At 37.0% G+C, this 71,174-nt stretch overlaps 5 protein-coding genes and 1 long non-coding RNA gene across 17 annotated transcripts in view; 5 read left to right on the top strand and 1 right to left on the bottom strand.

Moving 5' to 3' along the window:
* Window positions 1–4,069, top strand: part of LOC112292429 (putative sucrose-phosphate synthase 2) — a 7,028-nt gene extending 2,959 nt beyond the window's left edge. For 2 of the 4 annotated variants that reach the window (XM_073539260.2, XM_024540896.3), the window contains exons 6-13: window positions 1–236; window positions 435–566; window positions 695–871; window positions 1,068–1,184; window positions 1,325–2,314; window positions 2,541–2,668; window positions 2,809–3,102; window positions 3,561–4,069. The exon at window positions 1–236 is cut by the window's left edge and continues 401 nt beyond it. In XM_073539260.2, coding sequence (XP_073395361.1) covers window positions 1–236; window positions 435–566; window positions 695–871; window positions 1,068–1,184; window positions 1,325–2,314; window positions 2,541–2,668; window positions 2,809–3,070 — 2,042 coding nt within the window. In that variant the 3' untranslated portion in view covers window positions 3,071–3,102; window positions 3,561–4,069. Of the gene's footprint in view, window positions 237–434; window positions 567–694; window positions 872–1,067; window positions 1,185–1,324; window positions 2,315–2,540; window positions 2,669–2,808; window positions 3,103–3,429; window positions 3,507–3,560 lie in introns of all 4 variants that reach the window. The other 2 variants (XR_012219102.2, XM_073539261.2) reach the window with 2 other exon arrangements.
* A 1,549-nt stretch (window positions 4,070–5,618) lies between these two features.
* Window positions 5,619–12,914, bottom strand: LOC112292431 (uncharacterized). Its single transcript, XM_024540902.3, has 12 exons — window positions 12,773–12,914; window positions 9,791–11,390; window positions 9,419–9,458; window positions 9,043–9,095; window positions 8,719–8,764; window positions 8,338–8,469; window positions 8,016–8,141; window positions 7,587–7,641; window positions 7,074–7,339; window positions 6,841–6,891; window positions 6,561–6,653; window positions 5,619–6,291 (listed from the first exon to the last, which is right to left on the bottom strand). Exons 2-12 carry the CDS (start codon window positions 11,383–11,385, stop codon window positions 6,184–6,186), a joined length of 2,565 nt encoding a protein of 854 aa, XP_024396670.1. The 5' UTR covers window positions 11,386–11,390; window positions 12,773–12,914; the 3' UTR covers window positions 5,619–6,183.
* An 8,107-nt stretch (window positions 12,915–21,021) lies between these two features.
* On the top strand, window positions 21,022–26,446 carry LOC112292435 (uncharacterized). Of its 2 annotated transcripts, none has more exons than XM_024540921.3 (15): window positions 21,022–21,281; window positions 21,574–21,707; window positions 22,152–22,313; window positions 22,522–22,714; window positions 23,061–23,135; window positions 23,303–23,540; window positions 23,729–23,853; window positions 24,044–24,080; window positions 24,303–24,349; window positions 24,543–24,683; window positions 24,859–24,935; window positions 25,100–25,172; window positions 25,430–25,538; window positions 25,880–25,910; window positions 26,129–26,446. In XM_024540921.3, exons 2-15 carry the CDS (start codon window positions 21,602–21,604, stop codon window positions 26,152–26,154), a joined length of 1,440 nt encoding a protein of 479 aa, XP_024396689.1. In that variant the 5' UTR covers window positions 21,022–21,281; window positions 21,574–21,601; the 3' UTR covers window positions 26,155–26,446. The 2 variants fall into 2 exon arrangements, with proteins under 2 accessions (XP_024396689.1, XP_024396687.1); XM_024540919.3 differs by having other exon boundaries at window positions 21,023–21,281; window positions 22,519–22,714.
* Window positions 26,447–27,447: 1,001 nt separating this feature from the next.
* Window positions 27,448–31,684, top strand: LOC112292434 (uncharacterized). 6 transcript variants are annotated; one of them, XM_024540914.3, is made up of 8 exons: window positions 27,448–27,791; window positions 27,995–28,194; window positions 28,398–28,636; window positions 28,992–29,205; window positions 29,412–29,564; window positions 29,869–30,305; window positions 30,731–30,855; window positions 31,050–31,684. In XM_024540914.3, the coding sequence occupies exons 2-8, from the start codon at window positions 28,101–28,103 to the stop codon at window positions 31,354–31,356; spliced, it is 1,569 nt and encodes a 522-aa protein (XP_024396682.1). In that variant the 5' UTR covers window positions 27,448–27,791; window positions 27,995–28,100; the 3' UTR covers window positions 31,357–31,684. The 6 variants fall into 6 exon arrangements, with proteins under 6 accessions (XP_024396682.1, XP_024396681.1, XP_024396680.1 ...); XM_024540913.3 differs by having other exon boundaries at window positions 27,981–28,194; XM_024540912.3 differs by lacking the exon at window positions 27,995–28,194.
* Window positions 31,685–41,681: 9,997 nt separating this feature from the next.
* LOC112292346 (RAF-like serine/threonine-protein kinase PRAF) lies at window positions 41,682–50,478 on the top strand. Of its 3 annotated transcripts, none has more exons than XM_024540705.3 (11): window positions 41,682–42,135; window positions 43,091–43,513; window positions 43,994–47,532; window positions 47,650–47,760; window positions 47,874–48,026; window positions 48,188–48,351; window positions 48,492–48,639; window positions 49,077–49,199; window positions 49,423–49,510; window positions 49,724–49,894; window positions 50,069–50,478. In XM_024540705.3, exons 1-11 carry the CDS (start codon window positions 42,114–42,116, stop codon window positions 50,074–50,076), a joined length of 4,950 nt encoding a protein of 1,649 aa, XP_024396473.1. In that variant the 5' UTR covers window positions 41,682–42,113; the 3' UTR covers window positions 50,077–50,478. The 3 variants fall into 3 exon arrangements, with proteins under 3 accessions (XP_024396473.1, XP_024396475.1, XP_024396476.1); XM_024540707.3 differs by having other exon boundaries at window positions 41,872–42,148; XM_024540708.2 differs by lacking the exon at window positions 41,682–42,135 and adding an exon at window positions 42,491–42,542.
* Window positions 50,479–50,541: 63 nt separating this feature from the next.
* On the top strand, window positions 50,542–51,164 carry LOC149987779 (uncharacterized). Its single transcript, XR_016506809.1, has 2 exons — window positions 50,542–50,659; window positions 50,868–51,164. It is a non-coding gene; the product is annotated as an uncharacterized LOC149987779 (long non-coding RNA).
* The last annotated feature ends 20,010 nt before the right edge of the window (window positions 51,165–71,174 follow it).

Raw genomic sequence — 71,174 nt, 5'->3', positions numbered from 1 at the left:
GTTTTGACGTCAAGTTGGAGCGTGTTCTCCGCGCCAGGGCTCGTAGAGGCGTCAGTTGCCATGGCCGGTACATGCCCCGGATGGTGGTCATTCCACCCGGAATGGACTTCAGCAACGTAATTGTGCAAGATACAGGGGATGTCGTTGACGATGGTGAGGCTGTGCAGATCACTTCCAGCGATTCCTCCAGTGTAGTTCCCGTCTCTCCCCGGGCTAATCCTCCCATCTGGGATGAGGTGAGGCTTTAATTATTTTCCTGTATTTATGTTTTTGACCTTTTCGTTAAAGAGCGTGTCTTTAAATCAGACATCTGGGTTTTCTGTGATGAATTAGAATTTTTATTTTACCATTTTGAATTGAGGTTGAGATTTATCGAGTCTGAAGATTTTGGGAATTTACCACGATCGTCTAAATGTTAATATTGTGTGATCCAGATCATGCGTTTCTTAACAAACCCACACAAGCCGATGATTTTGGCACTAGCTCGTCCCGATCCGAAGAAGAATCTTACCACCTTGTTGAGGGCTTTTGGTGAACGACGGGCTTTGAGAGAGTTGGCCAATCTGGTGTGCTACTTTCTTTTTTTCCCCACCACGACTATCTTTGCGCTGCGAAGAGGACACCAGATAATTTATAAAGTTTTAATAAAGAATTCCTACTGATCTGTAATCTGATGGCTTAAAATTGTCTGCAGACGCTTATCATGGGGAATCGTGATGACATCGACGAAATGTCAAATGGCAATGCAGCAGTGATGACCACTGTGCTTAAGCTGATTGACAAGTACGACTTGTATGGTCAAATTGCCTACCCCAAGCACCATAAGCAATCGGATGTTCCTGAAATTTACCGCTTTGCTGCGAAGACCAAGGTATCTGGGAATTTCATCCATGTTATTGTTGGAATGCGCGCTCTTTTTGTGATAAAGATGCTCATAGTGCAGTTGAGGCCGCAAAACTTCACTATTAGCTTCATGACTCTATGTAGCGTACAGCTTCCTTGATTTATTTCTAGGCTGGCAGATGACTTATAATTTGATTCGCTAATCATGACTTCACTACTTGCAGGGTGTGTTCATCAATCCAGCACTTGTGGAGCCTTTTGGACTCACTTTGATTGAGGCGGCTGCCCACGGTTTGCCCATGGTTGCTACGAAGAACGGAGGACCTGTTGACATACACAAGGTCTGTAAACTGCGCAATGATATGATTTTCTAAAGTTAATTGCGTTCGCGGGAAAACATTAATGCCGTCATAGTAGCCATAACAGCCGATTCTTTTTCTGGACTTTGTAATGAGATGAGTAGCTTGGTTGTTTGAAATAGGCTCTTTCGAATGGTCTGCTGGTGGATCCCCACAATGAGAAGGAAATCGCAGATGCATTGCTGAGGCTGGTTGCGGATCGCTCCCTATGGAACGAGTGTCGCAAGAACGGATTGAAGAATATCCATTTGTTCTCGTGGCCAGAACATTGCCGAACCTATCTGTCTCGAATCGCCTTGAGTCGCATGCGACACCCGCAGTGGAAAACCGAGACTAGCACTGAGGACGAAGATCTTGAGTCGCAGAGTGACTCTCTGCGCGACGTCCAGGACTTTTCGCTGCGCCTCAGTGTCGATGGCAACATGTCCATATCAAATCCTGCCGATCTAGAGCGGATGCTCAAGAGTCAGAACAGTTTGGGGAAGAACAATGGAGCAGAGGACTTGAAGCCTCTGACAGGGAAGCAGCGCACTATGAGCGGCCGCATGGAATCGATGCAAGTGGAAGGACCGGAAACCAAGAGGTTTGGCTCTTTGACAGGCGCGCATAAGGCCCAACCCCTAAAGAAGCGGAGACGCTTGGTTGTTATTGCTGTGGATGGATACGATCCTGCAACCAACAACCCCAGCAGTAGATTTGTGAGCCTTCTCCAAGATCTGGTGAAGAATATCCGTTCAGACTCGAGTATTCGAGTGCAACCCGGGTTGATTATCTCCTCTGCTCTCACAAAATCAGAGATAGTTGCCATGCTGAACTCTGCGGGGCTGTCCCCTATTGAGTTTGACGCTCTAATTTGTAGCAGCGGAAGCGAGGTCTACTATCCAGCCTCACATCAAGACGATAATGGCGCTACAGACAATATTGATTTGCATGCAGACAAGGATTATAGCACTCACATTGACTACCGGTGGGGTTACGAGGGTCTCCGCAAGACCATGGCTCGGTTGAATAAGTCCGACGCTGAGAATGCCAACAATGACAAGATCTTGATAGAAGATACAAAAAACTGTAATTCTCACTGCCTCGCCTACAGTGTCACAAATTCGGATATTGTAAGTTCCAGCACCCCTTCTGCTTTAGTTTCTTTGCAATGTGTCATTATTTGAGGTTAAGTGTTTCTTTTTCTTATATTTGGGGCATTTCTCACAAAATAATCCAACTCTGCAATGGTTATGCTCTAATCATTCAGCAATGCTCAGTGTGCTTTTCTGTCTGCTAGTGATCGATGTACTTGGTGGTTTGCTTATTATAGTCTTGAGATGTGTTTCGTGATTGTAGGCCCCTACCGTCGATCAATTGCGACAGCGTCTGCGGATGCGGGGATTACGATGCCACGTGATGTTCTGCAGAAATTCTTCACGCTTGCATGTGTTGCCTCTTTTAGCATCTCGCTCGCAGTCTCTAAGGTTTTTTTCCTTACCTAAAGCATCTTCCTTGTAAGAAGTAACGGCCCTTAAGCAATTTCAGGTGCCGTGAGCGTTCACATTTCCCTCATGCAACTGAAGCTTTTCCGCAGGAGCCTGATGATCAAGTCCATCTTGTGCAGATACTTCTTTGCTCGGTGGAATGTGGATGTTGCCAACATGTTTGTGGTTTTGGGCGAAACCGGTGACACCGATTATGAAGAATTGTTGTCAGGAACGCACAAGACAATCATCGTGAAAGATATTGTGGAGGGAGGCTCTGAGAAGAAGCTCCGTGCTACTGGTAACTACGGCCGAGAGGATGTTGCTCCAGCAGAAAACTCCAACATGATTGTCGTCGAGGCTAACGCGACATGTGATTTGCTCTTGGACGCACTCAAATAATGACACACAGTCTTCAGGAACTTTATTTCTGGGTATCCCCATTGATCCCTTTCCTCCCTTTTCATGTCAAAAAATTCGTGCCTAGCCTCAAGTTGCGAGTGGCATGGCTTTCTTGCCTTGAGGGTGAACATGTCTCCGGTCACTTTTGAGGAATTTGTAGGTGACAGCGTAATGCGAAAAGTGTATTCAAATAAGAGCTTGTAGGGAGGTGTGGCATGTAACACCATCAGCACGGCACTGAGTAAATATATTTTATTTTTGAATAATTTAGTCACCACATGTGTGTTCCATCTTTACCGATTGTAAGGCTCATCTCCTTCCTAGCCCTTTTGCTGAAGGAATATTTTTGCCGATGTCAGATACATTATTGTATTTCAATACTCCCTGGAACCCAAGTTTGTTTCTGCTACGAGTATTCCAAATTCTGATATCATTAGTAAGTGCCTGAACACTTTGACTAAGTAACTCGATTTCTGTATCGTTTCTACAGTTGAGTTGAAACAAAACAGCACGTGCAAACTTGAGGAGTTGATCGATCATGGGATCAGAATGTGTTTTTCTAAGATCACGTTGCAGCTTCGATTGGATTTCGACGCTGAGTGCCACAAGGATTCAACAACACTGTGGCTGCATTACTTCAAGTGCTATACATCGAGAAGGGGTCCCAACACCATTCATTTTGTCTTTGGTTGGGTGTGGTGCAGATCTTTGGAGCAGTCACTCAGTCAATAGAAGATCAGCATTTGTAGAGTGACAAAATGTCCTCTAGCTCGCTTACCATCCGTTCCCGATAACATTATGCGGTCATTCTACTGGTTATCATCTCTATGGAAAGTTAAACGTAACTTGTGTGGCGCTTGCCCTGATCTAATTGGCTGCCATATATGCTCAGCATACTGTGTTACATACAAGTCTTAGTCAGTCAGTGTTGATGTCTTGAGTTTTATCTCAATTCATGAATCTCACATACACACGAACATGTGAGTGCGGATTTATATATATATATATATATATACTTTCAGATTTGCAAAACGAATATGTGTGTGGATATATATATATATATACATATACATATACATACTTTCAGACTTGCAAAACGAATATGTGTGTGTGGATTTATATATATATATATATATAGATATATATACACACATACTTTCAGACTTACTTGCAAAACATTTTCCTTAGGAAATCTGGGAAGCTCACTTGCCTTCATGGATGAATTGTTGTTTATTTTGCTTCTGAAAGTTCAACATTTGATGGTTGCAATACTAGCTTTATAATTATTTTGTAGAGAATGAAGACAATATATGTTCCGAATTTTCTTCAGTCTATAGATTGTATTGAAATAATTAGTTTTATGTACAAATAAATAAATATTAAAAAAAAAAACACACACACACACACAGACACACACTAGTCCATTATAATTTGCATAATGGTTTTTCCAAAAAGATAATACGATCAAATCAAAGGTTCATTTGTCCATTAAAAGCTAGAAAATTGATGATTGCATCAATGTTACAAAACAAACAAGATTTCAAAAATCACATCTTAGGGGCACTTTATACCCAGAAGTCCATTTTGAAGGACATGGTTTTAACTTCTTATTAAGGTCCCCTACTTGATGAAGAGAAACCCTCCTTTGAAAGTTTTGATATGTGGATATAGTATAAAATAAGAAGTTATGAAATAGCCAAATCATTTTTTTATTACAAGGTTGAATATTTCAATTTCTGTCTTAATTCAAACAATCATGAGAAGTAAAAAAATAAAAATAAAATAAAATAAAATAATGGTTATTTAAAGCATTTTTTGATTTGGCTTGACGATTATTTCTAAAATACACCTCTTTAAGGCGGGCCCAATAAAAATTTTAAGAGACAACACTATCCAGGCTATATAGAAAAGAAATGCATTCCACCTTATCTTTTTACCTTCAGACTTTTAGACTTATTTTTCTGAAGGTAAAAAGATAAGGAAAACTTCTTGGTTTTAACCAATCAAAACATTGAAAAAAAACCTTCTCACCTTATCTCTCATATAAAACTTGATCTAAAAAGCATGTTATATTTGAGTTAGGGATTAGAATGCCACCAAAACTTCAAGTGTTTACAAAAAAGTAATATAAAACCATGCATTGTCCACAAAGCTTGTTCTACTTCAAACTAAACCTGAACATTAAAGTAGGTTTTCTGGGACACTAGTTAGCATATATGACATTGTACATGCAAGTGTAATTTGAGAACTCTACATGGAGCAAGGCTAGCAAAGTGCCCCTTGGTGCACAACACTCAAACAGCCCGAGTTGTTCATCTTTGGAATTGAAGTGACCAAAACTTTCATTTTAAGAGCTTGTAAGAGGGGTTATGATGTTCAATGCTTGAGAGTATCATTGCAAGTTGATACTCCCAAACTATTAGCATTACTTGTGACCCACCGGTGTAGCATCATAGGATTCTTTTGATGTGACCATGCAGTAGTGCCTGTGTAACTTTGGGTATCATACATACAATACTTTGCAAATCTACGTGAGAAGATGCCGAAATCAGTAAGCGGACTTTGTAAGATTCCTCTTGGTTCTTATTACGCATAAAGCTTACAACGTGCGTGAATGCGCACTTGACCAGATACACTCCTCGGCTGAAAAACATTGCATGTTTCCAAGGGATCCACCACCAAGGCTAAGCACTGCAAAAATGACACCCAGATTATTCTAAACCAAACAAAAAGATTGGAGGCAAATGAAAGGACGGGTTGTTACCTCTGACAGATTTGAGTGCATATACCAGCAAGTGGCATTGCCTTTACAAGCTCCTACCCTGCTAAAAGCGTCTTTCTGTGCAAGATAATTGCCTTAGACCTAACTTGAGAAACATGTTCTACACAAGAAACCTGCTACATCGATTCTCACCCAAGTAAACATTCTCTATCCAGGGGTGGTACGCCCAAACCCAAGCAATAATAGATGAAATAATTAACAAGCATTCCTTCACTTGACAGGCAGAGAACGTGGAGCAATTGCCAAATGTCATCCTTAGGTTTCTTACTCTTGGCAGTATTCTGTTCTCAAGAGTGGGTGAGATGAAAGTTTGCCTGTGCATATCTTTGCACTAAGATGACTTGTCCTCAGCAATGGGAACTCGCACGTAGAGCTGGCCGTAGAGAGTGACCACCGCTGATGTTTGATGAGCGTCAATTCGAGAAGGCAAACTTATGACCTGAGAAAAGGAACACTTGTAAGAATCAGTGCTGCAGAACTAAAAAGGCTTGACGAGCCTAATCGGTCCATTGAACATACTTCCTACAATTATCACGAGTAAACGATGACTATTTCACTCCGTCCTTGAATGCTATTTAAGTAATCAATTTTTTCACAGCAAATGAATAGTGGTATCAACTGAAATAAGTAGACACCACCCAGGACTTGTAACTGGAGGACCTGCACAAACATCGTTGACATCAAAGACGCAGTGCCTTCGAAGCTTACTTTTCTGAAAGGAGTCACACCCCAGGGATTTTCTGGATCCTCGGGCATCCCAGCAATCACTAGCCTGCCTCCAGGCTCACATTGGATCCGAACCTGCTCAAATTAACTTAAGTCAATCAGCCTCCAACACTAACACAAATCATGACATATTTCTCCATATTATGTCATGCATGCATAAGGATATGTGAAAATAAGGACACTAAATTTTTTACACGAGGCGAAGAAGATATTGGAAACCCTTCAGTGCAGTTTGAGAGCTAAAAGCAGCTACTTGTCTCACCTCCTCACGTGCTAGCCCAGGAACCAGTGCATAAATTTCGAAGCAATCTAGCTGCAAAAGAGATGAGACGTATTTGAATCGCTTCAGTCGAATTTTAAAAGAGATGAGGAAGAAAGCACAAAGGCAAGGTCTGGGTTGATAAAGCATTTCTATAACATAGCATGGACATCAATCCAGAATGTCTGCAACAATGCATTTGTGGATTAAAGCAGCATATGCGATAGGAAGCTTACATGTTTATGTACATTGATTTTGACCCAATCAGCTTTAGGACCCTCGTCAACAATCGGAGGATCAAAACCACCTACTGGACCATCCAGCTTAGCAACCTTCACAGGACGTCTTCCAGAATCCTGTTGCTTCATACTTCTTTTACCGGTTACTGCAGAATTACTTGGAGGACTCTCTTCGAATAACCTAGGTCTTCCTCGAGCTTGAACAGCTTTCACAGCCCTTTCAAGAACCGTATTTGATCCTTTTCGCTTCAGCCCATTCCCTCCTGCATCACAATGTGAAACGCTTCTTTGACAAATTCAATACAACTGCTATCCGCAAGTTTCTTCTAACAAGCTTCTAACCATTGCTAGTATGGTTGTAAAATATTTTACAGAGCTCGAACAGAACGGACCAAGGCTGAAATTGACTACTACATCAAATGCGTGTCTATACGCTGATTTGTACTACTGTGACATCCAAGGTATGCAAAGCCACATGATGTAGAATGAAAAGTAGGGCGTTATCAAGACCTATGTTGGTTAACTTTCTTTCTTTCTTGACATGCTTCCCACCAGAACTTTTTTCCTGCAAAAATAATAATTCGTACCCAAATAAATTTACTTAGAGAAATGAATAACTTAGCAAGCAAACGAAAAATACAAATTACCACCACCACACCCAAACAATTACAGACGCGATCACCAACATATTCCTGAACCAATAACAACAAAGTATCCAAGAAATATGCTGCGACTCCTAAAATCCTCAGTGATAAAAGCTTCACAGGACAAGCATGTAGAATCGATAAAACAAATTAACACGAATTCACATAAGCTAACCATATATCCCACCGGATGTTGTGAAGATATAATTTTACAGAATACAATTGAAATTTGACCTAATTTTAGCTACCAAATCCCAACAAAGGGAAATCACGCCTGCAAAGACATAAAGCTTACTTTTGAGGTAGGCTCTTTCGAATCCCCATTGCCCATGCGCTGCGAATGCCACCCCTGCATTGCCCGTGCTGCCGCATCTCTACGTGCACGTCCAGATCCTGATCCTGGTGTTCCACCCGCATTGGGCTACAACAATACCAACACAAATGTGAAATTCTTGAGTAAGTCTGCCCAACACTCCCTCTCAATGCTTCGTGTGAAGCAACTTGGCTTTATCCTGAAATGGGAAATTCCATAGCTAAGCTACCTACAAGGAATGCTCATCCGCATTACACTCGATGTAAAAGAATCAACCATAAAAACAATATCAACAGTAGCATACGTCAGAAGACGGGGTAGCAGGAGATGCCGTTCGCTGATCATTTGTCAGGTAATAACCGGGTGTTTGAATTGCCCTTTGCCCATTGTCAGGGGCGGAAACGCCAGTCTTGAACCTCTCATAATCCAGGAGGGCCTGTATGATAAATTGCATGACCAGATTAGGCAACTTGAAATAGATAGTCACGAGTATTCACATAACAATAAGAGCTTAATTAGGAACACTAACTGAAACACATATTGGAGAACAGAAGCCATCAGCTGAAACTGGAGATACATGGGATAATCGAAGGAAACGTTCAAAGACATGTTTTCAAATAAGAAGATGCAAGTTTATAAATAGAAAAACACAAGATAAGCTTAACTCAGTCAACAAACAACATACCTTCTCATAAAAGCCTCGAAACGACCATGAAATTGTAGTACAGGTCCTGTGAAGAAATTCATCTTTCAATCAGCACAGCATCCTACGAACACAGAAGGTACTGCAGGAAAAGTGAACATGAACCGCCCTCATTGAAATGCAACAACCTAGGCAGGAAGTAAGAGAGTTAAAGTCGAGAAATTCACATACAATTCAAATCGCAATAAATCTGAGATTCACAACTAACAAGCTATATCTATTACAGTGATGCTCGACATTCACAGCAACTAAGCTTGTGGATCTAACATCTCAATTGCAAAAATCATGAAACCCAGAAAATCGTACTTGGGAGGTTTAAATTCTTCACCAACTGTCCTCCAAAGCTTGCTGACTGTAACCTACACAAGTAAATGAAGCCCATAGGCCCTATCAGCAAAACACAGACAGGGATGAACCGTTGAGTTAAAAAAAACAAAACAAACAAAACAAAGTTTACTGCCTACATTTCGGACGGATTCAGGCAGGAGATCTTAGACGCAAGATAGGCGACACTTCTTCTTTATGTTTGCCTCTAGTCCATAGCTGTAAGCTGTTCATAAAGCTTTGAATTAATGCAACTACGCTACACTAAATTCATGTCAGAATCCTGATGAATGTCCTAAAATAAAATCCCGAAGATGCAATCAGCATTGAGAGGAGTGGGCTTAATCATGATGAATACTTGGTCATAGCCACCATATCTGGATACTACCCTCCAAAGCCTGCAACCAATATCACAGCCAACAGTGAGTTCCTGTACTACACCCAATTAAAAAGACAGCACTGACTTTCTTTTACACAATGGTAGGTGTTTAATGGCTTCACATATCCACAGAATTATACACTAATGATCATTTCCACACATCATATGCACCAAGGTAACCAAAAGGGTTACAGCTATAGTCACAGTTGAAGACAAAAACTTAAAATACACGAAAGGGCGAATATGATCATATAGCAGTTTCTAACAACTTAAAAATAGAGTGTGATTCATAATTCAGAAAATTTAAATGGTTTTACCAAACAAAACATTAGATTGTAGTACACAACTTACTTCAAAACATTCAGCTCCAGTCCATAGAACTTAGGGGGCTTGTACTCCAAATTTCTTTGCTTAAAGAACCGCTCTAGCTCTTCTACGAACAACATTTGCTCATCTGGAGTCCCTTCATCGTCTTCATAATCAACATCGTCCATCTCCTTGTTTCCGTCATCGCCCATTTGTTCTTCTTCCATGTCACCAACTTCGTGAGTTTCTCCATCATCCATCCTCTCGTTTTCTTGGGCTCTTTCACCCCTACTATAAACTCCTTCAATTACTTCATCTGCCATTTCATCAGCCAACTCATCAGCCATTTCAGCTGCCATTTCATCTGCCATCCTATCGGCCATTTCGTCCGCCATCCTATCCGCCATTTCATCCGCCATTCTATCAGCCATCTCGTCTGCCAACCTATCGGCCATTTCGTCTGCCATCCTGTCCGCCATCTTATTCGCAATTTCATCTGCCATGCCATCAGCCATCTCGTCCGCCATCTTATTGGCAATTTCATCAGCCATTCTGTCAGCGATCTCATCAGCAATCTCGTCGGCAATGGCATCAGCCATTCTGTCCGCCACACCATCGGCCAACTGATTTACCATTCTGTTGGCCATTTTGTCTGCAAGCTTCTCGGCAGTCTCGTCCACAGTCTTCCCAGTAGTATCACCATTTTTACTGTTAACTTCGTTTTCCAATATGGTTGCAGCAATAGTGGATGAAGTGATGATATGGTTCGTAACAGACACTACTTCGTCCATCCTTGTCTCCCCATTTTGAAGACCCTCACTCCCATCGAGAGGTTGTGAACTGGTGAAATGGGTCCCGATCAATGGTGATTCTTTTACCAAGGTAGATGGTGATGCAACGTTCAGCCTTTCGTTCATCAATGAACTAGGTGATGACTCTTGTTCCCCTCCAACTTCATTTTTGGGCATATATTTCAGCATGGCACCCTCCGAATCTGTATCCATTTTGTTTGCATCAGGAATCGCACCCTGGACCACGTCTTGAGCAGGTATACTACCAAATAAGGGAGCCACCTCCTCTTTCGGATCCGTCTTCAGAGCTACTTCCTTAGCAGGCTGTTCTACTGTAGGTGTTTCACCGCCATGTGTTTCCAGGTTAGGAGTTTCCATTGAGTGTGTTTCCACGTTACATTTTTCTGCAGCATGAGACTCCACAGTAGACATATTTACAGCATGTGTTCCCGGAGTAATGCTGCTGGCCGCAGATGTTCCTATAGCAGATAATTCCTTGGTGACATTCTCTTTCGAAGAATCCAAAACTGATTTTTCGACAGAACTGTCCCTATTAACCTGCAAATCCTGATGCGCATCACCAAAAGATGCTCTCAAATCATCTGCTCCAACAGACATTTCTAGTTTCTCTGAAGAAAGAACTATCTCATCATGACCCGCTGCAGCTTTTCCAGTTGATTCCAAGTAGGCCTTTCCAGATAAAGCATCTTCACCCTGTATCTTTGCCTCTACTATTTCTACTGAAATCTTCGATATAACATCCACAGAAGTGTTTAGGGAAGAAGACTGTCCCGACGACACGAAGCCCTCCGGTCTATCTGATGATGGGATATCTTTCGTTGCTGTCATTGTTACTGGATTTCCATCAGTAACTTCTGTCATTCCTCTTCCAATCAATCTATCAAACGCAAAAATCGATGACGAATGATATCGAGTCCAGATTCACTCCTAGCCTTCTTCCTTAACCACATGGATAACGCAGATGCCAAAGAACGCACACATCCAATGTTTTATAAACGCGGTGTATTGACCGTACACTTGACCAAAACAAAAGTCTGGCAACGAGTAAGCTACTCAAAAACGTGATCAGAAATTTTGGAGAGACAAGTATCTGACAGTGATCCTCAGTGCATGCCAATGGATTAAACGATTCTCTTTAAATAGAAATCACTGCTAGTGATTACAAACTGCCACAAGGATGTCCGAGTTCACAACGATCTTGTCGATTTAGTAAGTAGGACAATGTACATAAAACAGATGTGCATGGTAATCCGAAGAAATGACACGCAGCTGGCTATTCATCCAAACCGTAATCTTCAATGAGCGGAAAAAGCTTCCTCAAGTACATAGAGAAAGATATCCATAAAATTTCTGGCAACTGCCGACGCTCGAATTCCATAGGATTTCCAAGCAGACAAATTAATACCAACGAACGACACGTCTTCGGTAAAAAAAGAGGCTGCGACGACATACGCTCCTTTCAGCGATATGATCAACAATCCGCACAAGGACATAATCTAAGTTGCAACCCTCCCATCATAGTCGTTACAGCCATTAACAATAGAATCATCCGGAAGTATACGACCAACTAGTCGGAAGTACGATCTGCCAAACCTCGGCCTAGGATTTGAAACGACGGAGCAAGTAAGTGTCACGCGGGAGACAAGCAAAGTTCATCACTGTAAGACTACGGTAATTACTCGTAGCGTTTAAATCGAGAGATTTGATCGAAAGACTAACGTGGTAAAGGCCGAGTGTTCATCTGGACTATGCGTAGATTGCAAGAGACAAGTACAATCGTCATGGTCAATCAACATCGACGAAATATAATGCAGAGCACCACCGGCATTGGACCACAAAATGCAAAACATTTTGCTGCTGATTTCTCTAAACGTTGTCCTAGCCACTTCTAGTTTCATTTCAAGGACGGGTATGTGTGCGGTAAAAGTCGGAATTGTATGGAGCTAAAATGAACCACCTCGTTCACTCCGTGCATTTTTTTTAATATTATTTTAAAATTTTTAAATAACGATTGAAAAGAACAAAGAAAAACAAAACTTTTTCCAGGAATATTAACAGGAGTACCAAAAAGAAGCTTTAAAGTTCGGAAGTGAAAAAGACTTTGAAAGGCTTTCATCGACAAAGAAGCTCTTCCATCCGAATAGAGAAAAGGAGACCACAACCCACGAGGCAGAGTCTGGCACCAGCGAGAAGAGTGAAAAGCCAGTGCACTAACCTATATTCCAACCACCGCTGGAACTTCCTCTTACTCCAAGTACGCTCCGCTCTCCGCTTCCACTCCACGAATCCCTCCAGACGACTTCTACAATAAAAACAACAAGGTGTGGGACCAAGCGCCTGTGCGCCTCCAGACGAAGTCAGTATGCAAATAGCACACAGTCCCGCTGCATGCTCTTCTTCCTTCGCGCGGCACTGCCTTGAAACCTCTGCATTGCCAAAAAAAAAACCTCCTGGCTGCTCTGCTCCCTGACAACAATACACTGGCTCTTCTTTAGTCTTGCAGAGCAGTCTCAGAGTAATCACTACTCTCGCAAATCCCTACAACCCTAATAACCTAAACTGCCAAGAACCTCATCTTCGAACCCAAAGCTATCAAAACCAACTACAAAGCCACCGCAGAAAATTACAGCACATCCATACAGCGAGCCACACCCCAACCCGGCCCGAATAATTAACAGACACAAATGCTGGGAGGGGAGAAAAAGTACAAGGAAACCACTAGAACGCCGCTCCTGTTCCAAACTCCTGTCCGACTTCCATAACCCCCTCAACCTAGCCCTTGGCTTCTCCTACGCGAACGCCACACTAAGAAACACAGGAGGGGTAAACGACGACAACGATACGCGGAACCCCTACCTGATCAAGACTCGGGTACGACGTGGTATAAAACTGCAGTAGTACGACGTAGGGTGCGACGCAAAAACAGACACAGGTACAGGAACAGGACCAAGCGGTGGTGGTGGTGGCTATGGCGGATGAGCAGGAGAAGAAGGCGAATGATAGGCCATAGCCAAGCAATGAGGAAGAGGCTGGCTTTCACTGCGAGAGAGAGACATACGGAGCCTTCCTTCCTTCCTTCCTTCCTGCTTCCTTCTCACCCCTCTCTATTATCACTACCTCCCCTTCCCTTTTGCTTATTTCCTTGGGGATATGGGACACCGTTGCTCCCCACCCTGTTATCAGGGTTACATGCCTTCAACCAGGCTTCTGCTGAGCCTCTGTTGAGTTTGGTTTTTACATCATTTATTTAGAATGGAATTGGATCACATAATGTCAATGTATATATATTTGTGTGTTAAATAGACCTAGCTTTTTAAAATAGAGGTCAAAATTAGTTAAATAATAATAAAATTATTTTAATAATAATATAATTATGTTTAAAATTATGTTAATTTTAATTTTTAGTTATGACTAAAATTTATTATTATATATTATTATATATAAATTTATTATTATGACTAAAATTTTATTATTTATATGTATAAATAATATATATAGTATAATATAAATAACTCCTTTAAATCAACCTAAATTTAAGCACAAATGTAATGCTACAATAAATTTTTAAATTAAATATCCTTGTTATTAAAAATAATAATACTAATTTTTACATATAACTAAAAACTAAAATTAGTTTATAAGACTGCCATGATAAAGTTTCTATGTATTTAAAGATATAAAAGTCAATTATTCATGTTACGAAATATATATATATATATATATATATATATATATGTACTAGCAAAAATTAAATTAGTTTATATTTTCCTAGTTTAAATTCAACTAGTAAAAATATTAACTAGTGAATATGGCTAGTTCTTACATTACTTATGTCTTTTAGGCAATAAGTTCAACAAGAAGCTATATCATCGCTTTATATCATTTGATGAAGTCCAAGATTTGTCAAATAGCATTAAAAACAAATTCTAATCTTTGTTGTGCACAAAGGTGATTGATATGTCTCTTAAATCATTAATAATGTCTCATATAAGAATGGAAAGATTATCAAATTACTTAATCATTATTAAGGCCTTTATAGCTACTCTTGAATAATACAATTTGTATTTTATAAAGTATAGTACTCACCTCCAACAATATCACTAAATATCAAGATTTTTTTTTTCAAGATTATAGTATCAAATACATTATACCTCTGCATCTAATTGTAGAAGAACATGTCTCTTTTAAGGATCTTTATTACAATTACAACATTGTTGAAGTTGAGACAATACAGGTATTTTATCAAGTAATTTTGCAAATGACAACTCTTGAAATGATTTTTTTACCTATTGATTCTCTATCTTTGCAAATGGTTTATAGAAGTTGATTCTTGAAATTATTTCTCTTTAATTGATATTATCTTGTTGTCAATGATTATTCCTTGGTTTAGATAAATGTTGTCAATAAAAAGCAGAGACAAGTTTTGACTCATTTATTAGATTCTAAAATGCATCATATGTGGATTCACTAATATCATATCTATGTCAACGTGTGAGATATTCTAATTTCTTTTGGTGCCATCTTAAATCAAAAACTTCTTCTATTTCAAACTTTAATATGAAGTGGTGGTAATTATTTTCTTTTTGATATGTTGATTTTTGTATAAGGCTTGATCAAAAAGACATGGAATTCATGACAAATCTTTATTGATAGTAGTAATTGTAATTAGTACATCATAAAATTAATTTATCTTTGATAATTAATAGATAAAATATTTTATAATCCAACTTATTATAATATTAATTAGTCTTAATATTATTGTAAAGCAACCATTTTTTATAATCAACTTCAAATAAAGGTTTTTTTTTAAATACTTTTTTTTTTTTTTTTTTATCGCTTTTGAGCTTTTTTAACTATATCTTTATTATTGTCTAAAGCTCTCTTATTCTACTTGCCAAATCTTCTATTGTTGGATTTTAAACTTTTGAAAAGTCAAAAATATCACATTGTAGATAATAACCATAATTGTCAAAAAAATGGGATTCTTTTAGTAGAAGAATGTATTATATTATTATACAAAAACTTTGCTAATATTAAGAGAGTTTTCCAATTGCCTTGATGGTAGTTAATAGTCCATTGCAAATATTATTACAACACTTGATTTACTTGTTTTATTTGTCTATCAATTTAAAAATAAAAAGTTGAAGATATTACAAAATATTTAATTTATTTTTTTAATAAATATATGTTAATAGTTTGTATATTGTAAAAATATTTGTCATTATGTATAATTCTTAGAATTTTATAATTTTTAGTAGTCTATAGCTTCTTAAAATCCATTTACAAACCGCCATTTAAAATACTATATTTCAAAAATTCTACTTAGATTGTATAAAAGACACATTTTTTTTTATTTTAGTATATAATCTTGCATTTATAAGTTTTTGTAGTAGAAATTAAATATGTTATTTATGTTCTTTTATATTCTTAAAATAGATAAGAATTTTGTCTAAATAACAGATAATAAAATTATTTAGATGTTTATAAAATATATTGTTTATTAAATATTAGAAAGAAACTAAAGCATTTATAAGTCCAAATGGCATGACATTGTATTTAAAATGGCTAAACCTAATCCAAATGTAGTCCTCTCTTTATTTCCTAGCTTATTGTAGATCTATTTTAATATAGATATTAACTTCACTTAATTGATTAAAGATTCTTAATATTAAAAAAAATTAAAAATTAATGGTTAATTTATTGAGTCTACAAAAATCTATATACATTTGTAAGGGTTCATATTTTTTCTTTACAAATAAAATTGGCTTATATTCAAGAAATTTTGAATGTTAAATAAAATTCTTTGCAAGATTTCTTTTAATGTATTCTTTCAAGGTAATAAGTGTATTTTACAATAAGTTGTAAATAGATCTAAATGGCTATTGCATTCGTTCTTGAAGATGTATTATATTATTATAAGATTAATATTTTAAGAATATATGAACAATCTCCTCTTTAAATACATCTTGATATTTTTTGTATTATTCTAAAACTATATTGTAATTCTCATTTACATACAAATTTTATGGTATAAAAATAATAAATGTATTTTTTCTGCTATAACTTGCATAAATGTTTAGGATCCCACAAATTAAGGTGTCATAGAAATATGTATATATTCCAATAATTATCTATATAATTAAGTATAAATAAGTAAAAATAGATTAATTTTATAATATCTTCTAGAAAAACTTCCTAAAAGCTTCATAGATAGAGTTTTGACTTTACATATATTAGTAGTTGATTAATAGGTTAGAAACTTGGTCAATAAGTTAACTACATGTTTATAGCTTGTAAAACAAGTTAACTATATAGTGCACATATAAAAAACTTACTTTGGAAGTTAGGATATGTGTCTTATAAAGTCAATATGTATTGAAGGTCCCATAAAACATTGCCACATAGCTTCTAGTTAGATAATATATATAGAAGCAAGAGTCAATCCTTTTTCACTTTTATCAATGCGTTTCTAATCCTTAGTCTTATTTGAAGGCTTTCTAATCTTTTTGTCTTCGGCAATAGCCATTCTAATTTAATACTATATCATCTTTGAGTGATTATTTAGCCTTTTTGAGTAATACAAGAGTATATTGACTTTTTAGCTTTTTAAGGTTCATGTCCTTGATATAAGGTTGAGATGATTTGCTTTTATTAAAACTAGATTTTAAAGAAACTTTTTATAATTTCACTAAAAATTGGTCTAATTTTCTAAAAGTATCAATTTTTATTGTAATATGAAGTCTTTATATATAAAACATATTAAGATTCTAATGTTTAAAAGAGCTTGAATTAAAATTTTATAATTTGAAGTTATAATATTTATAAAAAAAATAAAAACATGATGTATAGTTAAGTAGCAAAATCAGACCAATATTTAATGGTCTAGAGCTATTGAATTGTAAGATTCTTACTATAATTGGATATCTTTGTTTTTTAATTTTTTTTATGTTCAATTTTTTTTTTTTTTTGCTTTTAATCCTATTAATTTGATATAATAGTCTTATATCTTATGACATGTATTTATACAATACAAATATAAGTTTTTATAGTAACATTTATTTTGTTTTTTTTTTATGTTTTCTATACTATTAATAATAAAAAATTGACATTATTTTTTAAATTATGACAAAATTAATTGATAAGAGCTTTATCATTTCAATCCATATTGCATACTAGGTTTTGGAATTTGACCCATATAAGTGATAATTCATTGTGATTCTTATTGTAAAGATTAGAGTTTTTTTTTCAATATTTTATTGTTTTTTTTTTCAAATATTGTTATAAACAATTCTGAGAATGAATTTTAATTAGATAAGAATCATGAATATTTTTCCATTAAAGGTGCAAACTAAAAAAAATACTCCTAGATATTAGTGCACCTATAAATCCAACTTAAATAAATTTTTCAAGATATTGAAAAAGATATAACCTTAAATAAAACTTGACTTATTTTTGAAATCTTCAAAATTATCATCTATTTCTATCAAACTTCTATAACATATTAATTTTTTTATCCTCCATATGTATAGTAGGAAGATATTTTAGATTCACTTTTGAAGTTGATCTAATTGCTTTTCTCAAGTAAATAACTTTTTTACATAGATATTAGATCTCATTGTTGACTTCTTTCATATGTTTAGGAAAAATACTTTTATTGTTGATAATAGTAATGTATAAAATATTTGCTCTAAGAGTATTGATAAGCCTATAAAGATTTGTAAAATTTATAAATCTATTTTCACTTCCACCAAGTGTAGCATCTATATATTATTTTTCTTATATATAAAAAATTGATAAATTTTTAAAAAAATTCAAGTCAAATTAAAAAAAAGTCACTTTGCAACTTCTAATATCAAATAAAAATTTCTACTAAGATAGGAAGTCTAGTCTTTTTAAAGATAGAACCAATATTAAAAAATAAAAAATATCAATTTAAAGGTAGATAATTGGAAATCTATAAAATAAAATATTAACTTTTCAAATAGAATAAGTATAATAAATTAAGGTACTTGTCAAATTGTCAAACATAAATTATAAATAAATCCTAAAAATGATAATAGATTCTTATGTGTCTAAAAGATTAAAAAAATATATAATTAAAATATAGATATAGAATTAAAACTATAATAACTATTTTCAAATTCTAAAAAACCAAGAAGTCTTTAACCAAAATAAAACATAAAAACGAGTTGACAAGGATAATGACGGCCTTACTCTTGCCTTCATATATACTATCTACTAAAGAATTGTGTGGATATAAGTTATTTGACACATATACAACTTGAAGGACATATGTCTAATTTGTAGGACAAATATTTGACATATGTGCCATATAGCCAACTTGTAATACAAGTCACTAAATATGCAACAAGTGACTAAATTGTCAATCTACCAATCACTTGTTAACATGTGTAAAGTTTACATAGCTTCTACAAAGCTTCTCAACAAGATATTAATACTTTAACATACTTCTACTTATTTCTATTTACTTCTATTTAATTCTATTTATGTAATCTAATATGCTAGTAAATATGCCTATTTGTTACATCTATATTTATAATTAATATGTTGAAAGTTTTTTTTGTGTTCTTAAATTAAAATATTATTTAATTACTATTTTAAAATTTCTTTCTAATTATTTGTATACTTTTAAAAAAATAAAATTAATATTTTAATATAAAATCATTTAAATACATAAGAATAAAAAAAATCATAACTATACATATATATACTCAAAGCTTATAATACTCAAATTTGATGTTTGAGCACAACATAATGTTAAGATGTATGTTGCTTAGTATTTAAAATTCATACAATTATATATGTTTGTAACTCCTTTGAGTATAATATTATATTAATTTTAGCATGGTGTTAATATTTTGTTCATTTATTTTATGGTTAGTATTTTAAATTATCCATTGGTTGCCAATTTAGTTGTTGATTGGTCTTTTGAGTTAATAGATTTAGAAGAATTATAAAAATTAATAGCTCTGGCAAAAAACAAATTCTAACCATTAAGTGGATAAAAAGAAGTAATACCTTGTTTCAATATGGCCATAATTCAGCTTGTTATATGAAAATGCAAGCATACTTTTGTTATTGCACTATCTTTGAATTAAAATTTGAAACATTTGTGTTAAATTATTAAGAGGAATCTTAGAATACTATGCTATGTACAATGTACATATTTTAAAGTAGATGTGTTCATTTGTATATAAAAACTTCAGATATATATATATATATATATATATTTTTTTTTTTTCAAATTTATATTTATCCACATTACTGTATGTGTTTGTTTATTTATTTATTTTGGACTCTTAAGACCTTTATGAATTATTTAAATAAAATATATGCTCATATAAGAATTTTCAGTGTTACCAATAAATTTTTGACACTCTGTTGATAATTTTAATGCCACTTTGTTCCAAATTCCAAAGCAACTTCCAGGTTTTATGGCAAAAAGATATGTAAAAAGTAATGCAGGAATACATTGGTAATAAGCCTATGTCAACTTATGCAATACAAGATTCGAATATTCATTAAAACAACATCTTTTCTAATTCAAAAGTCGGACATATAAAATTTTCATTAAACAAGCACATGGATACTCTTGTGAATTGTTGTTTGATTGATCAATAAAGTCAATAATAAGAATAACGATAAATTCAACATTTAATTATTATTCGGAGACACATGCAGAAGGAGTTGTTTCATATTTTTGTATTTTATGTCAAATGGAAATAAGCATGAAAGTTAAGTTTTTTCTCATCCACATGAAACAATATGTTTCTTCAATAGAGGGTGTCAGAAGATGTGATTGAGAGGAACAGAATAAATAAATAAATACATAAATACTGAAGAGAAACAATTGAGGCAACAATAAGTTAATGAATGTGAGGAGTATTAACAACATTAAATTGGGCACAAGAGTAAAATTGTTCAGAGACAATATGAATAGAACTGGATGAGGATGAATGAAATAAACACATCCAGCATCATCCCCCTACAAGCAAGTTGCATTTTCAGCCAATATCCATATGTGCATGTGTTTTACTTTACACAAAGTCCATTATAATAAAAAAAAAAGACCAAAATTCCGCGAACCCATTCCATGCATTGTTGCCCTGCAGAGAGGTGAGCTCTTTACATGCAACAAAGGCATGAAATGTGCAATTAGCTCAGTATTTTACATCAATTCAATGGCAATGAAAAGACAAAGGGAGGAGGATTGAAAGGGGACAAGACACGTTTCCTCAACACCAATAATACATACATTGCTCTTCTTCGTCTTCATATCCTCTCGTCACCTCCCCTTCAACGAACCAACAAACGTCTTCGTTCGTTACCTTCATGGGTCGACGAGGAACGTCATTGGAAGGACAAAATCGTCGTTTGTTTTTTTCGTTGGTTGGTTGGTTGGTTGGTTGGTTGTGTTTCGTCGTCGTTCCCCCAGTTTCGAGGTTTTTGAAGGGAGTGCACTTCGGCTCGTTTCCCTCCAAAACGGAGCCACATTCCCGCGCCATTTCGAGGTCTCCGCCTCGCCATTGCCTCTCATGTTGCTCGATTCGGCGTGTTCCAGCCTCTCGCCGGGACAGTCCGTCGCAAGTGTTAGTTGTAGAATTTCGCTTGGTTTAGATTGATGTTCGATTGGCGTTTTGCCTTGCTCTTGTGAGCGGAACAATTCTAACACTGGAGTTGCCGTATTCTGCACTGGATCTCTGGTATTCTGCTCCCGACACGCCTTGGACAATTATCTTTTTCATTTCCGCCGTGTTTCTGCTTAGCCCAGTATTTTATTGGTGTTTGTAGTGGCGGTGGGTTTAGACGGTGTTGAGAGTTGGTTTGGATTTTGGCATTCGAGTTTCTATTTGTTGTTTCGATTTTTGTATACTTTAGGGTTTTCGCAGTGACGTTGTACGTGGAAATGTGCCCTATACACTTGAACAGCTCTTCATCAATGTGATCGAAAATGTTATGACAATCAGTGGGAATGTTATCGTAATGACCTCGCAGCTGAAAGTGGTCGTCAATTGAGGCGAAAATGGAGAATGAGGACGACGCTCTGGATTTGCTACTTTCATTACAGACTGACGATGATCCGATTACGGAGAGTGTCCCATCTGCATCGGAAGTCGATGTGCGCAGTGGTAAGTGCTGTTGGCTCTTCGCATGTTGGCTTTTACATCATAAATGCTGGTATTGTGTAAATTTTGAGTACTCTTCAATGATCGCATTCATCCCTCAAAAGTTGATGGTTTATTTCTTCACTGTGTTTCGCTATGGTCCGTCCTTCTCCCCGGCTCAATCTTCACAAATCAACTGAGACACTAGTTCCAGAGGGGTTTTATCTTTCTTCTCTGTAAGAGGGAAGCCAGTCTTCGGATATGATTCAATCTTGAAGTTCAATGTCTAGTTTGGAACGGAGGTTTGCTGGGTGAATATTCCGTCACCCTCACGCATTTGGTTCACTTTCAATCATTTGGTAAAAGTGGACTGTATGAATGCCAAAGCGGGCCATGGACCGGCTGTAGCTGCACACTTGATGGTAGCAGATAAGACGAAACCTAACATTTGGCATCAATATTCTCCAGAAACCACCACGGTTGCGGCGGTCACCGTGGAAGCCGCCGACAACAGTTTGCGGGAGTTGGATACAAATCACCCAGGTGCAACTGCACCAATTACGAAAATTCCAGTAGAAGGCGATGCGCCCAATTTTGCTACAACGTCATTGGCACCAGAAACTGACCTGAGTGAGCACTTTACCCACCGCTATGGTTCTCAATGCCATGCTTGCCCACTTTCTAAGAATAATTCCACTGTACAAAGCGGCTTCACAAGAAGCCAATGTCCGTGGAAATCGGAATCAGTGGCGTGGGGACGTACCGTTAGAATAGTTGAACTGATTATTAAGGAAGTGGAGCTTTTACCTGTCGTTGACAATCTCTTCATCTGCAGCAGACACAGGGTATTATTCGGATGACGAAGGGCTCAAGCGAAATGTCTCTATGGCAGCATTTCGGGACGTTGTCAAGAATTCCTTGGAAAAGCCTGGTGACCCTACCGTGGTGAACTTCAACCGCTCAAACATAGCGGGGAAAATCCTTCCTTGTAATCAAGTAGATATTGATCAGCATTCGGGTCTGAGGATCAGGTGCGATTGCCGTGTTTACGCTCTCTCAGCGTTATGTTTGTCTCATTTCGTCGAGTATTCCTATGTCTGATTAGATATTTTTAACAATGTCAGTATTGAAGCTAATTGATTACTCCATGACGATAATGCTCAAGTCGCACATAAGGTGTGGAGGACTCGCAAGTATATCTGATGTGCCCTTAGAGCCTGAACAGACCATATATTACACAGGCAATCGAGGAAGAACTTCATGAAATTTGGACCTCGCTGCAATTCCAGGCTTTTTCCTTCTGGTATCATGTGTAGTCAACGCTGCCAACTTATGTTTTCGTTTTCTTTTTTGAACTAATGAATGTACTGTGTACAGAGATAGGCTGGTATCTTCTACCACACTGAACAGTAGGTTTTGCGACCTCAAGTTTGTGCGCCTGCAAGCTATAAAGTATGGAATGTGTTAGCACACACGAACATTTTGCCCTGTTTCGTCCTGAATGTATTCACAGCCACCCGGTTCTAGCTCTTGGCGGCCTTCCTATTCTAATTTCTTTTAATACAAAAGCGCAGTAAAATGACTGTCATCTGAAATTGTCCTGGTTCTGATTGACACAGGTTGGTTGGCATGGCTACCAATTTCAAGGGAGAGTGGGCTACTGTGGGAGTGTTGATCGAGAAAGGACAGCCAAAATTGAGTGCAGCAGGTAAAAACTTCGCTGTTTGGAAACTAGCGTCATTGGACGGTGGAGTGATCAGCGTCTTTGTGTTCGGAGATGCTTATACTCAAAATTGGAAAGAATCACTAGGGGCAGTTTTTGCTGTCTTCAGTGCTAAAGTTCGTCTTGACGAGAAGGTGAGTCTACATCGAATGGGAATCCCCTTTTCTGATGCCAGGGATTTATTTTTGTTTTGCTTTAAGTGAAAGTGAGTTTGACTCACGTAATATTAAGTCGCAGTTGATAATGCACAGAACGTACTTCTGAATATTTGTGAATACTTTTGCAAAACCTATGAAAACTAACAGATCATTGACCCCAACAGAGCAAACAACCAAGCCTTAGCATTTTCAATGGAAATCAAATGCTCAAGATAGGATCTTCAGTAGACTATGGTGTCTGCAAGGGCAAGAAAGTTGGTGGTGGCCCCTGCACCATGGTGGTTAACAAGTGAGTTTCGATGAACTCTCCGATAAGGATTATTCAATTCGAAACGTCATTTGCTGTTAACCTCCCGTGAACACGTCTTGAATTCAAGGCCCTCTGCTTCTCTACTGTACGTGTGATGTTACGCATTTCATTGATGTGCTATATATTCAATCCGCATTACGTAAGCAATTTGGTGAATGTTGAACTGCAGAAGGTCACAAGGGGATTTTTGTCACCATCATCTTGGGGTACGTAACTTAAGTGTTATTATCTAGGTCTGCATTTTGTTTGCTGTGAGTTTCGCATGTGTATACATCCTGTTCTTGTTGAACAGGTCCTTACGGATTAGGGGAGTGACTGCTAGAGTTTGCGAGCTCTGATATTCTGCATTACCTGCAATTTGATTGACAGCGATGATTATGAGATTTGAGTGTTTTTAGCCATGTAATTGTATTATTTGTTTGCTGCAGGCTGCATATCAGAAAATCAAAACCAAAAGAGCCGAGATCAGTGGTGGGTGAGTACTTTCCCTCCCTCTTGCTCGTTACATGTCATCTTGGGTTCAAAGATAGCAGGCCTAACAATGTCATGTTACGCTTTTCTTAATGATTTTGCGAGGTGAGGCTCTGTAATCCCGAGGTAATGTATCTGTGGTGGGTTTGTACTGGTCTTCACATCCTCATGATGTGTGAATTTGATATGTGCTACAGGAATCTAGCTACTGCATTTTCTGGTCCAGGAACTAAAAGGGCACAAACCGTGAAAGCACTTCCGAGAAGTCCCGTGAAGGAAGTCGAGTACACCCGACCTATTAAGCAGTTGAACTCAACCGATTTAAGGAAAGTCTTGAGGTGAGAGATTATGCGCTACTCTTTTGATACAATGTTGGATCAGTCTCTGGTATCTTCTGTGTAACCCAATCTGACATGCATACAAAGCTGAGAACTTATATTCAACAATGTGTTTTTGTAACGAAGTGCTAATCTTAATTGCCATGCTTGCATGCTATATCTACTGATGGAGCAGCACTGCGGAGAAAGTTACATCTAACGTTTACTCTCAAGGCATGAGATTCCTGGAAACAAGGTCCCAGCAGCATTTCGGTACAGAACCTGCTCTCACGAATTTCCCTTCATTTGATGAACTGAATTGTTTTGGTATGAAGGTTTCATGGTTCGCAGATGCTTTGTCTTATATTTGAGGTACGGTCACAAGTCAATCACTCCTGATATATCACCGTTTTCTAAAGTTTGGTGAGTTTTTACAGTTCTGGAACAGAAACTGGAAAGCTTAAAGAAAAAGGCAACGACAGAACTTGCTGTGACTAAGAAAAAAGCCAGGTGTTTGACACTGCCCTAGCCACTGCAGTTCCCTTTGCTTTGAATTATTGTCGAATTCTTCATCACATGTCAGAGCAATGCCCCACAATATGGTAGGAGCTGGTTATGGACTATTGTTGCAAGATATTTATGAGGAGGATATTAAAAATTGATTTTACAATGTTTTTGGGGTAATCTGGTATTTTCTGGAGAAGGCTTTAAGAGCAGCAGCTCGAGGAAAGACTCTACACCAAGCTAATTGTAGTGTGTGCTTTCAGAGTTCCACTTGTGGAGAAGCCTGTAAATAAAAGTACAGTAGAGAAATCCAAAGAACCAGTCAAGCCGAACGTGATGGAGCTTGACATTGATGAGATTGATGATGACATGGTAAATACTTTTATTTAGGCTATGTAATTCTCACCCATTGTACTTGAAGGGATGCTTGTGAAAATTCAGTATAGTCCTATCAAATTTATCATACACTGATTCGTACAAAGAGATATCGTGGCGATTGCTCAGAGTTGAAGCATTCTCGTATGAAACTGTTTGCCGTAAATCAATACAGGAGTTGTTCTTAGATGGAGGACGTAGCATTGCGATACCGTGGGTGTCGTCAGTAGTTGCCATCACAGATCGAGTAACATCAATAGAACTCGTATCCTTCATCCTCCAGATAACAGTGAGTTGTGTCTGGTGACTGTCAATTGACGATAGTGTTGTGATTGCAGGAACAGGCTCGTATATTCTTTTCATCTCAAGGTATTCAATATTTCCCAATTTATCTTCAATGAGAGCTCATTCATCACAGTTCAATTCCGTTGTGTACTTGGTGTGATCCCCACGTATCCTTGATCACTCATCCAGTTTTGGACACGCATGTTTTTTGATCCTTATGTGTTCGATCTTTTTAAGCTTTCTACTCTAGAGTGCAGCTTGATCGAGGATAGTATCTTATTTGATCAATGAATTTATTGCAGGCCCTCAAGGATTGAAGGCTAAGTGATGCTTACGCAGTGGATTTAACCCTCTGCGAGCCTGTATTTCTTCCCTTGTGTACATTTTTTTTTTTTTTTTTTTTTTTTTTTTTTCCAATTAGGGATGACAGGGTTTTAGGATAGTTTCAACTGATATCAGGGTCTCATTTAATAGGATCTAATTAGTACAATGCCGAAGAAACTTCAAGAGGGCTCCATATGTGGACACAAAATAGCTCCACTAGGATTCTATAGCTATCCAAGAAACCAATCCAATGTCGTTGTGAACCAGTATTAATAAATCATAGGAACTTAAGGCTATGATATCGTTTCTTTCTAGGTCCATTGCTTACAAAGTTCTTTTGAGTCGCACATGTGTTACCCAGCTTTCTCCGTTTCAGCAAAGGTATACTATGACAGTTTCAGGTTGAAAAGTACTAACCATCAACTCTAGCCGTAAACTACGTTTTTTTGTCAATCTGGGGATTCCAGCCACCTGATAGTAGGGGTTGATGAGGCTATCTAGCTGAAAGTGGACGAAGGCATCAAAATTTGCTTGGCCATTTCAACTGTCAACGCAAAGCTAAAAATTTCCGTAACCGTAACTTAGGCATATTCTTGTCATCTAACTTTCGTTCGGCTCGTTCCACGCTGTCAAGTGAAATCTCGAACTCTTTTTCGAAAATATTTTACACATCATTCACGTAAACTCTCATCCCCAATCCTTCTTTGAATGATGATCGCAAATTGTCTTGAATGAGGAGTACCGTAGCGAAAGAACATGCGTTGCATTATCCCGCTCAATGAAGTACGACAACATTTGGTGACATGAATCTCTGAAGTGCTGGTTCAGGGGGTGAATTCTGTCCTGTTGGATCAAAGTCAATTCGCTCGCATTCTTATCAACACCTCCAGAAACCCATGCAGAAAGTGAAGCTTCAGAGACAGGTCCGGAAGCTTCAGAGACACTTGTCAAATCAACAAGGATGTACATCGCAATACTGGGCGTCTCATTGGCGAGGAAGTGCTCCACATCCGGAAGCCTAGCTTTTTCTAATCTCATCCAATATTTCCACGCCTTTACATCGTTCGTCCTTCCTCAACAGTGCTTAAGGGTAGCACTCTTTGCCCTTTCCGAGTCTGCAACTAGTGTTTCCACCCAGTCATGCAGACAAGACAAAGATGCGTGGCGTCAAAAGGTTGAAGAATTTGTCTTGCACGCTAGTCTGAAAATTTAGTCTATTTCCGGAGTGGTGTGCTGATGTGGGGTGAGTTTTGGATGTTAAAGCTAGTGTAGGATTCTCTGCGCTAGTTTGAAATTTGTGCTGTAGATTGTTAGCCATGGCGATGGAGACAACGCAGACGCTCGTGTTGCAGTCATGCTTGTCAGTGTGGCGGATGCCGGGAATTTCTAAGTACGTATGGCCCAATGTGGGTCATGGTTTCCGGCTGCTACAGAGCAGTGAAAGATTAGATGTGGCTGTTGGCATTCGAGGACTCTCTGCTAGAGCAGAGAATCATGCGCGGGTCTCCAAGGAAACGGCAATGTACCAATTGGCTATGCGAAGAGTGAGAGAGAGCCAATCAATTTCATGCGGTCGAGATGTCGAGAGCCGTCATGTGCTTCGTCCGAGCTTAAGAGGCACGCCCTATTCTTTTTTTCCAGGTATGGTGTAATTTTTAATGCGAAATGTGAACGCAGAGTGAGGCATTTAACGTGGAGTGTTCAAGTTTTGATCATGAATGCTACCCGATTCATGGTTTTTTTTATTTAAGTCTTTCTCCCTACCGGTATGTTTATGCTGTGAGTGCCGGTGAGAACATTTTTATGACAATTGACTTTGCTCTCTGGTAGTCTCTTATTATCAGAGTTTCCTTCCCACTTACAAAGATAGAGGAAGACGCGCACGCGTCATCTTTGGTCCCACTTTATCCTTAGGTCGGGAGATGGACTCTTGTTTGTGGTATTACTGGAATGGCCATGTGTTGGGGCCGTGGGTCACTGGAGGTGTATTCAATCCCAGGTGACCGATCCACTACACCTCGAAGGTCACATATTCGGAAAATGGGTGAGATGGATCATTCATGTTTCAGGGTTTGTCGATTTTTGAAGGTGCAGTGGACTTACAGGACAACGATGGTAGCTCTCTGGTGCTTGTGTATTTGCTGGCTTGAATGTCTGGGAATACTGACAGTTAGGTTGTATGATCGGGGATGGATTTTCTCTCAGTTTTCTCAGTCTCATGACTTTGTAGAGGTGCAACCACCTCAGGTACAGCCGAGATGCTGGTATCAGTTTACCGGAGGAATGTGGTGGAGTTGAGGAGAGGCGTGAGAACTGCAGCGTGGCTGCGTAGGCAGAAGGAGGAGGGTGACTGGCAATTTTCTCCAGAATGGTGGGGCACTCAGGGTGGAAGCTGGGGCCGGAATGCTGGAGAGACAGTTTTTGAGTCCCTGTCGACTATGGGGAACGGTGTCATTTCAGTCACTGCACACCCAGCCTCTACTCCGGTATGTTGTGCGTTTTAATTTGCAGCTTCTGAGGATCTTCCATTATGTGGTGAAAACGTGCTCGAGAATTTTAGCACTTGATTTTTCAGATTCGGATATTTTTGCTCCAGATTGCCGTGCATGTCCCGAATACGACTTGAATTGTGAAAGCTTGCGAAATTTCGATGATCACGTATTAATTAAGTTGAAAGAATCTGAGGGTTTATTTGACGATTTTAGTGTGTGCAGTTTGATTTGAGACACTAGGAAATGTTTTCTTTGGTGGTAACGGCATCATAACCTCATCGTGCCAATTTCAGTGTAGTTGGAGTAGGATGTGACGGATTACATTTGTGACTTGTGAACATTGTAATAGATACCAGAAGAGTGGGCAGTTGTAGAAAAGGAGCTGCAAGAGAGACAGGCTAGTCGGGGTCATGGGCAGTTCAAGGTGCTTGGGTACGAATGGAGGGTGCTACGTTTCAATTCTATTACTCGCCAAAGCGTCGCAAAAGTCATGGCTGTGACCAATGACCAACCACCTACGGAAGTCTTCCTGGTCCAACAACCAAACTGCATTGCTTTCGAATGTGAGTCCTTTGTGTCCAATATCTTTGGGGTTTCTGTAGTGATCATATTTAGCAGACTTGGAATATTGGGCAGGAATCGAGCTTTGAAACGATGTTCCTTACTTTGTGTTTGAGAAAAGGAAAATTACGGTGCCTAGCCTTGAAGAGAAAAGGGCTTTCAACGCCTGCGTATTTCTTTTTACGCATGCAGTTGCATGTGATTGCAGATGTGAAAAGCATGTTATCTGTGGGACTCTCAACAATCAGTCTAGCTGGCTACAACTTGGACCAGGTTACTCACAGAACAAGAAATATGCGAATCCTGTGTGTTGGACTTGGAGGAGGGAGTCTACCACTATTTTTAGCTCATAACTTGCCTGGTATGCATGTACAACGATCATCATAAGTGCAGTATCTAGGTGCTTTGAGTGTATTGCTTCACTACCTCCTCACCCTTTGGTTGACTACGGACGAATAGGACATGCTACAGAAGCAAAACTCCTGCCAAATTCTATGAAAATATCTCATAGTTAGGTTCAAGCTTGGTACTTGAAATTACCTTTTCTTGTATAGGTCGACGAACTACATTTCTTTTTTCTGGATGATTGGATGGAGTTATTTCACGTTAATTTTGGCGTAAATCGACTTCGTACTAATGCAGGCAGATGTTATCTGTCTGTTCAGGTGCAACATTGGACGTTGTTGAAATTGATGGTTCTGTCATCGAGGCAGCTGTAGAGACTATGGGCTTTCCCCCTTGTGAAATTCATCGTTTGCAAGCAAATGTGTCATCCCATGGTTTAGAAACTCGGAATCAGATTCGTTCAAATGTTCCAGGAGGACATTTAAATGCAGGACATGAATATGCCATAAATCAGGAGGTTCTATGGGGAGGTCTCTTAAACAGAGTAACAGTGTACGAGGCTGATGGAGAACATTTCGTGGAAGATTTGGTGCAAAAGAGATTTAACGAGGAGCGTTTAAGCCGTCAATATTACGATTTGGTTTTTGTAGATGCTTTTGATGGTGAAGATGTTGTACCTACCAAACTATGGACGAGAGATGGAGCTTTTTTGAAAAATTTGAATAAGCTACTGCATCCCAAGCATGGCACTGTCGTGGTACGTGTTCTATGCTTGGATCATCAGCGGCTTGCCTCAACTTCCTCCATGTACGGGTGTGATGAAGGGCTTGTTTTGTGACTATTTACTAGTATTTTACGTTTTAAGCTCCTCGGCAACACGCCCTCACTGAAATGGACGATAAAAGGTTCATTTTGGGGCTGTGATTGAAGCCGCCCATTTTTACTGTGCCAGTTTACGTAGGTGTTGAGATATTGGTGACTTTTGCTATCAGTATTGTGACTTGCCTCACCTTATTTTGAACTATGCAAGCCTTTCACGACCTATTCGTTTGATATCTTGGTCACTGGAGGAGCACTGACATTGTCTTGTGATTCTCCCAATCATCTGCCACAGAACAAAATTTCCATGTCTTCTCTTGTGCGCGTTTGTTATTATACTGAGACCTTCTTTGGATGTGACAGGTCAACTTGCACACTGACTCACCTCCACCATCTATTTTGGAGAAAGTGACTGGGCAGTATCGATCGGGTTTCGACCCCTCCTTATCTCAAGGGAGAAAAATACAAGAGGCCTGCTGCACTTATCGGTATGCTTATTGAAGCTCAATGTCTTATGCAACCACGTGGATTTTGTTTTACTAACGCATTGATTTTTACGACCATTCAGATCATTATTGCCTACAAGCTGGTGTCGATTTGGACTCGAAACATATGAACACCTGAACATTGAGTCATGATTTCGTATGTCGTTCTGATCTTGACATAAAATTTGATTCTGCAGGGATGTTTTACTTCCCCCAGAAACTGGCACAGGGCCGACTGCAGGCCTTGCATTTACAGTTGCAGTGCCTTCACAAGGGAACATTAGCCTAGTAGTATCAAGAGGCCTGTCAATTCAGAGTCACCTTGACTCTCAATCCCAGAACCAGCAATCGGCTCAAGAGAAGCAGATGTTTGTGGAGAAACTACAAGCCGAGTCAAAATACGTTCAGAAGGTTTTGAACACTCGATTGGACTTCTTCAAGCGCGTGTCTCGAGGATTTCAAGTTGTGCAGGGGAGGGTGAGCCCAGCCAAAGTTCTCCAGTGAATCCATCATCAATATATTACCTTGGACCCACTGCAGGTCCACTTTGAGCGTAGTTTAGTTTTCAACGTAGAGTATCCGCGACATAGGAAGAGTTTCGAAGTCTAGCACCGGCTTTATATTGATGATTTGTCATTTGTTTCCTTTGGGTGAATATTCAAGGCTGGGAAGAGTACTTTGGATACTATGTCTCAGATGTGTGAAAGAAGGTGACTATGACGTAGGGGCCGGAGCTCACCAACGTGAGCCTTTAAAAAACTTTTTGGATTTGACTTCATCCAAGTGCTCTTCGTTTAGCACCCATGCCTATTAAATACGGGGATTCTAATCACCAGGAGAAAGAGTGAAAGGAAAAGTGAATGAGCTTTAGGAAGACAGGTATTTCCCCAAGTTTCATTTGACCAAGCTTGGAGTCCTGGTCCTGAAACTTTTGCACACTGAAGCACTCCTGTTTCTGCTGTGCCGTAGCTACGAAACCCCTGTTGGATCCTTAATCCTGCTGGAGTTGCATAGCAAACTTTCTTCATGACTATTTGAAATGTTAGGTGCTCGACATTGTATATGCTACGCAGGCGCGCTGTTTCTGTAGTTGCAAATGCTATGAACTGCTCTCTTTAGTAACATCTAGTAAAAGTTATCCTTCAAGTCAGCCAAATTTAAGCTCTGGAAACATATCTCGGCGTGTAATGCACAGACTTTCTTTGCATCCAGGTCTGTGCACAGACACATGAAGAAGATACGGCATTATTATAGCACTCCAAAGTTGAAGTCCTTTTGTGCGCCAAGAATTGGTCTTGCTTGCGAAGAATTAGTCTTTCTGCCAAGGACTACCAGCGTGTGGGCAGCTGTCAGCACCTTGTAGACCACCACTTCAGGCCTCACTACTGGCCAAACGTGATGATGCGTTGTCAGACATTTCAAAGGAGTGTTTCTTCTCAACCAGAGGAATTGTGCTGCAGGTAATGTTGGACATCACCCTCAGAAAAGCCTAACTTTTAGGCACTTCGTCACCTTGACCCATTTCTTTTTACAATTTTATTGGGTTTCAACTGGGCGAAGAAGGCAGCTTTCTCCACCAGAGACGGTTCGGCAATACGACCCACACAACGTGTCCCAAAATAGTGTGCCCGTTGAAATCAAGGCTGATTTCCTAAGTTCCGGGCGAATGCTCCACCACTTGCCGTATGCTGTTGGGCATGTTAGAACCATTTTTATTGTTTGGATAACATTCAACACTCACAAGTGAGTTTTGCAAACATGACAGGTACACCATGGAACCCACAATGCTTTTGATGGAATTTAATGGAATACCCTACAATTCAAGCTTGCAGTTTGATTTGGAACATGGAGGAAATAATGGATTAATAGAATCGAGTTCATTGCAAATCATTTCCTATGAGTCAAAACGAAGAGAGTTTTGGCAATGAAACATTAAATGTTGTTAAGGAAGAACTTAAAGTTTTATCACTGATTATTATTGAAATGGATGTTTGATTTGCCTTTTAATGTATGAAAATAGAGATAATCAATGCACAAAAAGTGTGTTGAGTTTTTTTTTTTTTTTTATTTATTTATTTATTTTTTATTGATACCACTTAATAGCTTTTTGTATTAGAGATGATCAATTATTTTAGAATAGTTTTTACAATCTATTATGTCTTATTTTAGAAATATGTCATAGTTGATTTATAAAATGATGTATTTGGAAAATAAGTTTTATTTTAAACTAGACTTTTTAAATATTTTTTTTATTCTTTTAGAATTTTTATAAGCTTATTCAAAAAGCAATCATTCAAAATTGCATTTCAAAAGTTAAATAAGAGTTTAAAAGCATAATCAAACATTTCTAAAGCATTTAATCTGTTTTATATTTATATATGATAAAATCATAATATTTAATCTGTTTTATATTTATTTTTTAAAAATCTAATATAAAAAATTATTTCTAAATATATATATATATATATATAAAATAAGAAAAATTTCTAAAAAAATATGTAAGATTATATTTGATATTATAGTTTATCACATAAAAGGCACTAAGATAAACTAACTAAAGATAAGAGAGATTTTTAAAAAATAAATAAAAACCATAAAAGAGAGGACTATCATGTTTAGTATTCTCAATTCTTTTCTTCATTCTTGTTTATCTTTTGGCTTTTATTGGTTCTATAATTAATACAATTGTATTTATTTATTTATTTATTAAAATATAGTCACTTTATTTTTGTATTGTTTTACTTCAGTTATATAAAATAATAAAAAGATATTATAAATACCCTTAAAATTTGCTAATATATCTTTATATTCTTGATAATAACAAATCTATCTCTTATTTTTATTATAATTGCAAATTTGCCCTTCAATGTAATAAGCTATAATCTTCTTGTTTTTTTAAGTTGCAACAAGGGCTTAGAATGCATGCCATACAAATTATGGCGTAATACTTTATATAACATCTTGGATACCTCATAAATTAGATACTGCCTCTATCATCACCAATGTGAGTGCATACATGAGCTACATCGACTAGTTTTATTTTGGCCTTCTCCTTGGTAATGGTGTATTGATCAAGGACCTCTGGCTCTCCTTGAAGTTGTAGTATTGAAAGTATATACCATGTTAAGAGAAGCTATTAAGCTTTAAGCTTAAGCAGACACAAAGAGCTTTGAAGTTATGAAGCGATTTAGGATAAGAAATCAATTTTTAGATGATTGGAGCTTAAAAGGTCAAGTACTCAAAGAAACTAATTGTCTTGCATGACAAAAACAAACATGCTTTGATAAATACTATAGAGAATCATTAAAACCTTTATCATATCCTACTATAGGAAGCAATAAGTTTAACAATAGACATTTCTTATTTCAAATTATATAATTGTATGAAATTTAAATTGAAGGTGTAGTGATCAGCTTGAGGGTTCTATGTATGTTGTTTGGAAGAGTAGCCAATGATATTAATTAAAATTCACATGCTTGTATTATAAAGAGTGGTCATGAAAATTGCCAAAATTGGTGATCCTTAACATACAAGTATTATTGGGCAATGTGGATTGGTTTGACTAAGAGTTAATAGTCCTTTTGAGTTGATAAACTTAATTTAGATCTCTCAAGATAAACCACAAAGATTCAATGGGCATTGCAACTAGTTGATTGTCAATGCAAGAAGTTGTTGAAAAATATGAGTATTTGTAGGTATTCTTTTATATATTGGTATTGTGGCTATTATTGGTGAGATGTCTAACTTACTTATAGTACTAGATATTTATTAAATGGTAAGGTTTCATGATTGTGTTACAAAATCACAAATGATTGAAACACATTCAATATTAGGATGCATTACATTTGGAATCAACTATGCAAATCCTAAGTGGCAGGTTCTTAAGACTCTATAAAGCATATTTCATTGAGAGAACATTAAATCATTCAATCTATCAAAATAGGCTTGACTTTTATATAATATAGATAGTTTAAAATTTCAACTAAATTGGATCTTTTAATAAAAGATTACAAATAGATTAGTTGACAATGGTCTAAACTAATAATTAACAATGAAGTATAAATTTGCTTCTATAAAGTACTTTTTGTATTACAATTAAGTCAGTACATGATGCAATTCTATCTATTGGATATGATCACATGTATACTACATTGTAAGGCATGGATATTGTCAACTTAGACTATATGATCCTTAAATGAAAGAACCAACATTTTAATACAACATCTTTAAGTGAATGCTACATCCCTGATGACAATAATGTTTTGAGCTAGTTAGATAATACTTCAAAGCATTTTCTTGACTCCATTGCAATATTCTTTACATTTGTTATTGAGTGTAAAGGCCTTTAATACTTTTTTACTTTACTCACAAATTGATAAACCCTACTTGTCAGCATTGAATTATAATAGATAATATTATAAAGATGTGTGATTACTCTGTGAAGTTGAATTTGTCCTTCTTTTTTTCTTTGAGTTTCTTACATTCAGATATTGTTTTTAAGAATGCCATGTCCATTGTTGTTGCCAACATCATGATGTGCTTCTTACATGTAGTAATAATATATTCAATCCCTAATTAATACACCATTATCAAGGAAAAGGCCAAAGTAGAAATAGTCAATGTACCTCACACGTGCACCTACACTTGTGACGGCAAAGATAATGTCCATTTTGTGAAGTGCCCAAGATGTGACACAAAGTGCCAATCCAGAATCTACATGACACTTGCTTTGGGCCCTACTTCCAACTAAAAAAACAAGAATGTTATAGCTTATCACATTGAAGGGCAGATTTGCTATTATAATAAAACAACGGGATAGATTTGATATTATAAAAAATACAAGGATATTCTGGATAATTTGACAAATTTTAAGAGTATTTATGATACTTTTCCTAAAATAATTCATTGTTCTACTTAACATTCTATACTTAACAACATACATCAAAATATTCCACAAATAGAATTCAGATGTCCAATTATTGTGATCATGCTATTTGTCATAAGTCACTCATCCTTTTAATCATTATCATGTCATCACTATGGTAGATTACAAATATCAACCTGTCTATGAGGGAGTTTTTTTATTATTTACTATTTTTGTTATCTCTGGGCTCTCATTCCATGGTTCCATCTTCCTCATCCATCATCATTATTTATTATTATTTACTATGAATATGAGTATTCTCATGCAGTAAGGGTGGATGGTGAAAACAGCAAGCAAATGTAAAACACTTTCTTCCAGATGAATGCACCTGCCTTTCTTCTTTTCTTCTTATGCTTGCTTTGCACAAAAAACGGAAAAAAACGAGATAGAGAGAGAGGGAGTGGGATGTTTTTATTGTGTTTGAGGCTGTGGGTGGTTCCTAAAAAGTGTATCCAGTTGTGGAGCCCACCCAATGAAGCAATGACCATGTACAGTACTAAGCTTCATTTCATTTCTCTCTCTCCTTGAAGACTTTTGGTTTATTAAATGAAAGTAGGAACCCTTGACTGTTGATTGTCTATCCATTAGTGATCTATTACAAGAAACCATTCATTCCTTGATTATTTATGTTTGTGTTCTCATATATATATATATATATATATACACACTTAAACATCATTTGGTGTTGAGGAGGCTGGTGATATCATCCAAAATGGAAGAGAGGTGGCAGGTATCCAACATAGCAGCAAACCTTGACTCCTGCACACAAAGACCCACTCTCAAAATTCCTTCCTTCTTCCCCACTCCATTGCTTGTTCCATGCTGGACTCTTGCTTCCTTGAAGACTGGAGCCATGCCTTGTGAGCAGGAAGTTAGTTACTTATCTATGATTATCAATACAGATATAGATAGATAGATATGTGGGTGTGTATATAGATGGAGAGAGAGAGAGGTACATATGGTCTGTTTGGGACATCAGAAGGCAGAAAAGGAAATGAACAGTGAAGAAGCATTCATTGTTTCTCTACAGAAAAAAGGGAAGGAAGGAAGGAAGGGTGAAGAAGAATCAAAACACACACACACTCTCTCTCTCTCCAACTGATTGATTGGGCTTTGTTTGTGTGTGGCCATAACTGACTGACTGTGTCCATGGGCAATTCCAATGCACCCACCAGTTGGGCACCCCACCCACCCACCCACCCCCTTTGAAGGAGAGCCATGGAAGGAAGGGTTTAGGGCTGTGGACACAGTCAGTCAAAGCACAAAATGGATGGATGGATGGATGGAGGTATTTGTATTCCCTTGAGGGGTCTCTCCCATTGGGCCCTGACCCACCTCTGAGTGAGGGAGGGAGGGAGGGAGTGAGCCAGCCACACTTGTTTCACAACCCCCATAATTTTGTCTTTGCCAAAGGGTCTGAAACTGTCTTTATGATCCACACATACACACACACCACAACACAAGGAATCCTCTTTTATTAGTCTGTCTGCCTTGTGGTTCCTCCTTGTGTTGTGTGTGTGCATTGAAAAGATAGTTTGAGCTTGAACTTTTCATGCTAATATGTTCATTCACTTAAATTTCAGCAAGCTCTCACTGTATGACTTTGATGTGAATAGTGCCATTTACATACCTGTCAAGTTTAAGTGCTATACCTTTCATATAAATCACACAGTCTTGGTGTAAGCTTTGTGTAACAGTCTTCAGCATTCAAAGACACATTTATTTTAAAGGATTTCTACAGACTTCAACTGTAGTAATCTGGAACCAATTTACATATTATTTGAGGTATCTTACTTTCATATTCTTCTTGCTTGTTTGTGGTTTTAAATATCTGTTTTAAAATTCTAGATTATTGTAGAAAACACAATAGAACAAAATCTAATGGGAAATCTTTAGATGAATCTCGACTCTCTATATATGTTTATTGCTATGCATCTATACTATATCATTTGCATTAGCATACTATTGTTCTTTGTCATAATTTTGGTTCATAAATTTTGCTAATCAAATTAATCATTTTCTTCTTATAATTATTCTATTTGATATTTGCTACATTATATTCTTCTTGACTTGAGTTGAATAATCTTTAATTTAAGTTTGCATTGTAAGCTGTTTGTTTCTTTATAATTTTCTATCAAAAAACTAACAAATAAAACAAGAGTTTATTCACTCGATCATATTTAAAATTTTAGAAATAGTAGCACTCTCTGCTACATTTAATTTAGTCAAAAACTAAAAGTCTACTTTTTTTTTTTTTTTTTTTTTAATCTTATTGAGAATTTTTTTAATGTTTATTGTATTAGATAATATAAATTAAATTTACATTTTGGCTTGATACTTATTGGTTTTTCTTTTTTCTTTATTAAGTTGTTTGATTTTCTTCATTTTTGACTATTTAATGCTTTTATAAACGGTTACATTGCCATAAACTTTTTTTTGGTTACATTAACAGAAATAGAATGCTAATAGACATCCTCATCAAACTTTACTAAAATCTATTTTGATGAATATAACCAATCAATACCATATGATCATATTACATCTTTATTTTAATCTAGATAATATTTCATAGAAAAAAATTAATAATATATGGAATATTTGACTATACTAAAGAACTTATTTTCTTCTATAATTCAAAGTATTCTTAAAAATTTAATGACAATTTTTTTAACTAATTTTTTTTGTATCTATTTCTTACTTTTTACTTTTCTTAAAATATTATTGTGATACAATAGATTCCTTTGTTTTTTTCTTATTTTTTTAAAATTAAAAATGTTTCATATAATTTTTTTCTATTTAAATTTCAAAAGTGTTTATTTATAGTTTTTCGTAATAGATTGTTCTTAGTTTATCAGACGTTTGATTATTTTTTAAATTTATAATGATAAATATATAGACGTTTATTTTTTTACTGTATTAAATAAATTCATATTTAGATTTATTATACGGTCTTGCCTTGCTTTAGTTTTCTGAAATTCAATTTTTAATCATTTAGTTGGATAATTTATTTATTTATTTTTGTAATTTTATCTTAAAAAAACATATCAATGAAATTTCTTGGAGCAGTGATTGGATTTGTGATAGTTTCATTTTGCAATCAAATTTATGTTTGGTGTTTTAGGCAGCTTTGGCTTTATACAATTATTTAATAAAATTTGATAAAAGATTATAATCTTCATCATAAATCCTTTTCTTTATCCACAATTTTCTACATTTTATCCACTTTTTCTTAACTAGTAGAGTAATTAAAGAATTTTTTTTTTAGTCTTTTTTTTATTTAGGAGAATGTTAAATAGATCCACCCTTATATTAAATCAACCCATTCTATCTTAACTATTAAAAAAATGATGGTTTCCAACCTCGCTCCATCTATTCTCTATTCCTTCTATTCTCCATCCCTTCATTCTTTGCTTTATAGCCTCAATTGAAATAGAATGTTACTTACTAAATTTTCACACATTTTCCTAAGGTTGCAGTTTTTCTTGACTTATCTTTCAATAAAACTTTGTCTACCAAATCTAAAGTTAATGGACATGTTCAAGATCAAGTTGATTCCTACAAACAAAAAGGTTTCTTATATGAGAGAAAGTAAATACAATTTCTATTGAAGGGCTCAAAAAAACCACTAAGAACTTCAACTTCTAAAAGTGTTTATTAAACCTCTTCAGTTACAATATATGATATAGAATAAAATGCAAATCTAGGAGTGATACCAATATTAGGTACTAAAAAACTCTCTAAGTTTTATAAGTAGTTTGATGTGCCAGATAATATAGTATAACTACAAATTAAATGTTCTTTACAGTCCAAAACATATTCAATTTAGGCCAAAGATCTTATAAGTTTGAATACTACTCCAGCTTTGGCTTCCAAATTCTTGATTTGCATAAGAGTGTAACCTATATTAGAATAAAAACATAAAGCTATATTAACCACATAATGCCTTTTGATGCTTATGCCTTCTAAAATATCAATGTGGTACACTCATTGTATTTAGGTCTAAAATTGTAGAGGACATGATTGTACAAAGCTTTGCCTCTAGTTGCATTTAAGTCAAAGAGTTTACCATTGAGAAGGTGTGTAATTACATATAACCTTCGGATCTACTTTTAATGAATGACACCTTTTTGACCATGGTGTACTCAATTTAGAAATACCTTCAACCTCCTTGCAAGAGCATTGTGTTGGCTTCAATTGTTGATCATATCTGCAACTTCCAAAATCAATTGCACCTCCAGCTAGCCAAATCATGCAAGCAACTGCATGGATTCAAGAGGCTATTGTGGAGTTGGATCCAATATGATTAGCTGCACCAAACACAATGCATGGTGGTGTTTGTCTTTGCTATATGCATTGATGCACAATTGCTCCTTGTTGCAAGGTATGTAATGCAACCTTATCTAAGAATTGGTTTTAGCTATGTTCATACCCACTAAATTACTCAATATAAGAAGTCTTGGCTTTTATTTGCAACTTCAAGGTATGTATGTGTGTGTATATGTGGCTTTGTGTCTGCCTATGTGCAGATTTACAGTGTTGAAAATCTGATATTAGAGCCTTTACAAAAACACCATGGAAGGCATTTCATACATATTCTATTGCTTGCAACTACCTTCCTAGAGGGTCTTGTCTCATGTTTAATGTTGTATCACCCACCCCCCTATTGTCATTACACCATAAAGTAAAATACACAAGTCTATATCAACTCTCTTGCTTTGTAATATAATAGCAAAATCTTTAAGAAGAAACATAAGGGATCGAGAAGAGAGCTAGGAACAAAGGAAGCAAGGAGCGGAGGGATAAAAGACTAGAAACCATCAATTTTTTTTAATGATAATTAAGATAGAATAGATTGATTTAATAAAAGAGTGGATCTATTTAAGATTCTTCTTTACTTATTAGATTAAGAAATACATATATAATTCTATTAATAAATAATTAGATAATATTGTATCTCCTCAAATCTTTTAAGTTATGATCTTTTTATTTGTGAATGTATCTTTGCAAATACAAAAATGGTCTAATTTGGCTAAGATTGCTATGTCTTCTATTATATTAATGCTTGAATATTTAAGTCTATTTCTATAAAAATAAGTCTTTCAAATAGAAATAAGTAAAAAAATAAATTATATATATTTTATCTTTCCATATATATATATATATATTTATTATATTTTATAATTAAAATCTGAATAAATATTTAGAAATATAAAAAATAAGATGTATCTATAGATTATTGCTTTCAATTGATAAATTTGATTCATATACATAGGCAATGACCAATTTCTTTGGTAGAATATTTAGTGGTATGATTCATAACATCCACTTATTAAGCAAAGAATCTATGTTTTAGTCTAAATGTTTAAAGTAGGGAGGTATAAGAATGCATATCCCACCTTGATATGGTGCCATTTGGATCCTTCACATTGCTAGGGGTTGCTTCCAAAATAAAATTAAAGAAATAAAGAGTTTGGCAACAAAACTTGTCTCTATATTCTTGAGCTTTGGCACCACATAATTAGTGTTCTTAGATAAATAACACATCACATCTTGAATGAATGTTGTGAAAATATTCGTGTTTAGTTTTAAGGACTTTCTTCTTATGTTCCTTCAGATCTCCAACATTATATAACAACAACATGTGTAAAATAGTGCATTAAGAATTTGTCAAAAGAGTGGGTGAGGGAATTTACTTGAGAAGAAGAGGGGATGGGTGGGTCAGACACAGAGCGTAGGACTGGGTTCATGCCATCGAGAGAAAGAGAGAGAGTGAAAGCGAGAAATGGGGAGGGAGGGACATGGAGGCATGTGCGCGGGCTTGAGTGCCTGCCCCATGGGGGAGGGGGGGGGGGTGGGTGATGGGGTCATAGGGGAGTGAGGGCAGAGGGGGGGGGGGGGCAGGCTCAGCAGCAAAACAACAAACAACATCAACACCATCAACAAACAACCATCCTCACCTTCTCGCCAACGCCATTCCATTCATTCTCTCAGCGAGCGAGTGAGGGAGCGAACAGCGGAGGAGGAGCCGCGCCACGTTGCGATTATCCGCCCTGATTGTCTGCCTTGCTTTCTCATTCTCCTTCTCTCTTTCTCTCTCTCAATCTCTCTTTCTCTCTTCTCTCTCTTCGTGGCGTTGGCCATGGGTAGCACTGCTACCGTGCCAATGCGGATGAATCATTCGCATCATCGATGAGGGTGCGTTTCCTGATGCAGCAGCAGCGGTGATGCCATATTGCCAAGCCCAGCCAGCAGTGGCGAGGGAGTCCTTCTCCCTGGTGTTGGTCTGGGTGTGGTCAAGCCAGTGCGGCTCTCGCGACGGGGTTCGGTGGTGGTGGTGATGCGCCACAAGGATGTGAATGGTACGGGGTTTTGGTAGGGATTGGTGTGGGGGACTCTGAGATTTTTTTTTTCTTCTTCTTCTTCTTCTCCTCCTATTGATTGCGGCGGAGGGAGCGTGTGGTCAACTTTTTGTGCTGTTTAGAGGATTCATCGCAGTGGTTGGCACACATTGAATGTATGAGCGTGGCGAAATTGGGTTCGCTTTTGAATATTTTGGTGAAGTGTGGGAGTGGATGTGTTCGTGCGGACGATATGATCTGGACAATAATTCCCTGCCGTTTACGTGGCGTCGTGGAAATATGTGTTGGTCGTTGTTGCGGTTATTGAGGCTTGATTGCGCGTTAGTTTGATTGGGTTTTGTGGAGGTGATTCAAGGAGCTGGTTGGAGTGGCGATGTGACGCATATCGGTTCGTTTTATTCGCGTGGGTGCGGTTACATACCTGTGGGGAGTCGGTAATTGTTACATTGTGCTTGGGGTACTTGAGAGTAGACATCAAATTCATCCAAGGGTTTTTTTCTCATGTCACCTCTGGTTTTAGGAAGCCGCGGTCGCTGCCAGTGGAGATCATCACGATCTTACTTTGTCTTGTCATGTCCTCGGGTTCGGAAGTTTCTGAAAATTGTGGGAGTAACTTGGGAATTGTTGGCTTAGCCATTTGTGGTTTTTGGTCATTCTCTCACAACCCTAGGCCTTTTATCAGACCTTGTGTATTGTGACCATTTCGATCTTTCGTTTAGTTGTGAGAATATCGATTCTGCATTTCTGTTGGAGAGCCCGATAAACTTAAGCGCTTTTTTCTGATCTTCCGATTCCGCTCATTTTGCCCATTCCAGCTGTTGAGGGGTAGAAGTAAAGTTACGACGATCAAGGAGTGGGGAATATCTTCTGAGTTGAAGGATCGTAGTAGATGAGTAGAAGGATATGCAATAGAGGGTGCAGCATTGACGGTTGGAACTTGGAACATTGATGACAGTTCATATGGCGCGACAAGGAGGCGTCAATTCGCAAACCAGAGCGCATTTTCTGGAACATGGTGGGGATCGGCCTTTGCGACCTTCACCTATGGATCCAAATGCGAAGGATTCGATGCACAATGGGCCTCTCAATAGGCGTCATTTGACTTCAGCTTGGCAGCCAGGTGCAGATGAAGGATCTCCTTCATCAATTGAAAGCATTGCCATTGGAGATCAAGTCTACCCCTCAGCAGAGGGATCCTTACCAACGTTTCAGAAACTGAGGGGAGGAGGAAATCACCTTCCAGACATGTCTCTGTTCTCAGAAGATGAAGATGCGCAGGAATTAACTCAGGATGGCTCACCGATTTCTCACAGCAGACGGAGGAAGCATGCTGGTCATCCATTGGCACATCTAAATGTGTTTACCAATTTTAACGATGGTTAGTCAACGAATATCGAATGCTCTTGATTGATAACATAATTGGGAGGATTTTTTTGAGCTGCAGTGTCGCTGGCTTTTGTTACTGTTCGACAGTCTGTTGATTTGATTGATCTTGAAAAAATTTCGGTCTTGCTGAGCGCATCTGTAGGGTTACCTTGAAAATTATCAATGCCAGCTCCGAATATTCTCTTCTGGAGCTACTGTCTTGTACTTTTTCGATCCTAATGATCATCCGTGCAATAATATCGGGGAAGCACTCTTGTTTAGTTCGGGTGGCCTGAGTATCACCTGGAGTGGCCGGCATCCTATTAGTCAGAAACTTGTTGTTCAACCTAAACGTAGAAGCAGGCTTTTCTAAAGGGTGGTTATTCTAATTAGTTTGGATATCTGAATATAAAGAGGGTATGTCTCATCTTTGGTGAATGCCGAGTCTATTTTTTGAACTGATGTTAGTGCATGTTTCGTTTGGTGAAAGCAGTGATGGCAGACGAAATATCAACGCATTCGGAAGATTATTCTTTTCCTCGCGTGAAACTGTTATGCAGTTATGGTGGTAAGATCTTGCCAAGGCCAACCGATAATCAGCTGCGTTATGTGGGAGGAGAGACTAGACTGATAACAGTGAGTCGGGATATCAGCTATCATGAACTCATTCTGAAGATGGCAGAATTGTATGCTCAAGCACACACTATCAAGTACAAGCTACCAGAAGAAGATCTTGATGCGTTAGTTTCTGTATCCTCGAATGAGGATGTTGCTAATATGATGGAAGAGTACGACCGGCTCCAGGCGGCAGAAGCTTCTCCAAGGTTACGACTCTTTCTTTTTTCTGACGTGGATCATGACTCTGTGCATCTGAACGAGTCCTTAGGAGACCAGAGGAATCCCGAGCAACGTTATGTTGATGCGGTGAATGGCATTTCAGAGACTGGCTCTAGGAAGCACTCACTAGATGGAGGCTCGCTTGCTGTAGCGCCAGTTGTTATGGACAGCTTGATTGACGTTGGTGGTGATGCTTGGAGCCTTAATCGGCCACAAGACAGCGTACCGGTGGCTTTATTAGCACCCCAGATATCTCAGGATGTTGCCTCCTTGATCCATCATGTGCCAGTTGCTTTACCTGTTTCTTCTATCCCACCAGCACCCTCTTCATCTTCTGCGCCCTCGTCTCCCCCACTTCTACCCAGGGTTCTGAAACAGGCAGGTTTTATACCAGACATGCGCCTTCCGTTCCATCCTGAACAACACTCCAATATGAGTGGGCACCAATATACTGTTGTCCAAGCAGATGGGAATGTTCTAGAGACAGACAATTTTGGAGTTAACTTGTCTACTGCTTCGACTTTGCACGATCACCTGTATAACGCCTCAGATATGCACAGAGGTTCCGAATCTCCCAGGATAATGCAACACGAGGGTGATTTGGTGGGTGGTCAGCAGGATCTTGCTGCTCGCGAGGATTTACGCCGTCTCTCCGAGGTTCGCATTCCCCGTGTGCCTTCTCACGGTAAGTTGACACGCCTTTCTGAACAACACTTGGAGGCGACTTCGTCCGCCAGACAACGTCACAGTTACCAGCAGTCACAACAGACACAGCAACAGGGTGGTTGGCCAACACATTTATTTGAGGAACAGACACATGTATACAGGCGGGTGGAGCTCGTGCAGTCCACTAGCGATGTACTGGTACAGCCGATTGCGCCTGGGCAGCAGCAACAACTACCCCATTTCAGGAGTCCTTTCCAAAACATATTGACAGCCTCGCCTATCGATCAGCTTATATATCGGCCAGCTGATCACCTCAGTCAAGTTCAAGGGGAAGAGGTTTTCGCACCTTTTATGCAACGATCTATATCTGCAAACACAATGGGTCCTGTTGGCTCTACTGCAGCAGTCTCTTACAATGTTGGAGCAGGTTCTGCCCCCACATCACCAAGGTTCCACGCGTCGAATATGCAATCCCAGTCGCAGCTGCAGCAGGTTCCTCGCACTTATGCTGGGCCAAACTATGCAGACCAGCAACAACAGCATAACCCCAGAAACCATCCCCATAGCGACGGTGTATCTAGATTAAGGCCGGCTACATCTCCTCCACGCTACAGAGATCATCTTGGCCAAACGGATGATAGACTCCTTCGACCACTCCAGCAACCAGTAACCGTAACGCCGGACATACTTCAACAAGAACTCTTTTTGTACGATGGTCATAATAATGGACACAGTCAATATACGGAAGGAGTGACAAGGGCCCAAGTTCCTCAGTACTTGGGGCACAATCCATTCCAAGACGGCTCTGGTGGCTTTTCAGAGTCTTACTACTCGGGAACGCTAGACGGTGGGGATGGGAGGCGCCAGAGAGAGAGGATCCCTCAGCAGTCATTTCAGCCCTCTCTCTTCAACTCTCGAGACGACTTTCAAGAACACAATATTCCCTCAGCTGAGCCACTATCAGCACACCCAAAGTTCCTAGATAAACCCATGGATTGGGTTGTCCATCAGTGTGGTCGTGATGCGGAAGAGACCAGGCCTTGGCGGAGTGGGAGGGCATGCACAGGTCAAAATGAAAATGCGAAAGAAGGTTATGGGGTGGACTCGGAAGCACCTAAAGTTTTTTTTTTGCATTTGCCTGAAGATTCTGAAGATCTCCTAGCGATGTCAGACTCCTACTTACTTCGGAATTCTGATGTGGTAGAGTCTCCGATTCCAAATAACCAGCATTCTAGGGGCACTGGAACTCAATCATATGCAGTAGGCCCTCAACCGTCCACTCTTGGTCAAGTAGCTGTGGATATGCCACAGATTCCTTCAATTGTTGGACGGAAAAATGAATCAGCCTTTTTCGCCAAGCCTCAACCGAAACTTATAGAAGTTCTGCCAGATCATGAAAGTAAACCTGCAGGAACACTAGTGAATCATCTGTCCTCTGATTCCTCTTCCAACAAGTTGGCGTCTCAAATGGAAACGGATGACAAGGCAGCAGTTGTTGCCTTCGATAATTTGTTCCATCATCTTTCAGACACGTCAAATGTGAGACTGGGGAATATCGAGTTAACAAATTCTGCCGAATTGCGATGGGGAGGGATTAATGATGCAAACGAGTCAAAAGTGGAGTCCTCTCTACAAATACGTGATAAGACCAATAAACAAGATCGTTTTCAACATTCATCTGGGTCAGAAGTTCCACAAGGCGGGCAAAGCAGACCTTCAAGTGGAACTCGAATTGAAGTTTCTGAAGATATTACTTCGCAGCGGTTACATAACAATTCTATCATCTCACAAGGTAACGACGCGTTGGCGACAGAGGACATTAGCTCAACGGCTTACAGTTTCCATAATCTGATCTTGCCTGATGGTATGTCTCCACCAGTAGCTCAGCTTTCCGTTTCAACAGCTCAGACTCAGGTTGTGCAGCCCATGACGACCAGAGTGACATCGTTCACTATCCCTGCTCTTTCAATTACGGTTTCGACGGAGTTATCTATTCCCACCTTGCCGAGTGCATCTGCCAATACAGGTACCTCCGTTGGTACTTCTATTACAGAGCAGGAAGCCACTTCAATGGGTTCCCTTCTTTTCAACCCAGGATCTATAGCTCCGAGAATATCTGAAGCTGCTGTCGATGGATCAACAGGGCAGAATGTGGACCCTGGGAGAAAAGGCAACAGATTTAATACGTCACAACTTTCTGCTACAGGACATCTTGCTGAGGACATGGCATCTTCAGTGCTAGTTAGCTCGACAAGGGATATGTTAGCTCCTCCGTCGTCCAACAACAATTTGCAGGTAGAAGACAAGGGCAAATGCTTGCCTTTTTCTCAAGACACTACTTCTGTTATACAATCTAATCTTTGCCATGCTCTCTCCTTCGGAGCGTCGAACTGGGACGCTGTGCAGAACCTTACCGACGTTAATGCAAAAGTTGATGACAATCCAACTGTGATTCTGGATATTACCGGGCAAGAGGAGGATTTGGATTTGCAACCTCCTCCTATAGTGGAAGAAGAGCCAACAGTTGAGGTGAGCCTTTCAAACAGTTTTAGGAACGCCCGACGTATTCGCTAGTTGATGAGCTTCTCAATATCTGCTCTTTTCACAGGGTTTTTAGCCTACATATAAACTGCCGGTTACTTGCAGGAACCGGCTGCCGGGGCTGGAGCTGGTAACCATGAAGACCTGACGAAGGGTTTCAGTAATACTGGCACTGCAGAGGACGCCGAAGCTGAAGCCATCAGAAGCGGTCTGCAGGTGATCAATATTCTGTCTGACCTGATTTAATGCTATGTCGCACTAACGATGCTGTAGTAAACATCTCTTCAAAAATCGCAGAAGCTCACTTGATAAAATCTCTCCTTTTGCAGACTATCTTGAATGCTGATCTTGAAGAAATGCGAGAGCTTGGGTCTGGTACGTTTGGAACTGTGTACCATGGGAAATGGAGAGGCACCGACGTTGCTATCAAGCGAATCAAAGCCAGCTGTTTTGCTGGTCGGCCTGCTGAGAGAGATCGCCTGGTATGATAGTCGGGTGTATTCTAGTGGATCTCTGATATATGGCTTAACTTACAAATTGAACGTCTTTGACTTAGGGTCTACCTTTACAGAGTGTATTCAAATGTATAGGTATATCGTTTGCATGTACTTCTGTCAGTAATGTGGAGTTGTGTTTGTTGCAGATTGCTGATTTTTGGAGAGAGGCATGCACATTGAGTCAGTTACATCATCCTAATGTGGTTGCCTTTTATGGAGTAGTTCGTGACGGTCCTGGAGGGACACTCGCAACTGTTACGGAGTTCATGGTGAATGGTTCACTGAAGCAAGTCTTGCAGAAAAAAGATAGGTATTGTTTTAAGGCCTACTTGAGTCCCTTCATGAGCTGCTCCTAATGTACTGGGTACAGCTTGTCATTTCTTCTTTTAGTAGATGTTTCGTGCTATCCATAATTTTGTGACTTAAATTGTCTCGTTTTCTGTGCGTCAGAACTATTGATCGCCGCAAGCGATTACTTATAGCAATGGATGCAGCTTTTGGAATGGAGTATCTCCACAATAAGAACATTGTGCACTTTGATCTGAAGTGTGACAACCTACTTGTTAACATGAGAGATCCTCATCGACCTATTTGTAAGGTACTCCGCTAACAAAATACTGGAACACTTGTATTCTATTAATGATAAGATCTTGTACGATATTGTTTTACAAATATGTGCAGCTGAGGCCCAGAATCATCCTAAAAAAGGATCTGATATCCAGAAAGTCGGGGCTTGTTGATTAAATAAACTCCTTCAGAATCTTACATAGTGACATCCTTCATCCAACAACTCAATGTCCTCAAATGCTCATTGTGTTCTGAGATTCGAGAGCGCAATGAGCTTTTGAGGATGCACTGTTGGAGAGTTATTGTTTGGTGAGGTTTTGGACCATTTCCAATGCTTTATCTAAGAACAAGGAAGAAAAGCTCTTTTTACGTTGATTTAAAGTTAATTTAAGCGCCAATATGTATCCTATGTGTTGAGAATGCATCATATAACGCGGGGTAGGTTGTATTCTTCTGTGTGATCTCCAGGTTGGGGACCTAGGACTATCAAAAGTGAAACATCAAACCATGGTGTCAGGTGGTGTGCGAGGGACCCTGCCATGGATGGCCCCAGAATTGTTGAATGGGAGCAGCACTTTGGTCACTGAGAAAGTATGTGATTTGTTCATTATATTTTTCAGTTTATCTAAATATATTCAATTACTCCTATATATTAATATAGTTTCGTGTGTTAGCTGGAGATTCAGTTTTGACGATACATCCGTCTGGAGATGTCGGTTGTTTGATTGCTGATAGCAACTCCTATTTTTATATTTTGGAGTCTTGCTAGTTAAGTCTTCTTTATCTCATTCAAACGTTCTTTAAACCCGTGCAGGTAGACGTATTTTCTTTTGGGATAGTTATGTGGGAGCTGCTCACAGGAGAAGAGCCTTACGCAAATATGCATTACGGAGCGATTATAGGTTCGAAGTTCACTCCTAGATTCATTTTACCCTCTATGGTTCCTTGTCTTTGTTGTTGGTCGTTATTTGTATGTAGATGTTTGGAAGAAGATGTTGGTAATGGTGATGCAGTGACTGTTGGTCTTGCTCTTGTATTTTACGAATTATACATTATGCGCGTGCTTTCGAACATTTTTGCATGTAGTTTAATGGTATTCGGTGTTCTTTGTCCAGGAGGAATTGTTAACAACACATTGAGACCTTCAATACCTACTTGGTGTGACCCACTTTGGAAATCGCTGATGGAGAGATGCTGGTCAGCAGAACCTGCGTCCAGGCCCAGCTTCTCTGAGGTTGCCAGTGAACTTCGGTTGATGGCAGCAGCACTTCAACCCAAAGGTCATGGTAAGTTTTTTCATCGTTGAAGATTAGATGTTACCATTAAAATAAAATTTTGGTTGTCCTTATGATTGTTGCTTACTTATGTTTGTTTGTTTGATTGATGTCCTAGTTGACGCACAAATTCAATCTAGACATTGAAGGAATTTGGTTATTGATGTTGTGCTCTGTGTTGTGTAGCGACCTAGTAAATGCGGGAGGCAGGTGAAAAGTATGGTATAGGATAAAATAGGATGATGACAGTGACATGAATTGGCATCAACACCTTCAAGATGTTTGCCGTTGTGGTAAAGTTAATGTTGCACTCGTATGTGTACTTTCTCAGAGTAGAGTGCAGTACAAAAATTTGTAAAGATCTGCTGGTTTCACTAGTCACTGTACTTGGACTGATGCAGCCAGCTAAACGGTACTGTTTTGTATAGGAAAAGAGTCGAGTGTTTTTGTACAAAATGTTGGCAAGCAACCACTGGGACAGTCTGTGGTGAGTAGTCACATTTTGGTACATTTTCCAGGTATCATCTATATCGTGGATGTTGTAATTAGATCAAGTGCTTAGTGAAGAATTTTTTGGCCTTCTGGGGTCCACTCTAGTCGTGATTCTCCTCTATTTTAGTCGTGGTGACGTCTGTTATCGGATGTGTTGCTGCATTATAGATGGATACAGTACATTAACCCAGAGCTTCCACCTCAGTTGTTTCATACTTGAGTGCGTTAGAGCTTTGTACGCTGTACAATTTATGCATCTGAGCCGTTACTTCCTACATCTTTAAGGTAATCAATGCCTTTTCAAACCTTTTTATTTGCAGGATTGACTATTTTCGGTGCTTCTCTGATTGTGTTATTTGTTCTGTACTTGCTTGGTGCTTTAAATTTGCATAGAACAACAATTGCAACTTGATGGTTTTACTGCTTCTTGGTAACAGTCTCTGCAACTGCTTGCTACTTACATGCACATTTTTCTTTGGTTTACATGCATCAGGACTTGTCTCAGTGCCTTGTTTACCGCTCAACTGTGGATGTGTTACTGTGTCTACCAAATGATGTTTTGTTACTCAAAGATGTTATAAATATGATGTCTAGAGTTTGGTAAAACTTGATTGGTTCATACCATGGAGGAAGGGGATGGAGAATATGGACATTGTTGGGATGGACAATGACTCAGATGGCTCTACATAACCCAATATTAATCATTCCCATATCATCTTCCCTTAGGCTTGTCACATGTATAATCCTCAGTTTGAATGCAACACCCAACGAGTCCTGAAGTATTAAACTAGTTTTCTTCACATTCCATTGCTGTTGGTTGGCTGAGTCCAAGTTGGTTCAATATGGGTCAGGTCTTTCCTTAACCTGAGTCATTCTTTAAATGTTCCTAACACATCCGAAACCCAGTCTAGACACCACTGAATTCTATCCTCGGTCAAGTGGGCAGGTTCCTCCAGTTCAATTCTTTGTAAATGTAGTGGGCTTTGAGCCAGAGGTTATGAAAATGCTTGGCATCACTAGCCATTGTGGCATGAAAAACCTTTTCAAAAAGAATCTCCAGTCTATAATGATTTGACTCAGAGCTCCAGTTAGGATTGTGTGGAAGATTTCTAAAGTAATAAAATAGAAACCAAAGTGTCTAGTTAAGAGGGATGTTGCTCTCATTATTGCAAGTTATTTGATCTTATGATGTTTCATTATACATTAGGTTATACAAATTTGAATATAAAGACCATTTTTAACTATGCTTATTCTTTGATGATGAATTATTGTAATGATGAAATGTGCAGCTTGAATTTGTATTAGATAATTAAATCATACACTCAATTTTGAATAATGATAGGAAAATGGATGCAAATACTATTACACATTAGCATATTTGATGTTCTAACAAGAAATTTTAAAGTGTTCTTATTATAGTAGATGTTTGTAATACTACATAAATTCATCCATGCAATTTCGTGTTTATATAATGTATGTGAGCCAAAAATCAAATAATTATTGTGATTATTGAAAAACAAGTATTATGAAGTCATAACAATTAGCGTTAGTAAGGTTGCACACAACGAGTGTATGGAATAAGATATCTCTCACTTCCAACACTTATTATTTATAGGTGGTGGCTATTGCTCTAATGAACAACTTCCATTCTTTGATGAATATATCCATCTAACATTCTACCGAGACTATCTATGTTACCTTATCTATTATGAAAATATATTTTTAGCATATTCTATATACTTTTAAGATCCTTGGTCTGTTCATCTACTTTATCTTTTGGCCTTCTTATATATCAAGAGCCAATCCTTTAACCAATAGAAACTTATCTAAAGAAATATCTTTTATAATGTTATTTATTCTACTTCTACATTTATTTTTTGTAATTGTCATTTTACTTATTCTACAAATTCCTTTCAGAATAAACTTGTAGAGGGGAATTTGAACGCAGGGAAAGACTAATTGCATGAACCTACATATTAAGGTCACACAATTAACTGTATTCTGAACCACTAAAATATCAAGGAACACCACAATGCTTTCTCCTACTAACAATACTCATTCATCAACTGATAACAACAAAGTGCAATTCTGCACTCTCTCTAAAGACTGTTCAAAACACACATATATTCCCTCCAATACCGGAAATAATAGACTTCGATTCCAACCAATCTGACTTCATACAATTTCTGTAATCACAAACTTCTTCTCTCGAAACATACAACTCTCAACAAACAACGGATCATAATCTTCCATCCATAATCAATATTCACAAAATTTGATAATAATCTTTCAATATCTTCTAATAATAATTCAATCATAGAGTACTCCCATTACATACTCAATATCTTATAAATCAATCTCTGATTTATTCCACAAATTCACTTTACAATGATCAAAACCTAAAACAACAAAATAAAGAAGAGATAGCATCAAGCTTATCCTGGCTCATGACTATCACAGTCTGGTCCTATCAAAATCTACTTCAACTGCTATATACTTATCTCTAAAATTCCAAATTCTAACTGTCATTTCTTACTTAACCAATTTACACAACTAATTTAATCATCTAACCTATTGAATTGACTATCCTAGGAATGATTAATCTACTTTACCAATATCTTACAAAAAACGAATTTCTATCCATTATACATAGTTCCATTTCTAACTGTATAGTGTCCTCACAAATACAACATTGATACATATCTAAAAATAACTACTTAATAAAACTCTACAAAATTGCTATCATCCATGGCCCACCCAAAGGATCAACTTCTACATTATCTGTTGTTAATTCCACTCATTCTGGTTCCAACTGCAAACTTTCATCTTCCTCCAATTCTTCCATCAGTTCCTTCCTCAACTAGGCTAAAAGGTCTTCATCGTACTCTTCTAGTTCACGAACTTGAGCCTCCAATTTCAGGATCTGGGCATCTCTCAATTCCAACTGGTGTTGATGCTGACTCATCCATTCTGAAACTTCAAAAATTAGCATCATCGATACTTATAACTGACCAATAATGATTAAATCATCTGCCAATTTTGTCACTGCAACATTCAAGGCCTCAATTTTAGCCCTCAACCGTTCTCTTTCATATCTATATTGGTCACTCAATACCGCTTTTTCTTGCACCAATAACTCTACCTTTTCCTATTCTACTTGTAATTGGCACCTGACTTTCTCCTGTTCCAAATCCCATGTTTGGTAATTCTGGAGCAATTCTTCCTATTGACCATCCATGATCCGTTGTCGTAATATGTGAAATCTTGCTTGAAAATGCTCCAGGCATCTGGTTGTAGAAAGTAGAATGAAAATTGCAACAATAAAATCTTAACTCAAATAGAATATTAACTAAACTCTAATTAAACCATAATAATGCTAAGCAAGTTTTAATCAAATTCAAAAAAACTTCAAAGGAATTACAAAGAAATAATAAAAAATCTTAAAGAAATATTAGAATGATCACAAATATATTTCAAATACATCTCAATTCAATCTTAATTTAATCTTAGTTAAATTCCTATTGGACTTTATTCAAACTTTAGACCAAAAACTAACTAAATCTTAAACCCTAAACAAACCTTAATAAAATCTTAAATCCTAAATCTTAATCCTAAATCAAATCCTAATCAAATCTTGAACCCTAAACCAAATCCTAACCAAATCCTAATTCCTAAATCTTAAACCAAATTCTAACCCTAAATCAAATCCTAACCAAATTCTAAATCCTAAACCAAATCCTAATCAAATTCCAACCCTAAATCAAATCCTAACCAAATCCTAAATCCTAAACCAAATCCTAACCAAATTCCAACCCTAAATCAAATCCTAACCGAATCCTAAATCCTAAATCAAATCCTAACCAAATCCTAAATCCTAAATCAAATCCTAATCCTAAATTAAACCCTAACCAAACCCTAATCAAATCCTAAATCCTAAATCAAATTCTAATCCTAAATCAAATCCTAATAATTCCTATAATAGATTTAAACCTCAATTACTATTGAATGAACTATCGATCTTAATTCAAAATTTGTACACTTTTTAATAATTAAGTTGAAAACAAGCACAAAAAATTTGAAAAGGATCAAAATTACCAAATAGACAATAGCCTCAAAAACGTGCTTGGATATTGGCCGGCCTCCTTCTCCAACCTTGATGCTAATCTCCCAAAGCCAATATCTCTCTTTTTCATTGTTTGATTAATCTCGAAATTCTAATATACATAGAAAAATAAGTATAATATCTTTATACATAAGTTTCACTCCAATCCAACTAATAGATTGTATAAAATCTTAAAAACCCTTTCTAGACCTAAATTTCTACTTTCTAAGACCTTGATCCACTTAAACCTTAATAATCCTAAATTCAACCGTTATATCAAGCTAAAATTTACAACACATATTAAGCACAACTATAACCATCAATCTTTAAAATTTTATTTATAGATCTATTACAAAACTCTCAAAATCATCTAAAACGTCAACCCTATTTTATTTCACAAAAATCCAAGTCATCCAAAACAAACTTGACTTTGTAAAGCTCTTACAAAGTCATTATAAATCCAAATCATACAAAAATAATGCTCATAGAAATCTTATCTAGTCTGCTATCAAATCCCATTCTATGATCTACAAAAGAACATCCAAGTTGCCATAGGTACTTAGTTTTGTGCCTCAGGGTTTGATTTTAGTCCAGGTTTATAACTAGCCCTCTCCGAGTATCAATATCTAGTTTTTTTAGGTAATTTTTGCTAAAATTTACTCTTAACTTCTTCTTAAAAATATCTATATCATTTATTTTTCCAATCTATCTTATTTTGCCTTATTTTTGGCACTATAGAGTAAGTAGAAGCTATTTTTCTAAAAGGGCAGCATTACTACTAAAAGTTTTACTACCTTCCTATCTTTTATCCATATTTTTTTATTTTATCTTTTAACTTGACTCTTCTATAATAATATCTATATTATTATCTTTGACCATATAGTCGCATTACAACTCGATACTATAAGATGTGTTCTTTATCTTTTGTCCAAGCTTCCTGTTTCTATAAAAACCTCAGGTCCAATATCAATTTGGACTCTGCATTCTCTTGGGTGATCCAATCTTTTTCTGTAATTATTTGGTTCTGCTCTAATATCACTTTTTTGCTTACTTCCAATTCTTGTTTGATACTGCCTTCTACATCCAATGCTCGTACCATACAATGAATTTATAAAATGTACTTCAATAAAGCATTCTTAAGATGTGCACCTTCTGATAATCGGCCTTGTGAAAATGCCAACTGATTGATATCTTACAAAATCGAGACTTCATTCTCTTCTTCCAATGATAAATAAATTAGAGCTGGTTCTAGTACAACTTTTGGAATTGCCTCATATGTCAATGTACGACTAGATTCTTCAATTTCATGTACTACATCCCTTGAATTGGTAGTTAGTGCCAATAAATTCCATTCACCTTGTTGATGTACTAGTAAGGGTATATTTCTCTCTGCTACTAGCATTGCTTGACTCAATATAAATGTAATTACGACATACACATAGTTGGAATAGAATAATGCTATAAATTTCTCTATTTTTTGCTTGGCTCCCATTTCTCCATGAGTATAGATTACTACATAAGTTGCCCAATTGAACACCATCCCATCAAGCGTCCCTACCATTGCTAATAATAACTATCTTGACATATACGTGTTGTATCAATACAAGCCTAAACGCCTCAGCACGAAGTACAACCATTCCATGAACTTTGATGTAATTGCCTCAGTTGTCCGCCAACCTTAGTTCTTCTCAAATAATGACATTCCACCTTTGAAAAATCTTCCTCGATTGAAATCACTTGACTCAAACGCCTCTACCACAAACTCTTCAATTAGAAAATACAACACTTTTTCCAAGATTTTCTCATCAATATCGATAATGCGCCCTTGTACTACACTTGATCCATCTTCTAGGTCATAGTTTGTAATGTATTCTTCCACTAATGCCACATTAATTGATAGTAAGCTATTTGACCTTCACAAGAATTGAAACATTTGTGTATTTCAAAAATCTTGTATTTTTCTTGGCATCTAGCAGATCTCCAATTTTATAGACTCTATATTGGTATCGATTACTACAGATGGTGGCCCCAAATTACATTTAGTTTTCACATTTCGGCTACTTTTCTCTCTATGTCATAAATTTAGAATATTTACTGGAAATCTAAACAAGAAGCTGAAGAAGAATCGGCAAGAACTAGATTAATCAAAAGAATACAAGAACAACACTAGAGAGGTGAGCTAGAGCTCCAAGAGGTGTGTTGTCGAGAGTGAGGATCTCCTCAATCTCGGCTCCTATATATACTACAAGCTAGGAAGCTTCTCAAGTAGCTTCCACAAACCAGGAAGCTTCTCAAGCAGCTTGTACAAGTTAGGAAGCTTCTCAAGAAGCTTCTACAAGCTAGGAAGCTTCTCAAGCAGCTTTCACAAGCTTGAAAACTTCTGAAGTAGCTTCTACAAACTACAAAGCTTCTTTAGAACCTTCTAGAATCTTCTACAACTTCTTAGTGTATGTCCTTGACATCACCCCCCTTTTTTAGCTTTGAGGTCTCCGAGAAGCACTCTTATTGCAAGTCAGTACCAACGTAAGAAGTTGAAAATTTATTGCATAGTATCTACAATATACTCCAATTGTTGTTTGTGCGGTAAGTAGTTCATTGGTCCTTGTAATCAACGATAGTATCCTACACTTTTTATTTTTGGCTAGGCATGAATTTTTGTATCTTCATTGTGAAAATGCCTTATAAATATTCCTTCGAGAAGATTGCCACAGGCAGGTTCTACCTCAAACACAATCACTAGTGACCTGTTACTAGATATCCTCCGTTGTCTTCATGATATAGGTGGTTCTTCATCTCGAAGTCGTCTTCGTGAGATACTCGGTTGAGAGGACAAGACTGATATGGTATTTATCTCTTGGCTATCCATATCAGACCAAAAACACAAGTACTAAACTTAGAAGAATGGGCTCAGGTTACAGATTTATAGTCTCTAACTATGTCTTTTAGAGGTTCCTTCTCCCCCTTCTTTATAAGGCCAAGGATTAAGAGGCTTCAAGGAGAAGGAACTTCACTGAAAAACTTTCATCGAAAGGGCTTAGGTTTCTGAGAATAGCATCGATGAAATTCTTGTACCTTTTGCGATGCATTGATAAGATTTTTTGTTGGTTCCTGTGTATGCTCATTGATATCATAGCCGCTCCAATGTACTAAGAACTCCAATTTCTTCCACTTATGTCACAAATCTAGTACTTTTTCTACCTCATATTCCTCATGGTTTTCAATTTCATTACTAGATGGTAGACATTGCATTCTTCCAAGAAAAGATGACTCTCGATAAGGCTCCAACAAAGAAATATGAAAGACTAGATGTACCTTCATAGCAGCCGGTAACCCCAGATGGTACGTCATTGGACTGATTTGCTTCTCAATGATAAATGGTCCCAATCTTCGGTAGTCCAACTTATCACATGGCTGCTTGGTTTTGATATTCCGTTGAAGCAGCTATACTTTATCTCCAATTTTGAAAGTAGGTATCTATTTTCGAAATTTGTTTGCATAGGCCTTGTAAGTTTCTTGGGCGGTTTGCAATTGAAGCTTCAACGTAGTTTGAAGCATCGATAGTTGTTTCACAAATCTTTCAGCTGTCGGGTTGTTATTGGTTGATGGACTTAACAAATCAAGCTTCGGATGATACCCATAGTTAGAAAAGAATGGTGTTTTTTGAGTCGACACATGAATGGTGTTGTTACATGTAAACTTGGCTAACAATAGATATACAATCCAATCATCTTGCTCATAATTAATGTTGCATCGTAAATACTGCTTCAAAGTTTGATTCATTCGTTCCATTTGGCCATCAATTTGAGGATGGAAAGCTGAAGAAAGCTTGATATCTACCTTCAATATCTCAAAGAGAGATCTCTAGAACTTTGATACGAATTGGGTTCCTTGATCCGACGCGATATCATCTAGTAAATCATGATATCGATACATACTATCAAAGAAGAGCCTTGATGTGTCTTTACTTGATAATATTTTCATGCAAAGGATAAAATGTGTGAGCTTTGTAAGTCGATCTACCACAACAAAGATGCTGTCAAATGAATTTGATGGCGGTAGGTCCATAATGAAGTCCCTGAAAACTGAAGACCATGGCCGATGTGGAATAGGCAATGGCTGAAGAAGATCATAAAGACGATGTCGAGGGTTCTTGGATCTTGAACAAATGTCACAGGAGAAGACAAAATCCTCGACATCCTTCTACATTTGGGGCCACCAAAAATCTCAAGAAATAAGTTCTAAGGTCTTATTGAATCCAAAATATCTCGCAGCTAGAAAATCATGTCGAGATTTGAGAACTCGGAGTCATGATGGTCCCTTTGGAAAAATAAATGATATAGACATCTTTAGGAGGAAGTTAAGAGTAAATTCTAATAAAAATTACTTAAAAAAAAACTAGATGTTGATACCCGGACAGAGCCGGTTATGAACCAGGGTCGAAATTAGAACCTGAGGCACAAAATTGAGTCTCGATGATGACTCCAAGACTCTTTGGCAGATCAAAGAAAGGGATTTGATAGAAGATTAGATAGGGTTTCTATGAGCATTTATTTTGGATGATTTAGAGTTCTTATGACTTTGTAAGAGCTTTGCAAAGTGAAGGTTTGTTTCAGATGACTTGGATTTTATGAAATAAAATAGGGTTTACGTTTTGGGTGATTTCAAGAGTTTTTTAATAGATCTATAAGTAAAATTTTGTGGATTTATGGTTATAATTGCGTTTAATATGTGTTGTGAATTTGAGCTCGACTTAATGGTTGAATTGAGGAATATTGAGGTTTAAGTGGGTCAAGGTCTCAGAAAGTAGAATTTTAGGTCTAGTGGGGGTTTTTAAGATTTCTTGCAATCTACTAGTTGGATTGAAGTGAAACATATGTGAGAGGATATGAGACTTGATTTTCTATGTGTGTGAGAATTTTGAGATCAATCGAACAGTGCAAAGGAGAGATATTGGCTTTGGAAGATTGGCATCAAGATTGGAGAAGGAGGCCGGTCAATACTTGAGCACATTTTTGACGTTATCATTAATTTGGTAACTCCGATCCTTTTCAATTTTTTTGTGCTTGTTTTTAACTTATTTTTTTAGAAGTGTACAAAATTCGAGTTTAGATCAACGGTTTATTCATTAGTTATTGAGATTTAAATTTATTATAGGAATTACTAGGATTTGGTTTAGGGTTTGGATTTGGGTTTGATTTAGGGTTTAGTATTTAGTTTAGGATTTGATTAGGATTTATTTAGGATTTAGGATTTGGTTAGAATTTGGTTTAGGATTTAGGATTTGGATTAGGATTTGGTTTAGGATTTGGTTAAAGTTTGATTTAGGGTTTAGGATTTAGTTAGGATTTGGTTTAAGATTCAGAATTTGGATTAGGGTTTGGTTTAGGGTTTAGGATTTGGATTAGGATTTGGTTAGGGTTTGATTTAGGATTAAGGATTTGGTTTAGGATTTGGTTAGGATTTGGTTTAGGATTTAGTTGGGATTTGGTTTAAGATTTGTTTAGGGTTTGATTTAGGGTTTAGGATTTTATTAGGATTTAAGATTCAATTAGTTTTGGCCTAAATTTTGAATGAAGTTCAATATAATTTTAATTAGAATTAAATTAATATTGAATTAAGATGTATTTGAGTGATATTTGTGATCCTTCTAATATTTCTTTAAGAATTCTTATTATTTGTTTGAAATTTCTTTGAAGTTTTTTTGAATTTGATTAAGCTTTCTTACCATTATTATGGTTTAATTAGAGCATTGTTAGTATTCTATTAGAATTAGGATTCACTTATTGCAATTTCCATTCTTCTTTCCATAGTCGGATGCCCGAAGCATTCTCAAGCAAGACTTCACGTATTACGACAGCTTGATATTGAGGGCTACAGAATCTCCAATAGTTGTAGTATGTACCTAATTGAGGAAGTCAGCATCAATTGGCACTATAGCAGAACAAAACATGAATTGTTGTGACTTCAATAATGTTGTACATTGTTGATCAAATGTTCTTTCTCCAGCCTTTGGTACTAGATACGATCTCCTTGATAATGCTTCGGATAGTCCTTGTTGCTTCCTAGGCCGATAAGTAATAACAAAGTCAAACCTGGATAGCAACATATTTCATCGAGCTTGACGACAATTCAGAACCCAAGTCGATATGAAGTACTCTAAATTTTTGTGATCCATATATACGGTCATTGGATGCGCAGCTCCTTTGAAAAAGTGTTGCCACTTTTGGAAAGAATCCATTATCGTAAGAAGTTCTTTATTGTGGATCTCATAATTGATCTAGACAGTAGAAAACTTCCGAGAGTAAAACGCAATCAGATGAAGCTTCTTGTTTGCGCCTATCTGCGAAAGTACAGCTCCCATAGCAAAATCTGAAGCATCAGTCTCTAAATAGAAGGCCTTTGCAAAGTCTGGATGTATCAAGATTGGAGCCATAGTAAATGCCATCTTAAGATCTTGAAATACTTTTTCCACTACAGGTCTCCATTCAAGCTTGTCTTTATATGTCAACCGAGTGAATGGAGCAGCAACTTGAGAATAATTCTTAATGAAGATTCGATAGAAGTTAGCAAAGCCAAGAAAGCATTATACATCTCTAATCGTCTTTGAAACTTTCTATGATACAATTGCTTCCACCTTCTTAGGATCCATCTTCAAGCCTTCCGTAGTTGCAATGAATTCCAAAAATTCCATCTTATTTTGGTTAAAGAAGCACTTTTCTAACTTGGCGTAAAGTCCTCGCTCATAGAATTTTTCAAAGATTAGGAGAACGTGTTTCTCATGCTCTTCTGCATTCTTAGAAAATATCAAAATATCATCTAGATAGATGACAACAAAATCGTCAAGGTATTCCCAAAAGATGTCATTCATCATGTGTTGAAAGACCACAAGAGTATTGGTAAGACCAAAAGGTATGATATTATATTCAAAATGGCCATACCTTGTATGGAAAGTTGTCTTCCATTCGTCTCCTTCCTTGATTCACACAAGGTTATAAGCTCCCCTTAGATCAATCTTTGTAAAGATCCTTACACGTCCAAGTTACTCTAGAAGACCTGATATCAAGGGTAATGGATAATGATTCTTTTTTGTTACCTTGTTGAGACCTCAATAATCCACGCATATCCCTAGCGAGCCATCTTTCTTCTTCACAAATAAGATTGATATCCTAGTTGGTGACTTTAAATGACAAATGAAGTTCTTGGCTAGATTCTTGTCAATGTACTTCCACAACTCTGTTAACTCCATCTGCGACAAATTGTAGATTAGGCCAAAAGATGGTTGTGCTCTTTCATGCAAGTCTATGGTACAATCGTATGGTCGATGCTTCGGTAGCATGTCGACATTCTTCTTTTGAAACACATCTTCAAAATTTTTATATTGCTTCGATATATTTGTTGTCGAAATCTTTTTTCCACTAGTTGGAGTCGCATTAATGATAAACGATGTACCTTCCTTGAACACTGTTACAAACGCTTTTGCTCCAATAAATAAGGATTTTTTGATTCAGGATCTTTTAACAGGCTTACTCTCGGAATGTTCTATAGAAAATATCATCTTTCGTAACCTCCAATCTATGGATGGGTTATGCATTTCTAACCAAGAAAGACCAAGAATAATAGGATTTGATGGAATTCTAATAATATTGAAAATAATATAACTATTATGGTCTTTAAATGTCACCTCTATAGATTCTGATTCATAGGTGATACTACCAGACAATAAAGGTCATCTATCTATTACTTCTATGTGAACGGGTTTAGATTTTTGTACTAGAAGAATCTCGTGACGCTTAGCAAATCCTTCATTTAAAAAAGAAACAAATGCTCTTGAATCTAATAACGCTAAGATTTTTAGTTTTTGAGGGCCAAAAGATAGAGGAATGGTAAAGCAATGGACAGGTTAAGCGAAAAGAGACGAACCTGATTGTTATTATGGTATTGAATTGTTTAGCCGCACAGTCCCTATTGTGGCTGGGCATCTTTGTTTTCCTGAACAAATGCGCCTCTGGTCCTTCTTCATCGCAATACAAGCATAGTCCTTCTTCCATATGCCACTTTTTTTCTTTCAGAGTTAGAGATTTGACACGTATCGTGTCAATTTACATGTCTTCCACCTCTGAATGTGAATTGAGGCTGCTTGTTGACATAGTTGGAGCATAGTGAGCCGTATGTTATTTTGAGCATTGATCTTGGCAACGTTGGAACAGGTGATTATTGCACTTCTTAGCTTGGCTAATGGCTTCATTGAGTGTTTGTGGACCAGAAAGAGATAATAACAAATCCTTTACGTCATCCCTTAAGCTCCAATAAAATTGACTCATCAATGCTTCCTCATTCCAGTTGATGTCGCATGCTAATTGTCTGAAATCTGATGCATAGACTGACGCGGAGCGTGCCCTTTGTCGTAGCAACCAAATCTTTATTGTAACCCATCATGCCTTGTCATATTTGCCATATGCTTCCGCAAATGCCTCCAAAAAAGTTTCAAAGTTATTCAAAATTGATGATCTTTTCTCAAACAAAAGAGCAAACCATGATAGAACTTGCATCATGAGCAAAGTTCCAACCAATCCAACATGTGACTCCTCTGTCAGATAGCATTCAGGCTGTAAAGATGTTATCAATCTAATTTGATTGATAAAACCTCAAAACTTATAATGCGTACCATCGAACTTGTCTGAAAGGCTAATTCGGGGCTCTTTTTGTTGTAAGACCAATGGTCCTTGTTGAACTAGAGGCAAAGCTGCTTCTCTTAGTGCTGAAGCTTGAGGCTGGTGAATCCTCGATTGTGCCATCTCGGATGCTCCATCATTATGAAGTCTTACAATAATTCCTTCAATCTCTATAGTTCTCTGTAATAACGTATCAAGAGCATTTATAATGGAGTCCAACTTGGACTCCAAACTTTCAGCCATACTAATATCTTGACCTCTGGCCATTCTAAAAGAAGGAAAGAAATGACTCTACAAGAAGGGAGTATTGGTTTAGAGGAGGGTACTCCGCAACCTCTAAAATGCCTTAAAACCTTCAAGAAGAAGGGTAATCCACTGTCTCCAAGAAAAATAAGACTCCAATATTATAATAAAAAAAATATCAGTTTAGAAGAGGGTAATCCGCAACCTCTAAAATGCTAGCACCTTCAAGCCGAGGGATAATCCACATTCTAACAAGAAAGAACTAGCTTTGTATGAAAGATGAATGTAGTCTCGACAAATTGTCATGAATTTAGAATACTGACTGAAAATCTAAACAAGAAGCTGAAGAAGAATCGGCAAGAACTAGATTAATCAGATGAGTACAAAAATAACACTAGAGAGGTGAGCTAGAGCTCCAAGAGGTGTGTTGTCGAGACTAAGGATCTCCTCAGTCTTGGCTCTTATATATACTATAAGCTAGGAAGCTTCTCAAGTAGCTTCTACAAATTAGGAAGCTTCTCTAGTAGCTTCCACAAGCTTGAAAACTTCTCAAATAGCTTCTACAAACTACAAAGCTTTTCTAGAACCTTCTAGAATCTTCTACAACTTCCTAGTATATGTCCTTGACACTCTATCCATAGCTCTCTTTGCACTCTCAATTGCCATAATGCACACTCTTCCAAGCTCATAATCGTCAATGCTACTCTCCAATATTCCCAAAACACAAGAAATTACAACATAAAAAAATAATAATAAAATGTGACACCACAGAATCACCTTGAATGGGTGCTTCACTCATATTCTTTTAGTTAGTGGTGATAACAATAACATCTTACTCATATTATCCATTTCTCTTGCTATTCCATCTGACCTACTACTAATTACATCTCTAACTATCCTTTTAGTTGACTCTATACCTAGTCCACTTATACCAATAATTATAGTCTAAGAAAAAATTGAAACATGTCCCGGGTTTTAAGTATAATATAATTGAAATTGGTTCCCGTTAATATGTGTATTGAATTGATGGCCCCTAAAGTCTTTCAATTAGACTGAGCTATTGAAAAATCCTTCAATCACTTGATACAAACCATGCCATCGAACTTGAATTTTTTTTGGAAAATTATTAAAACGACTATCATAAAGCAAGACCAAATCATTGGGCATAAAACTCTTAGGTTGTAATTTACTATCATAGTAACTCTTCCATCATTTCTGAGTAGCTTCCATTATTAAAAGAACAATAGCTTAAATTTCATCCAATTCTTCCAATTTTGCCAATTGATATTGCACTGACTCTTTATTACTCAATCATTCATCTAGTACGATCTATAAACTTTGGACTTCCACTTTGATTGGTAAGATTGCTTCTTGTCCACAAACCAATTTGAATGGGATAGAATTGGTTGTCACTTTATACACTATACTATACACTCATAAGGCTACAAATAATATGGTATCCCAATCCGTACTTGCTCCCAAAATAGTCTTAGTTAAGAACTTGTATAAAATATCATTGGTCTTTTTTGTTTGTCCATTGGCTCTAGGATGATATGGAGTTATTTTTCTATACTTCATCTTATACATGTCCGTCAAAGCTACAATTCTAGAATTAATAAAATGGGTTCTTCGATCATTAATCAATTCTTTAGGATATCCAAATCGAGTAATAATATTTTCATATAGAAAAGTGGCAACATTGTTTGCATTATCATATTGTATTGGAATAGCCTCTGTCCATTTCATTATATAGTTCATGGCGACTAAAATATATTACTTCTGTCCATATCTCGACGCTGGTACAATTGGTCCAATAAAATCAATTCCTCATTTCTCAAACGGTGCTTGAGCCAAAATTGGTACTAATGGCATGGCAGAAGTGCCAACTGGTCGATCAATTCTTTAACATGGATCACATTCACAAACATATTGGTGTGCATCTGAAAACATTGTTGGCCACCAATATCCGGCCATTAAAGCTTTTCGAGCAGTACTATCACTGGCAAAATATCCACTACAATTATCCAAATAGCAACTGTCCAATATCGATTGTACTTCACTTTGAAAGATATAGCATCGTAAAATACCATCCTTTCTTTGCTTATACAAAGCAACACCAATCATTGTATACGGTGCACTTTTCAAAATTAAGCATTTCTTAAGCTTATTGCTAAATGTAAGTAGAAATGTTTGGAATGTCAAAAACTGAATTATTTCACTATATTCTAGTGAAATCACATCCACAACAAATAAATCAGTGTTGAAAAGTACATCAAGGATAAGTTCATTGCCTAGGATATTGGACAACTTGGATAAATGGTCAACATTTGCATGATTCTTTCTAAGTCTTATGATAATAGTAAAATTGAATTCCTGTAGTAGTAATATCTATCTGGCAATGGGTCCACTCAATTGACGCTTATTAATCATGTATTTTAAGGCATCATGATCCATGTAAAATACAAATGGATAACCCAACAAATAATGCCGAAATTTTTTAATCAAATATATCATGTCCAAAGCTTTCCATTTAGTAGTAGTGTAATTTCATTTAACAGCCACCAATTGTTGATTAGCATAATATATTGGATGATCCAAGTCCTTTTCATCCTTTTGACTTAATACACATCCAATAGCAACATTGGATTCATTAATATATACATGAAATGGCTTTATCCAACTAAGGGCCACTAAGATTGGTGTAGATACCAATTTTTGCTTCAATTCTTCGAACGCCACCATACACTCCTTGGTCCAAACTGGACTAGTCTTATTTGATAGAGGTTTCTTTAAAAGATTAGTTAGAGATTGATAGATGACTGCAAATGAATGAATAAATCGTCAATAGTAACTGTCATGGCTGACAAAACCACGAACACTCAACATTGTCTCTAATCTTAGGAGGTTCATTATGTGCTAAACTTTATCTGGATCAGTGGTAGTACCACTTTTAGAGACTATATGTTCCAAGAGTTTTCCAAACAAAATACCAAATTGGCATTTATCAGAGTTCAACGATATCCCATATGTAGCACATTGATCCAAATATTTGCTTAGATATTTCAGATGATCCTATTTTATACTGAAAGTACAAAAAATATCTAAAAATATCTCCATAAATATTTGTAAGTAATCTTAAAATGCTTGAGTTATCACCCTCTGAAACGTGGCTGGAGCATTACATAATCCAAACGGCATAACATGATAAGCAAATGTTCCCCAGTCTATAGTGAAAGTAGTCTTTAGCTAATATTTATTTATAATTTTAACTTGATTATAATCGAAAAATCCATCTAGGAAAGAATAACATTCATGCCCTACAACGGCATCTAATATACTATCCATAAAAGATAATAAAAAGTAATCTTTCTTGGTAGCCACATTTAGTTTCCAAAATTCCTGACAAATTCTGATTTTTCTATTCTTCTTCGGTACCATCACAATTGGAGAAATCCACTCACTATTTAGTACCAAATAAATAAAACCAACTTCAATAAGCTTGTTTAATTCTTCCTTCACTATTAGGAAATATTTTGGATTAAGTCGGTGTTGTCTTTGATGGACAAGTTTAGCATCTTCTTCTAAAATGATCTGATGTTTATAGACTTCTATAGGGATACCTTTCAAATGAGCATAAGTCCAAACAAAAGCGGATTTATGATGAATGAAAAATTCTTTCCAACATGTCAACTCCAAATCTTGAATATCTTTATAAATTTTAATTATTCAAGGTATTTTATTTGTTGCCAAGTTAATAATTTGACATAAAGATTCAGCGGCTGTTTCTTCTTTCAACTCCTTCACCAATTCTCATCTATTCGTCAAGTCTGATATATTAGAGGTACTCAATTTTGATTCTAGTGTACTAACTTAGTGTACATTATATTTGTTCATTCAATCTATAATAACATGATTGAAATTTTCTATATCCGATGGATATATCAAATATTCTTCCAGTCCTCTATATTGATACACCACCCCATGGTGCTGAGCTATCTCAAAGGATGCTCATTCTTTTGGTGTGACGGCGTCTTCATCAAAACTGAGCTCATCATCAGATGTCAATTTAGATGCTGGCATTTGAGATTCTCCATGATAGTATACTGAGTACATTTGTAACACCATCTTGTCTCTGCCTCTCCTGATTGTCAAAGTACCACAACCTCAATCATTCTTGGCTTTCACTTGATAAAGCTAAGGTCATCCCAATAAAATCAAATATGATAGAGTTGAATGTTGTAACCAAAGAATGATATAGTCTATTTTGTATTCAATACTAATAATTATGGTTTGAATATTACGTAAGATATCCATTGGTTTAACTCAACTATGATCTGCCATTCGTAATACCAATATTGTGGGTACTAAATGTGCTAAGTCTAAAGCATCCATTGCATTTGTGTTAATTAAATTGATATTGGAGCCACCATCCACTTGGACTACAAAAATCATAATGCTGCCTATCAATACATTGATGGTTGGCATGCCTGGATCAAGGTTCAAACTGACCTCATGAACTTCATTATTGCATTGCGGATGTCATTTTAATGATGAATTTAATATAAAATGACAGTCTAGTGCTACTGCTAGAAGTTGCTTCACTGAAATAGAAGGCTGAATAGCATTCAAATCTTTCAGAATGTCATAAGGCTCTATATTTAAAGTAATTCCTAATACCTTCTTTCTTTTCATTTGTTTCACCTTTACTCCTTGAGGTAATATATTTTTCTTTCTTAGACTAGGAATTAGAACAACTAGAGGAGCTTTCTTGAAATATTCGTCTATGAGAAGATCTTTTAATGGATAAGACATCTTCTGAAACTACACTAAGCCAAAATCTTGGGGATTAGAACTTCATTGATTTGTCTAGATGGACCAAGTCTCATCATTAGTAAGATGCCCGTTACAGGAATTGGATTTGATGTTCCCATAATTGGATTGAATTGGTCCTTCACAACTTGTTCATCCAAGGATTGAATTGGTCATTTTTCCTTTTGTTGGCTCTTGATGAATACTGCTTGGATACATTCTATCCAATTTACTAGGAAATCTTAAGGACCTCAATTATTATCATCGATCTTACTTTGTAACTGGATCTGTTGATTATAATTGTTGAAATTGAACAGAATATTATACTGCTAATATTTACGCCTCGACTATTTATAATTTCTAAAAACTAGAGTATAATCATCACTAGCTCTTAGATTAGGACATTCACTAGCATAATGAACAATATACGTGCAATGATAACAATGAAGTGGTCTTCTTCTATCTCCATCAAGCATATTGGGTGTCTCCATTGGTATATATTGACTGGGCCTATTCCAAGTGGAATTGATAAATGGTCTCGGTTGTTCTATTGGTACGGAGGATACTAGAATCGATTGCAATGATAGGAAATATTGCTAATATTCTAGCTGTCCTTTCACATAGTTATGGAAGTTCGATACAGAACCTAGATTATAATTTGAACCTTGAAGGTTATTAAAGACATAATTTTGTCTATTTGAATGATTCTCGTTTTAGTCAAACATATTTCCCATTTGAACTTGATTGACATTCCACTGAGTGGATATGATCATGGTCTGATTATTAGACTGTTGTTGCTTTTTTCCAATTCCAACAATTAGCTATCAAATGCTTTCCTCCACAGAATGTACATTGCACCATCATTTGTGGAGGAGAAGGGCATTCTATCACCAAATGTCATTGGCCCTTACAATTACTGTACCATACATTGGATCTAATATTGGTAGGTTTTTTTCTCATTTTTTTATTTTATTTTATTTTATTTATTTATTTTTTATTTTTTATCTTTTGTCATATTGACTGCCATTTCTTCCATTTTTTTAATCAAATTTAATAACAAGATTTTATTAGAATCCTTCGGAGTTGATACTATTGATAACTCTATCGTAATCAACTATTGTTGCTAATAAGAGAAGTATGGAGATTGCAATGTTACCATGTTTGGTGGTATAGCTTACAGTGGGGTGACATTAATTGTTCCCTGTGTATTAGCACTTAAATTGGCTCTTGTATCGAACATTCTCGGGTAACTAATCACTGCTCTATTCCATGTCGAGATTTGATAACCTCCTTGAACTAGGATCAAAGTGACTTCTGTAGTTAAAAATTGGTCATAATGGCATTCCTCTAAAATCTTGGCTCGATTAAGAGATGTAGTTATTGTATTTGATTGAACCTCTTTTATAAATATTTTTAGTTTAGATAAATACAATCTATTGATTAATATGGACAATTCAAAAGTCTCTGGCATTTGGTGATTTAGCCACTTGCAGAGTATATCTACCACACGGCCAAAATATGATTCCATTGCCTCTCTTGGATTCATTTTGCTATTCATTAATCTTTGTCAAAGTCAATCCTCAAAACCAATTGGATGAAAATGGATTTGAAATGTATTCTTCAATGCTTTTCAATTAAAAAATTGATCCATCGATTAGTGGTTATACCATTCAAATGTTATATCTTTTTAAGTCACTAGCAGCCATTGCAAGCAAATATCTTCAATTCTATTATTATTGGCTACACATACGATTAAGAACTGAGACAAGTGTTGATCTAGATCTGCATCTAGTAAGTCCCTAAAAGTAAGTAATGGAACCAAGCTAGTTGTTGTCACGGATACAAAAATACAGACTCGAGATCTAAGAAAAAGTTCAAGAAGAACTAGCAAGAACTAGATTAATGAGATGAATACAAGAACAACACCAGAGAGGTGAGCTAGAGCTCCAAGTGATGTGTTATCAAGACTGAAGAACTCTTTAGCCTCGATTCTAATATATACTCCTATTTAGGAAGCTTTTCAAGCAACTTCTATCAACTAGGAAGCTTCTAGAAGGTTCCAGAGACTTGTTTCTAGAAGGTTCTAGAAACTTGTCTCTAAAAGGTTCTAGAAACTTGTCTCTAAAAGGTTCTAGAAACTTGTCTCTAGAAGGTTCTAAGGACTATGTTCCTAACATCACCCCCTCTTTTAGCTTCGAGGTCTCTGAGAAGCAATGTTGTTGTTAATCAGTACCAATGCAAGAAAATGAAGATCAGTCGCATAACGTCTGCTATGAACTCTAATTGTTGTTCACGAGGCAAGTGGTTCATCGGCCCTTGAAGCCAACGGTAGTGGCCCACTCTTTCAACTTCTGACCAAACATGAACTTCAGTGTCCTCATTGTGAAATTGTCCTGCAAATTGTGCCTTCTGGCTGACCATCGTAAGCAAGCTTGAACTCAAATACAATCACTAGTGATCGGTTACTCGGTATCCTCCATCGTCGTCGTGGTTTAGGCGGTTCTTCATCTTGGGGTCGTCTTCGTGAGCTAGTCGATTGAGATAATATGACTGACATAGTATCTATCTCTTGACTATCCATATCAGAAGATCAAACTATGGCTACTGAAAAAATTCTATTTTATCTTAGAGAAAATAACTACATCAACTACGAATTTTGGTGGTGCTCTGCCCCTTTCTTATATTCTTAGGTGAGCAAGCTTCAGAAAGAAGCTATCGTCGAACCGGCTTAGGTTTATGAGGATGTTGTTGATGAAACTCCTGTACCTTTTATGGCGCATTGGTGAGATTTTCAACTGGCTCCCACGTTCGCTCATCAATGTCATAGCCGCACCAATGAAAAAGATATTCCAACTTGCTCCACCTTCACCGTGAATCCAGCACCTTTTCAACCTCATATTCTTTGTGGTTCTCGATCTCAATACTAGGTGGCGAACATTGCACTCTTCCAGGAAAAGACGACTCTCGATAAGGC

This window comes from Physcomitrium patens, chromosome 15 (assembly GCF_059467195.1).
Source record: "Physcomitrium patens ecotype Gransden chromosome 15, ASM5946719v1, whole genome shotgun sequence".
NCBI classification, from domain to species: Eukaryota; Viridiplantae; Streptophyta; class Bryopsida; order Funariales; family Funariaceae; genus Physcomitrium; species Physcomitrium patens.
Note: the sequence above shows the minus strand (reverse complement) of the source record. Positions and strands in the feature narration are given on the sequence as shown.

Bases quoted from the DNA above. Each gene is read 5' to 3' on its own strand.
- LOC112292431 (XM_024540902.3), bottom strand. From the start codon at position 11,385: ATGACAGCAACGAAAGATATCCCATCATCAGATAGACCGGAGGGCTTC. The intron at 8,470-8,718 runs GTATGTTGTTTG...TTTATCATACAG, and splicing joins TTCGAGGCTTTTATGAGAAG to GCCCTCCTGGATTATGAGAG. The intron at 6,292-6,560 runs GTAAGCTTCGAA...TCCTTTTCTCAG, and splicing joins GTGTGACTCCTTTCAGAAAA to GTCATAAGTTTGCCTTCTCG.
- LOC112292435 (XM_024540919.3), top strand. From the start codon at position 21,602: ATGGAGAATGAGGACGACGCTCTGGATTTGCTACTTTCATTACAGACT. The intron at 22,715-23,060 runs GTGCGATTGCCG...TACTGTGTACAG, and splicing joins CATTCGGGTCTGAGGATCAG to AGATAGGCTGGTATCTTCTA. The intron at 25,173-25,429 runs GTGTTTGACACT...GTGTGCTTTCAG, and splicing joins GTGACTAAGAAAAAAGCCAG to AGTTCCACTTGTGGAGAAGC.
- LOC112292434 (XM_024540912.3), top strand. From the start codon at position 27,467: ATGGCGATGGAGACAACGCAGACGCTCGTGTTGCAGTCATGCTTGTCA. The intron at 27,792-28,397 runs GTATGGTGTAAT...CAACCACCTCAG, and splicing joins GCCCTATTCTTTTTTTCCAG to GTACAGCCGAGATGCTGGTA. The intron at 28,637-28,991 runs GTATGTTGTGCG...ACATTGTAATAG, and splicing joins CACACCCAGCCTCTACTCCG to ATACCAGAAGAGTGGGCAGT.
- LOC112292346 (XM_024540705.3), top strand. From the start codon at position 42,114: ATGCGCCACAAGGATGTGAATG. The intron at 42,136-43,090 runs GTACGGGGTTTT...CATTGATGACAG, and splicing joins GCGCCACAAGGATGTGAATG to TTCATATGGCGCGACAAGGA. The intron at 48,352-48,491 runs GTATTGTTTTAA...TCTGTGCGTCAG, and splicing joins GTCTTGCAGAAAAAAGATAG to AACTATTGATCGCCGCAAGC.